The 72089-nt window shown below is 42.5% G+C and overlaps 1 protein-coding gene across 1 annotated transcript; it reads right to left on the bottom strand.

Annotated features, from left to right (window-relative positions):
• Positions 1-19995: 19995 nt before the first annotated feature.
• Positions 19996-40426, bottom strand: SSTR5 (somatostatin receptor 5). Its single transcript, XM_075285761.1, has 2 exons — positions 40137-40426; positions 19996-21153 (listed from the first exon to the last, which is right to left on the bottom strand). Exon 2 carries the CDS (start codon positions 21103-21105, stop codon positions 19996-19998), a length of 1110 nt encoding a protein of 369 aa, XP_075141862.1. The 5' UTR covers positions 21106-21153; positions 40137-40426.
• Positions 40427-72089: the final 31663 nt, after the last annotated feature.

Raw genomic sequence — 72089 nt, 5'->3', positions numbered from 1 at the left:
CCTTAAAGGGGTTTTCCGGGTAATTATTTTTTTTAAAAAAAGGTCTATTAGGGCTATTAATGGGTTAATAAGCACACCCATATACCTTTAGCAGTGTTTTGCGTGATCTCTGTGTTTCTCTGGGAGCTCCTGGTATCTCCTGCATTTGTTTACATGGCACAGCTTCCTGTGCTTCTAGCTTACAACTAGCATAATGCTTTGCTCCCTCCCCCTCCCTCTCTCACTCCCTTACCACCCCTCCCTGTCTCCCTAGCTAGTTGGCCCACTACTAGCCCTTCCCAACTAACTAACTCAGGGAGCATGGGGGACTTAGCCACGAATTGTCCATTTATTCTGGACAATCCCTTCAAGTCAAAAATGGAATGAAACTTTAAGGCATAGTCAGGTATATTAGTGGCAGATGACCTACTTGTTGATGGTTTCCAGGTAGCAGACAAATATTTCCTTTCTAACCATTTTCAGTTATTTCAGTCTCAAACTATAAACAAGTTGCTGTTGATGGATCTATTAGTCCTTAGTATACGGCTAATACTTACTCTAGGGTGTATTGTAGCAAATAGTAGGTGGTTGTTTGTTAAACACTATAATACTCCCCTCAGCCCTGTGATGACTTTGAAACCATCAACAAGCTGCTGTTGATGGATGTATGACTTTTATTATTTCTATCTTGTGCTTGGCGTTCTCTAGGGTGTATTATAGTAAATAGCAGATGGGTCTGGTTGTCTTATAAACTCAACAAAAACTCCCCAGAGTCCTGTTGTGACATTAAAACTGTCAACAAGCTGCTGTTGATGGATCTATCAGTCTTATTCTATGTAGCTAATACTTTAAATGATCCAGGATGTATTGTCGTAAACAGTATTTGGCTCTGATGTTGATGGATCTCCTACTCTTATAATGTGTCTTTATTACTTTGTGTGCTATAAGTGCTTTAATACCGTCACAGCCCATTTGGAGCCCATCAATAAGCTGGTGTTTATGGACCTATAATTCTTGTCATGTCATTTTAGTACTTTGAATTCTTTAACGTGTACTATGGTAAACAGCCAGTGGGTCAGATTGATTTATAAATACCGTAATACCCCCGCAACCCCATTTGTAACCCATTAGTAAGCTGATGTTGATGGATCTATTATTCTTGTCATGTATTTTTAGTACTTTGAGTGCCCTAACACTTACTATAGAAAACAGTAGTCGTGTCATTAAGGTATTTTAAGTCAATTTGGCCCACAGGTTGTTTATTACAGTACACATGATTGGAGTCCATCAATAAGCAGTTGATGGATCTATTATTTTTGTCATTTATTTTTAGTACTTTGAGTGCTCTAAGGTGCGCTATAGCAATAAGACACTGGGTGAGATTTACTTAGAAATACCTTAGTACCTGCACAGCTCATTTGAAAGCCATCAATAAGCTGATGTTGATGGATCTTGTACTCTTGTCATGTATTTTAGTACTTTGAGTGCTCTAAGGTGTACTGTAGTAAATAGTTGGTGAGTTAATGTATAAGGGCCCTCATACCCCTACAGCGCATTTGGAGCCTATATATAACCTATTGTTGATGGATCTGTTACTCTTATCAAGTGTTCTTAGTACTTTGGGTGCTCTAAGGTGTACTATAGTAAACAGCTTCTGGGACAAATTGACTTAAAATGCCTTAATACCCCTACAGCCCTTTTAGAGACCATCAGTAAGCTGAGGTTGATGGATCTATTATTCTTATCATGTGTTCTTAGTACTTTGAGTGGTCTAAGGTGTACTGTAATAAACAAACTGTGGGCCAAATTGACTTAAAATGCCTTAATACCTCCACAACCTATTTAGAAACCATCAGTAAGCTGACGTTGATGGATCTATTTTTCTTATCATGTGTTCTTAGTACTCTGAGTGCTGTAAGGTGTACTGTAATAACCTGTGGGCCAAATAGACTTAAAATGCCTTAATACCTCCACAACCCAACTAGAAACCATCAGTGAGCTGACGTTGATGGATCTATTATTCTTATCATGTGTTCTTAGTACTCTGAGTGGTCTAAGGTGTTCTGTAATAAACAACCTGTGGGTCAAATAGACTTAAAATATCTTAATACCTCCACAACCCAATTAGAAACCATCAGTAAGCTGACGTTGATGGATCTATTATTCTTATCATGTATTTTTAGTACTCTGAGTGGTGTAAGGTGTAATGTAATAAACAACCTGTGGGCAAAATTGACTTAAAATGCCTTAATACCTCCACAACCTAACTAGAAACCATCAGTAAGCTGACATTGATGGATCTATTATTCTTATCATGTGTTCTTAGTACTTTGGGTGCTCTAAGGTGTACTGTAATAAACAACCTGTGTGCCAAATAGACTTAAAATGTCTTAATACCTCCACAACCCATTTAGAAACCATCAGTAAGCTGACGTTGAAGGATCTATTACTCTTATTATGCGTCTCTAGTACAGAAGTGACTAGCGAGTGCATCTAGTATCTGATAAATGGTGTGCCACGGGCGACATATTCGTTCAGAGCAATCTGTCTAATATTAGGATATTCTCTATTGTTAAAGGGATTGGTTGGAGTGACAGTTTCCCTTTAAGATATTAGTCGCTAAGTTAACCCTTTACGCCACCGTAAGGCAGAAATGAGATTACCGCCATCCCCAGAAACAAGCACATTAAATATACAGATCCGGCTTCCTCTAATGGGGATTGTGCAGAATCCTTCACTTTATAATTTATCTCCTGCGGTGAAATCTATTTAGAGAGACAACAGTCTGCGGGAGGTTTGTCACGGAGAAGAAAGCTCGCAGAAAGACTTCTGCCTAATTATAATCAGGCCTCATTGTAGAGCCCACATATGTGACAAAACATGGAAGGAAGCGCCCGTTCTTCAAAGTGAAGCCTTGATGAGTTTAAGAAGAAGAAGCCCCCGTGGCTGCTATGGAGACCAAGGAGAGGGTGGGCGGCTCGAGGTTGGACGTGTTCCTCATCCGCATGAGCAGTGTCAGCCTAAGTAGATCTTCTGCCGTCCATCACATCGGCAGGGCAAGTAGGAGGTCCCAATTCTGTTTACGACCCATGGTCCTCAATATCTGCCATGGACGAGATAACAATGTTCAAATGAAAATCTTGTCATTATTGGAAAGGATTCTTTACGGTAAGAGCCGTTCTATAAGGTGAACTATGAAGGTAGTAATGGCAACAGCGAGAGATATTAAAGCTGTTCACATGTGAAATCCTGTAGTACAAAAGGCAGTAACAGATACATCAAGATGCTAGTAAAGATCTAGATAAGTACATGAAGGAGAGACAATCTTGCCATCAATAGTGGAAAGGATTCTTTACGGTAAGAGGCGTTGTATAAAGTGTACTATGAATGGCTGTAATGGCAATAGCGAGAGATATTAAAGAATAGGATACGGAGATAAAGGAGAGGCAATCTTATCATCAATACTGGAAAGGATTCTTTATGGTAAGAGCCGTTGTATAAGCTACACTATAAATGGTAGTAATGGTAACAACAAGAGATATTAAACAATAGGATACGTAGATAAACAAGAAGGCAATCTTACCATCAACACTGGAAAGGATTCTTTACAGTAAGACCTGTTCACATGTGAAATCCTGTAGTACAAAAGGCAGTAACAGATACATCAAGATGCTAGTAAAGATCTAGATAAGTACATGAAGGAGAGACAATCTTGCCATCAATAGTGGAAAGGATTCTTTACGGTAAGAGCCGTTCTATAAGGTGTAAGATGAATGGCTGTAATGGCAACAGCGAGAGATAGTAAAGAATAGGATACGGAGATAAAGGAGAGGCAATCTTATCATCAATACTGGAAAGGATTCCTTACGGTGAGAGCTGTTCTATAATCTGTACTACAAAAGGAAGTGATGGAAACAGCAAAAGATATTAAAGAATAGGATACATAGATAAATGAGAGGCAATCTTATCATCAATACTGGAAAGGATTCTTTATGGTAAGAGCCGTTGTATAAGCTATACTATAATGGTAACAACAAGAAATATTAAACAATATGATCCATAGATAAAGAAGAAGGCAATCTTACCATCAACACTGGAAAGGATTCTTTACAGTAAGAGCTGTTCACATGTGAAATCCTGTAGTACAAAAGGCAGTAACAGATACATCAAGACGCTAGTAAAGATCTAGATAAGTACATGAAGGAGAGACAATCTTGCCATCAATAGTGGAAAGGATTCTTTATGGTAAGAGCTGTTCTACAAGCTGTACTATAAATGGTAGTAATGGAAATAGCGAGAGACATTAAAGAATAGGATACGGAGATAAAGGAGAGGAAATCTTCAATACTGGGAAGGATTCTTTACAGTAAGAGCTGTTCACATGTGAAATCCTGCAGTACAAAAAGCAGTAACATATATATCAATAAGATATCAAAGAACTAGATAAGTATATTAAGGAAAGGCAATCTTACCATGAATATTGGAAAGGATTCTTTACAGTAAGAGCTGTTCACATGTGAAATCCTCTATCACATGAGGCAGTGATGGCAATATGAATAACTTGTTAAAGAACCAGATACATGCCTTATAACTAATAGTGTTGAGTATGGAAATATTTTTATGTGCAAGATTTTGTAAAGATTATTCTTAAAGGGCGATCCCACCTTAAACATTAGCCATATGTCATAAACTTATGATAAATGTGGGCCCAGTTTCACCCAAACTTTGAAGCCCTTGCCCATTCTTCCACAGTCTAATACTAGCTATAGGTTCTGCCTGATCTCCTATATCAGACAGTGCAGGGGGAGGGGGGAGCTGCTGGTGCAACGTGTTGCCTTACAGAAAAAGCAGATTCAATAACGGAAAATGTCACAGAACATAGATTGACTTTTTTATCCTTATTTTATATAGACATTTTGCAAACCTCATGATATCGTCTCCTCTTCCTCCTATTCCACAGGATGGGGCTTTTAGACCATTGCATTTGGTACCAATTATGGTGCCACCACTGATAAGATGAGCGTGTTACGATGGTCACCTGTCCTTTTCCACCCAAGGTGATTCTCTAACAACAGTTTTCCTTCCACGTCAAATCAATGGTATAACAAGCAGGAGGTGACGGCGGAGTCAGGTCTCCTGTGCTATCAGATGAGCCTTGTGTTCACAACATTCTGTAACCCAGTTTCCACCGATGTGTTAAGGCTTTACCTGAACCTATAATTTAATGATATCGTGCCATTGTCTATCTAATACGTTAATGCAATTTGTTGCAATTGGCGACCCATTGTTCCGTGAAGGAGGGGAAACCTACTTAAGAGTTAACTACAGGTCATGGGCTAGAACTGCTACGGAAATGCTCTGAAATTATCTAGAAGCTATCTATAACGCTACGGCTCCGTTGCTGCCAAAATGAGTTAATTAAAGGTTGTCGGTGTCAGCACTAGAGGACCAATGGCTTGTCAGAGACGTGTGATTTTTCTAATTAGACCGTAATTAACCAATTAACTATGCCTCATTTCTCAATATACATCTGGAGGTTGTGCTTTACTATAATATCTGAGATGTAGGATGCTTGGATCGGTAAATTTGGTGCCCCAACCTCCCACCTAAAAGCCATGTCGCTTTGGAAACATACATTACTGTCATGGAACGTAGTTATTAGGGTATATACACTAGGCATGCAAGTCACCTAGGTATAAATAGTCTTCCATTACAACAATGTCCAGAACATGGTCCTTGGTGGTAACGGGCCAGAGAAAACCTCAAGATTCATAGACTTGACCATTGGCCTGGTCCTTCATACGTCTGATCTGTACATTGGGAGCCTCCGTTGCAAGTTGCATCCCATTTGCCATAGTAAAGTTCTCCTAGTTGACCCAATGGACCCTAATAAAGGTCAATGGGGAATGTCAGGTGGCATTGACATCTGTAACGTGAAGGATCTTCATGAACATCTCCAACACTTTAGGATGTTTGGGGTTACCTGAAGACCCTTATTATCTTCACCCTATTAATCACCCCAAGCCCAACTTGGAGTCTTAACCTGCAGCCTTAAAACAGTCCCATAGCCCCATACCATCACCCTAGTCCACCATATTTTACAGTACAGTAGATACTAAGCTGTCCAGTAAACAAGATTCTCTGGGCTTTTGCCAAATCCAGATTCACCTATCATTAGACTACCAGATCGATAACTTGGATCCATCACTCCAGAGATCCCGTCTTCATTCCTCCAGAGTCCAGTGATGACGTGCTTTACTCCATTTCAGCCTCCACTTGACATTGTGCATGCTAATATTTAGACTTGTGAGCAACTGTTTGTCCAACAACCCCCAGTTCACGGAGGTCTATGTGACTACTTGGCTGTGTGCTTGATTTCCTGTTGGGGTGGTTTCACACCTGCGCCATTTTGGTACGTTCTTATGTTCCATTGTAGGGACACGCTAACAATTACAGTGGATCTAAGGACAGCCAATAGTCAACAGTGAATCCCAAGGGACCCCATTGACTATGTTTGGTTCATCAGGTGTCCGTTGTCTTCTCTTTCTCCTGGTGCTTGCTGGGATTTTTGATGGACTTTGGGCTGAACTCTCGGGATGGCGCTCCGTACGTGGATGAGAACATAGTCTTAGCAATAGAAACTCAACAATTAGAAGGGTTGCCCATGTACTCTTGGCCCTAAAATGTATGAGGTCAACATTTTCCAACCTCGTTCAATGGATTGGTGGAAGATCCAATGGACAGAACGTCCTCCCAATGACACCTATATGAGACATAACAGCACGGAACAGTCCAATAGGTTTTGGCTTCAGTAGATTCTACTATCGATGATCTATAGGGGAGCTACATGATAAGCTGATGTGGATTAGATCAACGAACTTCAATATTACCTCCCAACTCTGCCGCTTAGAGATTAGAACCAACTTCATGTCCGAGTTTGGGCCACGCCATTTAAGAAAAGACGTTTAAGAACAGAATTCATGAAGCGGGTAAGGAAATAAATTTCTTCATCCTCTTCTGTGAAATGTAATTAAAGAAAACTGGTGTCAGGATAACAAATTATAGCGGACGCCATCACCTGCCGTCCTCGCAGCGGAGCAGACGGAGCTACAAGAGGAAGATCAAAGACAACTTCTACTGATCACAGAGACTCGTCTTACCCATGGACTGAGCGTTTACTTCTCTAATACATTATCATGATGAATTATTTCCCCCCCGGGATGCCAGCTGCTTATCCACACAGCAATATCGCAGACATCCTGAGCCCAGATGGTGCCTAATGGAGATATTATGGGGTTATGCAGCAGGTAGAGTCACCTCCAGAGCTCGGGTCACTGCGCACTGGTTATTACATGACTCACACGCTCAATTGTACGCCTACACTCTCGTCTGGTTAGTATAATGTATGCAACATGCAAAAAAGTAATGCACTGATACAACCTGGGGCTCATCTAAATATAATTCTATATGTACAGCTGGTATACGCTATATATCTCCTGTATATGGTGATATGGACCATGTCGGTATAATCTGGGTATATACTGTATATAATTCTATATGTACAGCTGGTATACGCTATATATCTCCTCTATATGGTGATATGGACCATGCCGGTATAACCCGAGTATTTGGTAAGTGATGGCTACATGAAGCCGTATCCACAGATCTCTATGCAGAATAGCAGCACATAATATTATATGGTAACCTATACAGCGATTATTGGGGTTAATAATAAGAATGTCGACATCTGACACTAATCGTAATGTTAAATCCAGCTCTGATATAAATTTGATGAAGTCTCTTCAATCCCAATGTACATCTCACATCCGGTCAGGGGGTCACATGGAGGGCTATTACTCTCCTCAGAAGGTGAAAAAACTAAATTGATTTCTTTCTTCTGTAATCAGCGAATTGTAAGCGGTGAAGGAGAATATTATATTATATATATGAAACTATATATATCCAATGAACCCTAAGACAAGTGGCTACATCCATGGGGAGGAGATGGCATCACAATGCGCTATGTGAAGAAGACAAGCTGGCAGATGCATTGTATTCCTGTACATAGTAGTATTATAGTAGTTATATTCTTGTACATAGGAGGTAGTATTATACATTATTATTATACATTATTCTTGTACATAGGGAGCAGTATTATAGGAGTTATATTCTTGTACATAGGGAGCAGTATTATAGTAGTTATATTGTTGTACATAGGGGGCAGTATTATAGTAATTATATTCTTGTACATAGGAGTAGTATTATTGTAGTTATATTCTTGTACATAGAAGGTAGTATTATAGTAGTTATATTCTTGTACATAGGGGGCAGTATTATAGTAGTTATATTCTTGTACATAGGAGTAGTATTATAGTAGTTATATTCTTGTACATAGGTGTAGTATTATAGTAGTTATATTCTTGTACATAGGGGGCAGTATTATAGTAGTTATATTCTTGTACATAGGAGTAGTATTATAGTAGTTATATTCTTGTACATAGAAGGTAGTATTATAGTAGTTATAGTCTTGTACATAGGGAGCAGTATTATAGTAGTTATATTCTTGTACATAGGGGGCAGTATTATAGTAATTATATTCTTGTACATAGGAGTAGTATTATTGTAGTTATATTCTTGTACATAGAAGGTAGTATTATAGTAGTTATATTCTTGTACATAGGGGGCAGTATTATAGTAGTTATATTCTTGTACATAGGGGGCAGTATTATAGTAGTTATATTCTTGTACATAGGAGCAGTAGTATAGTAGTTATATTCTTGTACATAGGGAGCAGTATTATAGTAGTTATATTCTTGTACATAGGGAGCAGTATTATAGTAGTTATATTCTTGTACATAGGGGCAGTATTATAGTAGTTATATTCTTGTACATAGGAGGCAGTATTATAGTAGTTATATTCTTGTACATAGGGGGCAGTATTATAGTAGTTATATTCTTGTACATAGGAGCAGTAGTATAGTAGTTATATTCTTGTACATAGGGAGCAGTATTATAGTAGTTATATTCTTGTACATAGGGAGCAGTATTATAGTAGTTATATTCTTGTACATAGGGAGCAGTATTATAGTAGTTATATTCTTGTACATAGGGGGCAGTATTATAGTAGTTATATTCTTGTACATAGGGGGCAGTATTATAGTAGATATATTCTTGTACATAGGAGCAGTAGTATAGTAGTTATATTCTTGTACATAGGGAGCAGTATTATAGTAGTTATATTCTTGTACATAGGGAGCAGTATTATAGTAGTTATATTCTTGTACATAGGGGCAGTATTATAGTACTTATATTCTTGTACATAGGGAGCAGTATTATAGTAGTTATATTCTTGTACATAGGAGCAGTATTATAGTAGTTATATTCTTGTACATAGGAGGCAGTATTATAGTAGTTATATTCTTGTACATAGGAGGCAGTATTATAGTAGTTATATTCTTGTACATAGGAGCAGTATTATAGTAGTTATATTCTTGTACATAAGGGGCAGTATTATAGTAGATATTTTATTGTACATGAAGGGAGTATAGTTCTAGAAATCAAATGGAAACACTATTAAAGCAGGAGAAAAGAAATCTGTTCCACAATAATCTTTATGGCTAATGTTCTTGGGCTCAGAAGATATGTTCAGTAACCTCACATGGTTGTGATGTTTGGGGTGCACATATTTTTGGTCATGTAATATATGTAGTATTCTTTGTACATTTGCCAGTGACTGCTGAGGAATTTTCCGCTTAGTATAATGATGTCTTATAACTGTGTTACTGGGACTTGAGTTCATTTTTAGAGGAAATCCCATAGGAAGGTTCAGCGTGTGAACAGAAAAGGACATCATTATCCAGGTTACTACAATGCTATAGAAATTCGGCACGTCCCTCTGTCAGGTTTTATTACATCCCTGTTCCATCAGTGATTAGTCCTATAGAGTCCATGATGGGAATGGTCACAAATACTGTAACAGGAACCCTTTGATAGCAGCCATACACTGTTCTCGGTACACGGGTTCACTTACATGGATGGGAAAATGAATGACCATGCTGATGTGTTCCTGTTACAATGAACAGCACAACAAACCAATCCCATCTGAAATGTATGGGAAAATGACCTAGTGCTACATGGCATCATTCCCACCCTCATAATGGGATTTTCCATCCTACAATTCCATAACGTTTAGGGCTTAAATTTCTAAATATTACGTTTTCACTAAACTGGAAAATCTTTTTTTTTTTTAAATAGGTGTCGAAGTCAAGACCATTAGTTGGGATCATCCTTCTGATCCCTGCTCACAACCCAAGAGTCAACCATCTCAGCCAGGAGATGAGTGCCAGGCAATGCCAACATGGATACCTTTAATGGGGTGGAGGACACTGAAGAATAAAGAAAGTATTAAAGTGAGTGGGTGGAGCTAAGAAGAGGTCACTCTAAGCAGGGGACGTCTTAAGCCATGACCTTTTCTCCGAGCAACACCAAGATTGATGAAGGTATCTGGGCAAATATAGTTGGTTGATGCCACATATCTCCCAACTACTCCTTTATCAGAGTTGGGCCGTAAGACAGTCAAAGCCTAGTGTCACTCTGGTGTTGGTTTCAAGCCCCTGAGTATAATAAAAGCAGTTCTTGTTCAGACCAATTTCTGGATGTTCATGTATAGTCCGAGATGAATCTCATCTTTAGTGGACACCCCTTAACTCCTGTTGTGCCCCTTGAGCTCTCCGTTTAATCTGGCCCTGTTCTTCACAATGTGACTCGCAGTAACCTTCTAGATCAGTCTTTCTCAAAGTGGGCGATAACGCCCCCTTGTGGGCGCTGGAGGCCTATAGGGGGGCAGTAAAGGGCACAGAGAAGATTGGGGGGCGTTGAAGCGGTTTAGGGGGCGATGGCTAATTTAAAGGGGTTGTCCCATCACAAGGATCCTATCTATATTAATGTGGATTTAAGACTTTTCCTAAATACATTGCTTCAGCAAAACTGCTTTGTTTGTCCACTATCTTACTTTATTCACTTCATTATGGACACTAGCACCTGGCCCCCTGCTCATTGCTGAGGGAGCCACATGATGTAGCTCCCTGCTGTGTGGGGCTGAGTGTACGGAGCCAGCCTGTGTCTGCACCACACATACACATCACATACACATCACTTAGCTCCCTGCTGTGAGATAGAGGGGGGTATGTGGAATAAGTGCTGCTTTCTTATATAAAGCAGTCTAAATCCTACTGGGCTAAAGGACCTGGTCTCTCTGTTCACTAGGATAAAGCTTTATTATATAGAGCAGGCTGCTAGTGGGCAGAGGAGCCAGGTCCTTTAGGAAACTCCGTACAAGGTAAATCCAAGTCTACAGGACCTTTTGATGACATCACAGGCCTTTCAGTCATCCCATAGGATCACGCTATGTGGTGGGCGGAGCTATACGTTAATTTGGGGGCGGGGGTTATTGACGCGAGCAAACAGGAAGAAGGAAGATTTTTAGGCAGCTTAGAAGGCAGATCAAGCTTCATGAGGCTACCCCTTTAAAATTGTTTTTTTGCTTTTAACACAAACTTTGCAGATTTGCAAATCGGTTGCAGATTACCGAACGCGGTGACTTACGGCTGTTTTTGAGTAAATTCGAGCCTGATATTAACAAACTTGTTAAAAATCATCAAATTCATCCTTCACATTAGATTAGTTTTAAAATTAAAATTGAAATGTTTGTTTTAATAACATGAATAAAAGTTTCCTAATATTACAAAATGGTGTTTTACATTACCCTCATCAGAAAGTCTTATTTTCACATGACACACATAATTTAATTATTAACATAATGACTGCGATTGTGATTCTTAAGATGTAGTAAAGTAAAAAAAATTGGGGGGGGGGGGGCGCTAGAAAATAATTAATTCTCGAAGTGGGCGGTAGACAAAATAAGTTTGAGAACCTCTGTTCTAGATCAAGGGTGGGCAATTAATTTACCCATGGGGCCACATGAGAAATTGTAATGGTACTAGAGGGCCATGCGCGTCGTGGCAAAGTTAGCTCCACCCACTTCTCGGCTGACTCCGCCCATTCTCCATCATTTTTCCATGTGCCCCCACAAAGTACAATCCTCCTACAGTCACCCTAACATTATATGTCCCCACATTATAACCTTTCCCTCCAAATGTCCCACAGTATTAAGTCCCTCTCCAGTGCACCAGTATAAACCAGCAGAAACTAGAGGGGACATTAAACTGGGGCAGCTGGAGGGGGACATTAAACTGGGGACAACTAGAGGCAGACATATCCCTATCTAGCTACCCCCCATGGTTTAATATCCTCCTCCAGCTGCCCGTTTAATGCCACCCTCCATCTGCCCCCTAGTTTAATGTCCCCCCTCCATGTGCATTAAATTTAACTGCCCCCTACATCTGCCCCTAGTTCCCCCCTCTTGCTCACACATGCTGTCTCTTCTCTCTTTATCATCCACCAGCCTCCATTGCCGGCAGCTTGCATCAAGCACAATCCCGTGCGGCTCCGCCCACTAAAGAGTCATAGCCTATCCTGGTGATAGGCTGTGATGATATCATCACAGGTCCTTGAAAAACCTTCCACTAGCTATGCGGGCCGGACAGAAGCAGTCAGAGGGCCGGATGTGGCCTGCGGGCCGGACATTGCCCAGGTCTGTTCTAGATGTAGCTGGAGGTACAGACTAAGAAGTAGATTCTGGTCCCACCTTCTCCAATGACCATGAGATGGCTCTGCTCATCCTGTCCCAGTCTGTGCTGCAAAGCCAACAAGTAAGCTTCAGAAAAACAGGAAGTATGAACCTAGTTTGCTCTAGTGGTCAGTATGAGAACTGCAATATTTGGTTATGTTATGTGTATAGTCACGTAAACTAGACCCTGGCCTTCCATTGATCTCTTGTGATAAATGAGCCATAGCGCACACAATACATTCACCGCCGTGGACGCAGACACGTAATAACCACCATGACAAGAGCCATAAAATAGAAATAATCTGTGTTTATTTGAAGGCTCGAAAATCTCCTCCGCTCAGATTTACCTTCCGCAACAATAAATAATATATACATTCACGCCTCATTTCACAAGTCAAATTCTTCTCGTGGTGGCCGTAATTGTACACGCGGTGATCAATAACTTCCTGTTAACTCCGTATTAAACAATAAAAGTTCCCCGGAGACACGACAAACTTTAACCTTTCCATTGTATTGGTTACTTAGATACGGAGCGTTGGAATTAACCACTTTATTGCCAGAAGGGCAGCAATTCACATATAGCACATGCTACTTTTTGCAAGAGACAGGGGCAACTTTAGGAACCAACCACTGTAGGGTATAAAGTTAAAATGGCTGTTTAGGGGGCAGAAAACGTGAAGATAAGTTTCCTTTCGTGATCAAAATATATTATATTCTGTGACCATTGGGGACTTTGCAAAACATATGCTGGGAGCAATAAAACAGCGCCACCTAGTGGTCAAAATATTTTGTAAAATTTTTAGTAATAGCTTTTCAGAGAAGGATGTTTCGCTAGATAGAAATAACATGCCGTCACCTAGTGGTCATAGTGTGCTGATACATAGGAAACTTCTAACAAATATTTTCTAGAGATCACAACAATGGTCAAAATGTTCTGGATTGGAAAACAATCTGTTGGGTCTTTTTGGGTAGGGGTTCGCTTTTTGGGAGGAACCTCTCAAACACTTTGGGACAGTTGACATATATGTTCAAAGTGCATGTCAATATGTTGGGGATACCTTGTCAATCTTTTGGGATAGGATGTTCTATGGTATTTGTTCTTACCGATAATCTACTCAATTTCATGATAACCAACCGGAGGGAATACTCCTGTCTCCATGAAGATATCTAGGGTTGAGCGATCAGGATCGAGAAAGATCGGATCCCGATCGGCGATCGAGCAAATTTCACGATCGCGATCAGCTGGAAAATGATCAAAAATCGGATTTTGAAATCTCAAGATCGGCTCAACCCTACTGTATATATAATATACAATTGGGGTTGAGTCATCGGGATCGGGAAAGATCGGATCCCGATCGGCGATCGATTAAATTTCAGGATCGTGATCAGTTGGAAAATGATCGGAAATCCGATTTTAAAATCAATCCTGAAATCTCACAATCGGCTCAACCATAGAGTTATCATAATGACTAAGGACTGATATAAATTTGGAGATCCCTGTAGATTTCTTTCTCATGACCAGATCATAGACTTCAATGACCATCAAAGGAATTTCCACTTAGGTCTGATGTTACTTATCTGCAGCACCCCCAGAGGAAAACCTGAGAATTACACAATTGCTTTACTAATCAATGGGCTGTCCATAAGATGTATGGATGAGTTGGGTCCTCCAGAGAGATATATGCTCTTTGTAGCCTTCCACTGCCCTGGCTATTGAACGGAGGTCCTGAAAGTTAGACCCCCTTCCCAATGAACCAAAAACACTCTAATACGGTATGTGAAAATTGAGTAAAGGTAGATCTTCGTATGAACATTCAGTTTTCTATTTTTCAACTCACTCAACACATGTAAAATATTCAACACCCCGAGGACCCTTGAAAATGGATTTATATTCAGATACGCCAAGGTCAAGTGAAGGTCGTCTCCGGGTCTTCACATTCAGAACATTCAATTGTAAACCGTATTTACCTCTGGGCAAAACCTAATGAAAAATACATAAACGCCTGTCGCATAAGATTGTTGTCTGAAGGTCTTCACAGAGCGTATGCAAAAATAACCCAGGGTTGATGGACACAAAGTTATTGAGGGTGGCTTGTGGCGGGCAACGCCGGTGGACCCCGAGGACCCGCTACTGTGAAAAGCCCTGAACATATATTTTTTCTTATGTTTTACCAACTTTCAACTGCGCTTTAATCCCACTTTAGGAAATAAGCGTGCGTCAGTTTGCCCTTTCGTGGTGAAGGCTTAAATTGGTTGCTTTCTTCAAAAACAATGCCCCACCTGTCCACAGGTTGCATGTGGTACTGCAACTCAGTATTCAGTCCGATAGAGATGACCTGCAATACCACACGTGACCTGAAGACAGATGTAGCTGTGAAAGAAACGGTCCAGTGTTAGACTGGCCCGTCAAGGTACTAGAAGATCCTACGGTGGGCCCCAGCTCTAACACAATGATGGTCTAACAGAAAGCACCCAAATGTAAATGGAATCGAGGCTCTTTGGGGGCCCAGCACTGTCACCATGGTCCTTAGGATCAATTTTAGCCATGGTCCTTAATATAGGCACCTAACCGAGACATGCAATAGGCTAAGTCATCAATATCAGTTCGGTGGGGGTCTGACTTCCAGCATCCCACATATCTGTTGTTTGAAGCGCCCTGACTACAAAGTGGCCATGCTTGGTATTGCAGCCCAGCCCTATTCCTATGAATGGAGCCATATGGCTGATGAATGTCACAAACAGTTGGTTAACAGGGGTTTCTGGGGCCCATGTTTTCCAGTGCCCCTCGATGGGTCACCACTGCAGCCATTTCCTGGTATTTCTTGTGTATTGGGACAGATCTAGGAAGTAGAGACCATCGGCGATGGGGACTGACGGAGGATCGACAAGGTGCGAATGAACCACTTTGCTTATTTTTTTTTTTTAGATTTTATCCCAAGCTGAATATGTTTACCCCATTTTTTTTTTACTAAAGAGTATTTTTGTCAGTGACTGAAGCTCTTTGTGTCCATCTACAGTAGGGTGCAGGCCGCGACATCCCTTTGCTGTAAGTCTTTGACTTGGCTGCTTTGTGTCATCTCAAGGAGGTCATGACAGGACTCCAGATTATTATAGACTTCGGCTGGGACTCAATATACCTCCATTATGGGAGTTGTCACGCTCTTAATTCGGCGGTGTAACCAGCTGAGAAGCCGGTCGAAGGTCACAAAATGTCTTTGTAGCTGAGGACGCTTCATCACTACAACATAAAGTCCGCTCAGTTCTCTATCCCAGACACGGACTAAATCATACACTGTAATCCCAAAGTAACGACTAGAAGGACATCAGGAACTAGAGTGCAACGCAGAAACTTCGGGCTGTGCGGTATAGCCTGCTCCGCAACTACCAAGGACAACAACTCTCAGCAGGCCTCATGATTTAGGTTGAAGAGGCCCTGGGTTAGTACGGGGACTAATTATAGTCGCGGCTAAGGTCCCAAGTAGCAGGTCGCAACGGAAAAGCGCTGCAGGAAAAACCGTGGTGGAAACACATCGCGTTTTTTCCCACAGCACTTTACAATCTGTAGAGTTTTCCTCTGCGGACTTTCTGCTTCAATTATACCTATAGACAGTGGTTACATTGGGCCGGAACGCACTGGAACTCAGTTCCCGGAGTGTTACTTACCACTCCTGGATCTGGAAGGCTTCGGGGCTACTTGGTGATGTCCCAGATGTCACATGGGCGGGAGCTTGCATCCTTAGATGTAGCGACGCAAGTCCCTGCTCACGTGAGGTCCAGCGTCCAGTACATCATTGAAAATGAAAATGGCCGGCGCCAGGGAGAGGTAAGTAACGGTGTTTTTCGTATCCTCTCTAGGCACTGGGTCTCCGATTATTATATTCTGGGGTCCGTAAATTATACCCCATAGTGGTCCATGCACAATGTATTATGCCCCAATAGTGTGTGCAGGAATGCGGGGGGAAGGGGGTCGTCGATCTGTCGGTCAGGGTCTTTGGCTGGTGAGGGGGGATGGGAGCATTCCCCCTGAAAAATTTCCCAATTTAAGCACTGCCTATAGGGAAACAGCCAGTGTTTCCGAAGGTATAATTGACTCGGTGTTTATGCCACATGGAGCCCTGGCCTGAAGAAGTATTCTGGGCTCTGATATTGATGACCTATCCTTAAAGGAAGGGTGTCACCAGACCCCAGGCCTGCAGATAGAGAGGTCAGGGTCACCTGAATCAAATGGTGTTTTCCCCTTGTGAATACTAAGATGTTGCCGTTTTTGTCAATATGGGCTCTACAGGGCAACAAGGGCATTGCCATTGCTCCGTTCTGTGCTGACCTCTGGTCCTCCATATAACTCAGATTATAACCCAATAATGGTCCATTAGATGGCATCTAAATTTGAAGGGTACTTGGTGATTTTCCTAGGGGTTGTTGGTGGGTGGGCTCCAGAACGATTTTATCGGTGGGCCCAAGGAACCTTAGTCCGACACTGACTGTAGGATTGTGTTGAGTCCACCAAACCTATCGACATATGGGAAAGGTTTAAGAACTTGCGCATATGGCAAGGATCAGCCAAGTGATCATTTGTTAGAGTGATCGCTTCCAATCCTTGCCAAGTGTAGACATACCCAGGGATTAGACACAATGGGCACCTCTGTCCAGGTAAAAGGACTCTTATCAAGATAGGTGCCAATGATAGAATGTCTACTCTATAGCCTATATGGCCACCTTTTAGACTGTCAATCACGTTGGACGAGTCTTTGAGGCAGGAGATTGCCCTTCTCTTGTCTTCCTAATTGTTCAAGAGGGCTCAGTGACATATAATGTGCATATGAGGGCTACCACCTTCATCTCATGGGCTGTAGATGGACAGCTTGATCTGCTCTATAGCGCTAAGACCCCACCCAAGACCTCCATAAGCCTCAGCTCTCTGAAGCAGATGGAAGGATGGGGTCGGTGTTACAACTAGTTACCAACTGGGGCTAGAGAGCTTATGATCTCCCATTATCCACTGTAATACTACAGGACGCCCTCACCAGCCTCAGTACTCAGTCCTGGCCATGTCCTGACAGCTGCAGACTCTCAAGGCATGATGAAAGTTGGTTGGAAGTTAGTTGTCACCGGTTGGAGACAATTGCCTTAGGTTAGATCTTGCTATAACTTGGGTGCGTCATATTTCGACATATCCTTTTCTTTTAGGTGCTTTAATAAATATTTGGACAACCATTTATTAGTTTAGAAATTATGACTTAATAGATGGTGGTCAGAAAGCTACAAAGAGCATCTCTCCTTCTGGAGGACCCAACACGTCCAGGCATTATCTGTGATTTCAATAAGAACTGTGTAATCCCTTAACTCACCTGTGGTGGCACTGTAGGAAACGTTCAAGGTTCTCTGCAGTTTACAGATGATCACTGAGGATCTAACCTGCAAGACACTTTGGGATCAGCATATTGCTAGGGACTGTTCTAAAGACGGGCATCTGATATAATCTGTATATATGGATGTAAATGTACTTGGGAGGTCTCCACAATGGAGATTTGAGTAGTGGTCCTTGGGGTCAGGTGGTCTCCACATTTTGGGTATATCACTGCATTAACAGTCAGCATTGCCCATGGAACAGGGAAAAATAAATATATTTCGTTACGGAGCCCTTTAACATAAGAAGTCATTTTAAGGCCTTCTACCATTTATTTCAGGTCAGAGGTCCACAAGGACACATGGACGAATTCGAGTGCATAGGCCAGATTTCCTTTCCCCAACTCAGTCGGAAACCTGGACTCTCCACCTCATTGGGATCCATGGTGCTTGGAGTCCCTGCGTTCCCGCAACTCCACCGTTCCATACTGTATATAGCTAGACAGAGAACAGCACCGAGCTGCACATAGTGAAGTACCGTACAATAAGGAGGTCAATATGACAAGAAAGCTTCTCACCTTAGAAGGTTGTGATCACAACCGTTTTGTCAGTTTATGGACCACTTATGGAGGGGAGGTCTTATACCCCTGGAGGAGAGCCAGCAGAATCCACGTCACCCTAGGTGTAGGCAATGGCGAAAATGGACCGGACAAATGGAGGAACCCCGCGCTCAATCCGTCGTCTTTTAAAATCTCACTTTATTTAGGAAAAGTACACACAACGCGTTTCGAGCTAACTGCCCTTTTTCAAGTGTATAAACTTATAACTAACGTCGTGCTGGATCAAGCATCCAGCACGACGTTAGTTATAAGTTTATACACTTGAAAAAGGGCAGTTAGCCCGAAACGCGTTGTGTGTACTTTTCCTAAATAAAGTGAGATTTTAAAAGACGACGGATTGAGCACGGGGTTCCTCCATTTGTCCGGTCCATTTTCGCCATACTGTATATAGCGCCAGTTTTGGGAGCTGAGGCAAGGACTCCCAGCATCAGAGGTCACTATGATGTGGGGAGTCCAGATCTCTGCATTAAGATCGGGCCAGGAAATCCAGCCAATATACAGCCAAAATTTTCCCATCCAAATTCGGCCATGAGCACAGGACCTTAGGGGTCAAATCGGCAAAAATTCCAGACAAAAACAGACATGCAGCCCAATAACAGTCATAGGGGGTCATAAAACTGGATTATCAGGCGGGTAACGTGAGATTAAAGGAGGTCAACCTTACAAAAAAACCAGCAGGCGGAGGACTGAACAAAAACATTCATAGACGTCAACCATGTTATAAAACACAATAAATCCCAATGTTCTTAAAGGAGCAAAGTGATTGTGAAAAGCCGAGGGGAGCCTGACGTGAAATGAGAATAATGGTGGCTTTCAATATCGCATATCACATCCGTCACTGCGCATTACCTGTCCCTCCGGCATGAATAGTGATTAGGCCCCGGCAAGAATCAGCCATACATAGCACACATTAGTATGGAAATGAGACATGTGTTTACATTACAATGCTCCATCCACTTCACGGGTGTTTTAATCTGACCATGAACCAGATACGTCGCTTCACAGTTGTAATTGCAGACAGAAAATAGCTTCACGTGAATTGACTATCTAATGGGTTTCCATGGCCCTCTCTGTATATTGTTCTAAGGTGTGGGTGGGGAGAAGAAGGGAAAGATAATGCATAGGATGCGAGCGGGAGAAAAGTCATCATTGACTGGTGGAACCAAACATGACATGTATATAAATACTGCAGTCAACGTTCCTCGAAATGTTCCTCCAGATATGGGTAATCTTGAAATCGATTCCAAGAAGAATTCCCTCACGGCCAGGATTTTCATCTCTAATCCATGAAAAACCCATAAATTTGCTGCAAGTGCTCTGTGCCTATTTACATTCCTCCCGATGGTTGAAGGGCTTGGTGTCTCAGACCTTGCTGGTTTGCATGTGGCCGTTGAATTCAGAGTTCCTCGACGTGAGCATGGTCTCCTGGATCCGGCTGCTCTTTTCTTGCCGATTTTCGGTCAGGTCGGCATCCTTGATGCCATTGCTTTTGCGAAGGCACAGAACCTTCTGAAAGCTCTGCTTGAAATTGTCCGAGAGGAAGCCATAAAGGATTGGGTTGGCGCAACTGTTGGCATAGGACAGGACGACCACAAAGAAATACACACCAACGTAGGCCGGTTCCTCTGGGACAATGAATGTTAAATTGACTATGTTCAATATGTAGAAGGGAAGCCAACAAAATACAAAAACAGCCACTATGATGACCACCATTCTTGTGACTTTGCGTTCAGATCTTCTCCGTCTGGTGGATCCCACCCGAAGACCAGAAGATTTCACTTTTATGACAATTAAAAGGTAGCAGAGGCATATCACCAGTAGAGGTCCAAAGAAGCCCAATACTGAGGTGTAGATAATGAATGCAGTAGACCAAATATTCACCGGCTCGGGCCAGTTGATGTTGCACGTGTGGAAGTCCGGTTGGACATCTGAAAAGATGACAACTGGGAGAACGACCAGAAAAGATAAAGTCCATACAGTGGCGCTGATGAGTTTGGCCACTCGGGGTCTCCTCCACTTGGTTGACTTGATTGGATGAACCACTGCCAAATAGCGGTCAATACTCATTACCGTAAGGCAGAAGATACTGGTGAACTGGTTTATACCATCCACTGTCAATACCAGCCGACAAAGAAAAGTTCCAAACGGCCAGTAAGAGATGGCATTTTGGGTGGCGAGGAAGGGCAGCCCTAACATAAAAAGAACGTCTGCCACTGCGAGATTCAGAATGTAGATGTTTGTTACTGTCTTCATCTTGGCATAACGGAGGACAACATAGATGACGAGAGTATTCCCACTCAGTCCAATGGCACAAACTAGCAAATAAATAAAAGGGATGAGGACAGAGCTCATTGTTGACATTGTAGGTTCCACCAGTGTTTCATTACAAGTCACATTTTTGCACATTGTTAGGTTGATGTCCCTCACCCCTGTCTCTAAGACAGAAGCCATTGGGAGAGATACGGGTTCCATGGTTAATAGATTATGATCTTCCTTAAGATATTGAGATCAGCAACATCACTGCAAAACAAAGAGGAGAGATGTGTGAATGGCAGAACACGAGAATGTCAAAATCAGAAAATAGAAATAGCTAGAAAACTGACAAGTAACTAAAATAATACTGCCCTCCATGTACAAGAATATAACTACTATAATACTACCCCTTTGTACAAGAATATAACTACTATAATACTGCCCCCTATGTACAAGAATATAACTACTATAATACTACTCCTATGTACAAGAATATAACTACTATAATACTACTCCTATGTACAAGAATATAACTACTATAATACTGCTCCTATGTACAAGAATATAACTACTATAATACTACCCCTTTGTACAAGAATATAACTACTATAATACTGCCCCCTATGTACAAGAATATAACTACTATAATATTGCTCCTATGTACAAGAATATAACTACTATAATACTACCTCCTATGTACAAGAATATAACTACTATAATACTACTCCTATGTACAAGAATATAACTACTATAATACTACCCCTTTGTACAAGAATATAACTACTATAATACTGCCCCCTATGTACAAGAATATAACTACTATAATACTGCTCTTATATACAAGAATATAACTACTATAATACTACTCCTATGTACAAGAATATAACTACTATAATACTACCCCTTTGTACAAGAATATAACTACTATAATACTGCCCCCTATGTACAAGAATATAACTACTATAATACTACTCCTATGTACAAGAATATAACTACTATAATATTACCCCTTTGTACAAGAATATAACTACTATAATACTACCCCTATGTACAAGAATATAACTACTATAATACTGCTCCTATGTACAAGAATATAACTACTATAATACTACCCCTTTGTACAAGAATATAACTACTATAATACTGCCCCCTATGTTCAAGAATATAACTACTATAATACTGCCCCTATGTACAAGAATATAACTACTATAATACTGCCCCCTATGTACAAGAATATAACTACTATAATATTGCTCCTATGTACAAGAATATAACTACTATAATACTGCTCCTATGTACAAGAATATAACTACTATAATACTACTCCTATGTACAAGAATATAACTACTATAATACTACCTCCTATGTACAAGAATATCCTACTAATATTATAAATGTGAAAGTTTGTGTGTTTGGATGTTTGTGAGTTTGGATGTTTGTTCCTCAATCACGCTAAAACGCCTGGACGGATTTGCGTGCAATTTTCCACAAACATAGTTTTCCCTCAGGATTGAGTCACAGGCTACGTTTGGTGCCACTAAACAACATGGCTTCCTAGCAGGAGACTCACAAAAGCAGGACTCCTAGCCCCAGCTATAGACTCACACACACTGCCTGGCATTTCCTGCCTCAACCTGCCTGCACACTCCTTACTGTCACCTCAGGAGTAGCCCTCACTCTACTCACTCACATTTACATATAGCTTTCCACTATACATACACAATACAACACATCACATTGTAATTACATGTATCTCCTATCACTGCTATATACAGTGCCTGATACATATATACTCCTGTACACAGGCTGTATATACTATATAATTACATGTATTACCTATCACTGCTATATACAGTACCTGATACATATATACTCCTGTACACAGGCTGTATATACTATATAATTACATGTATCTCCTATCACTGCTATATACAGTGCCTGATACATATATACTCCTGTACACAGGCTGTATATACTATATATTACATGTATTACCTATCACTGCTATATACAGTGCCTGATACATATATACTCCTGTACACAGGCTGTATATACTATATAATTACATGTATCTCCTATCACTGCTATATACAGTGCCTGATACATATATACTCCTGTACACAGGCTGTATATACTATGTAATTACATGTATCTCCTATCACTGCTATATACAGTACCTGATACATATATACTCCTGTACACAGGCTGTATATACTATATATTACATGTATTACCTATCACTGCTATATACAGTGCCTGATACATATATACTCCTGTACACAGGCTGTATATACTATATAATTACATGTATCTCCTATCACTGCTATATACAGTACCTGATACATATATACTCCTGTACACAGGCTGTATATACTATATATTACATGTATCTCCTATCACTGCTATATACAGTACCTGATACATATATACTCCTGTACACAGGCTGTATATACTATATAATTACATGTATCTCCTATCACTGCTATATACAGTACCTGATACATATATACTCCTGTACACAGGCTGTATATACTATATATTACATGCATTACCTATCACTGCTATATACAGTGCCTGATACATACTGTATATACTCCTGTACACAGGCTGTATATACTATATAATTACATGTATCTCCTATCACTGCTATATACAGTACCTGATACATATATACCCCTGTACACAGGTTGTATATACTATATAATTACATGTATCTCCTATCACTGCTATATACAGTACCTGATACATATATACTCCTGTACACAGGCTGTATATACTATATAATTACATGTATTACCTATCACTGCTATATACAGTGCCTGATACATATATACTCCTGTACACAGGCTGTATATACTATATATTACATGTATTACCTATCACTGCTATATACAGTACCTGATACATATATACTCCTGTACACAGGCTGTATATACTATATATTACATATATTACCTATCACTGCTATATACAGTGCCTGATACATACTGTATATACTCCTGTACACAGGCTGTATATACTATATAATTACATGTATCTCCTATCACTGCTATATACAGTACCTGATACATATATACTCCTGTACACAGGCTGTATATACGATATATTACATGTATCTCCTATCACTGCTATATACAGTACCTGATACATATATACTCCTGTACACAGGCTGTATAACACATCACATTGTCTGTATCACAACATACACAATATAACACATCAAACCACATTTGCTAGCCCACCAAACTTTTTAAAGCACTTTTACAGTTTCACACGTCTGTGTCCGCCCAATACTCAACTCACCGCAGACGAAGTCGCGGGTAAAAGCTAGTAACTACTATAATACTGCTCCTATGTACAAGAATATAACTACTATAATACTGCCCCCTATGTACAAAAATATAACTACTATAATACTGCTCCTATGTACAAGAATATAACTACTATAATACTACTCCTATGTACAAGAATATAACTACTATAATACTACTCCTATGTACAAGAATATAACTACTATAATACTGCTCCTATGTACAAGAATATAACTACTATAATACTGCTCCTATGTACAAGAATATAACTACTATAATACTGCTCCTATGTACAAGAATATAACTACTATAATACTGCCCCCTATGTACAAGAATATAACTACTATAATACTGCCCCCTATGTACAAGAATATAACTACTATAATACTACTCCTATGTACAAGAATATAACTACTATAATACTACTCCTATGTACAAGAATATGACTACTATAATACTGCTCCTATGTACAAGAATATAGCTACTATAATACTGCTCCTATGTACAAGAATATAACTACTATAATACTACTCCTATGTACAAGAATATAACTACTATAATACTGCCCCCTATGTACAAGAATATAACTACAATAATACTACTCCTATGTACAAGAATATAACTACTATAATACTACTCCTATGTACAAGAATATAACTACTATAATACTGCTCCTATGTACAAGAATATAACTACTATAATACTGCTCCTATGTACAAGAATATAACTACTATAATACTGCTCCTATGTACAAGAATATAACTACTATAATACTGCCCCCTATGTACAAGAATATAACTACTATAATACTGCCCCCTATGTACAAGAATATAACTACTATAATACTACTCCTATGTACAAGAATATAACTACTATAATACTACTCCTATGTACAAGAATATAACTACTATAATACTGCTCCTATGTACAAGAATATAACTACTATAATACTGCCCCCTATGTACAAGAATATAACTACTATAATACTGCCCCCTATGTACAAGAATATAACTACTATAATACTACTCCTATGTACAAGAATATAACTACTATAATACTACTCCTATGTACAAGAATATGACTACTATAATACTGCTCCTATGTACAAGAATATAGCTACTATAATACTGCTCCTATGTACAAGAATATAACTACTATAATACTACTCCTATGTACAAGAATATAACTACTATAATACTGCCCCCTATGTACAAGAATATAACTACAATAATACTACTCCTATGTACAAGAATATAACTACTATAATACTACTCCTATGTACAAGAATATAACTACTATAATACTGCTCCTATGTACAAGAATATAACTACTATAATACTGCTCCTATGTACAAGAATATAACTACTATAATACTGCTCCTATGTACAAGAATATAACTACTATAATACTGCCCCCTATGTACAAGAATATAACTACTATAATACTGCCCCCTATGTACAAGAATATAACTACTATAATACTACTCCTATGTACAAGAATATAACTACTATAATACTACTCCTATGTACAAGAATATAGCTACTATAATACTGCTCCTATGTACAAGAATATAACTACTATAATACTACTCCTATGTACAAGAATATAACTACTATAATACTGCCCCCTATGTACAAGAATATAACTACAATAATACTACTCCTATGTACAAGAATATAACTACTATAATACTACTCCTATGTACAAGAATATAACTACTATAATACTGCTCCTATGTACAAGAATATAACTACTATAATACTGCCCCCTATGTACAAGAATATAACTACTATAATACTACTCCTATGTACAAGAATATAACTACTATAATACTGCTCCTATGTACAAGAATATAACTACTATAATACTACTCCTATGTACAAGAATATAACTGCTATAATACTGCCCATTTCTATACAGTTCCTGATTATTACTAGCAGTAGAATGTGTATATAACAGGCCTTTCTTGTATTATTATAGATCACGTTGTGTATATATATATATATATATATATATATATATATATACACACTGCAGCTTCACAGGCAGGATGTTGAAAGCTGCAGAAGAGAATGTGAACATAACACAATTCCACCATTATGATGTGGTATTAGAGAGCACCCTGGTCGCCTCTTCTATTCCTCTTATAGGCAGCAGATTCCTAAATCTGTATTCATGCTGTAAAACTGAACATCTGCTCAGTGAAGCCTCCATCCTCGTAGCAATAGCAGATATCTGCTTATGTGTTGTCTCACAAAGGGGAATCAGTGTCATTAACTATAAAAATTCACTGCGGGAGACTGATGTAAAAGAAGAGATGAAAGTGCCTGAGCAGTCCATAGAGTGCGAGTTATGTGCAGGCGCCACAATGATTAGCAATGCTTCACCTCTGCCTTTTTACCATATTGACTCTGTTCTACCTCAATTTATTATCTCTGTAATCTCTGTACTGTGACATCACTGTGTGTATTATCCCTGGACTGTGACATCACTGTGTGTATTATCCTGTACTGTGACATCACTGTGTGTATTATCCTGTACTGTGACATCACTGTGTGTATTATCTCTGTACTGTGACATCACTGTGTGTATTATCCCTGGACTGTGACATCACTGTGTGTATTATCCCTGTACTGTGACATCACTGTGTGTATTATCCCTGTACTGTGACATCACTGTGTATTATCTCTGTACTGTGACATCGCTGTGTGTATTATCCCTGTACTGTGACATCGCTGTGTGTATTATCTCTGTACTGTGACATCGCTGTGTGTATTATCCCTGTACTGTGACATCACTGTGTGTATTATCCTGTACTGTGACATCACTGTGTGTATTATCCTGTACTGTGACATCACTGTGTGTATTATCTCTGTACTGTGACATCACTGTGTGTATTATCCCTGTACTGTGACATCACTGTGTGTATTATCCCTGTACTGTGACATCACTGTGTGTATTATCCCTGTACTGTGACATCACTGTGTGTATTATCCCTGTACTGTGACATCACTGTGTGTATTATCTCTGTACTGTGACATCACTGTGTGTATTATCCTGTACTGTGACATCACTGTGTGTGTATTATCCTGTACTGTGACATCACTGTGTGTATTATCTCTGTACTGTGACAACACTGTGTGTATTATCCCTGTACTGTGACATCACTGTGTGTATTATCCCGGTACTGTGACATCACTGTGTGTATTATCCTGTACTGTGACATCACTGTGTGTATTATCCCGGTACTGTGACATCACTGTGTGTATTATCTCTGTACTGTGACATCACTGTGTGTATTATCTCTGTACTGTGACATCACTGTGTGTATTATCCCTGTACTGTGACATCACTGTGTGTATTATCCCTGTACTGTGACATCACCGTGTGTATTATCTCTGTACTGTGACATCACCGTGTGTATTATCCTGGACTGTGACATCACTGTGTGTATTATCTCTGTACTGTGACATCACTGTGTGTATTATCCTGTACTGTGACATCACTGTGTGTATTATCCCTGTACTGTGACATCACTGTATTATCTCTGTACTGTGACATCACTGTGTGTATTATCCCTGTACTGTGACATCACTGTGTGTATTATCCTGTACTGTGACATCACTGTGTTTATTACCCCTGTACTGTGACATCACTGTGTGTATTATCCCTGTACTGTGACATCACTGTGTGTATTATCTCTGTACTGTGACATCACTGTGTGTATTATCCCTATACTGTGACTATTACCTGTTATGTATCTGTAGGGCCCGTCTCTTCTCTCTATATACTGTATGATATATATAGTAGGTATACACTGCCATCCTATGAGTATTCTCTCCAGTTCCCCAGTGTGTTACTATAGTGTGCGCCCGCTCGCCGTCCCCTCTTCCCAGCCATGTACGTATCAGACAAATAATGGCGTTTTCCGCTGGAGACCATGTAACAATAAGACGCATTCATCCCAAATGTTAATCAGCTCAAAATTGCTGACTTGGCAGCGTTTCATGGCGGAGAATCGGGCACATGTGAGGGTTTCTCGTCTGCGCTGGCAACATAAGAACATGAAAGGACGGTTATGTATCAGAGCCCATTGCCACTCAGTGTGAGCCCGTTCCACTTTCCCTAATTGCTTCTCCCAAGCTCGCCCGCCTGACGCTCCTCTTACCGCGTGCTCAGCCCACTCACTCCCGGCGTTTCATCGCTATCCCCAATCACTTTCCTATCTGCTGGGGTCACTAAGTTTTTAGATAAATCTTCTTTTTTTCGTATCATATAAAAGATAATTTTTTTCATGCTCAATTCTACATGCAAGGACAGTAAAGTGGGTGGAACGCGCCGCGACGGAGCAGACGTTAGACGGCGATTCATGTTATTTTTTTGTAAGAAGCCGACTGAGAAAATTGCTACTTTGATAGCGGTGAAAATTTCAATAGACAATTTTGGAAATTGCCGGACTACGGTATAGTCAGCTCATAGATGGGGACAAAAATTAACCATTTTGGGACCGCTGAACGTTTTGGTCAAGTATTGGGCAGATCTTACCACCCAGTCTAGAAGATATAAGGCTGGTCAGACTATGGGGTAAAGACGCGCCCAACCCTCAGGCCACTATAGGATGCATTATGGGGGAGTCCGGATTTGTTACCCCGAACACCCGACCTCCAGTTCTTTCACCTTTGTCACTTTTTGGATGTTCTATAAAATCTCATCTTGTAGGACTGACGGTCCAGAGAGTCCGGACATGGCAGAGGGCCTCCATCTCTCAGGGTTTGATGACAGAGATGTCATTTCCAGCTACTTTGCTCCCTTCGATCGATGGTTCTCTGTCACGTTCCTTTAGGCTTATGTCAGCAAATTACTTACCTCTATAAACAGACTGAGATCAATAAGAAGATGAGAGATGGAGAAACATCAGGTTTTATCTCCACAGAACTGATTATGGGAAAGCGCAATATACCTGAGGGAGCGAATCCAATATAACAAGTCCATGAGGAAGCCGAGGAGCAAAGAGAGAAGAAGACCCCGCAACATAAAGGTCCTATACTATCCCTGTACTGTGACATCACTGTGTGTATTATCTCTGTACTGTGACATCACTGTGTGTATTATCCCTGTACTGTGACATCACTGTGTGTATTATACCTGTACTGTGACATCACTGTGTGTATTATCCCTGTACTGTGACATCACCGTGTGTATTATCCTGTACTGTGACATCACCGTGTGTATTATCTCTGTACTGTGACATCACCGTGTGTATTATCCCTGTACTGTGACATCACCGTGTGTATTATCCTGTACTGTGACATCACCGTGTGTATTATCTCTGTACTGTGACATCACCGTGTGTATTATCTCTGTACTGTGACATCACTGTGTGTATTATCCTGTACTGTGACATCACTGTGTGTATTATCCTGTACTGTGACATCACTGTGTGTATTATCTCTGTACTGTGACATCACTGTGTGTATTATCCCTGTACTGTGACATCACTGTGTGTATTATCCTGTACTGTGACATCACTGTGTGTATTATCCTGTACTGTGACATCACTGTGTGTATTATCCCTGTACTGTGACATCACTGTGTGTATTATCTCTGTACTGTGACATCACTGTGTGTATTATCCTGTACTGTGACATCACTGTGTGTATTATCCTGTACTGTGACATCACTGTGTGTATTATCCTGTACTGTGACATCATTGTGTGTATTATCCTGTACTGTGACATCACTGTGTGTATTATCCCTGTACTGTGACATCGCTGTGTGTATTATCCTGTACTGTGACATCACTGTGTGTATTATCCCTGTACTGTGACATCACTGAGTGTATTATCCTGTACTGTGACATCACTGTGTGTATTATCTCTGTACTGTGACATCACTGTGTGTATTATCTCTGTACTGTGACATCACTGTGTGTATTATCTCTGTACTGTGACATCACTGTGTGTATTATCCTGTACTGTGACATCGCTGTGTGTATTATCCCTGTACTGTGACATCACTGTGTGTATTATCTCTGTACTGTGACATCACTGTGTGTATTATCTCTGTACTGTGACATCACTGTGTGTATTATCTCTGTACTGTGACATCACTGTGTGTATTATCTCTGTACTGTGACATCACTGTGTGTATTATCTCTGTACTGTGACATCTCTGTGTGTATTATCCTGTACTGTGACATCACTGTGTGTATTATCCCTGTACTGTGACATCACTGTGTGTATTATCCCTGTACTGTGACATCACTGTGTGTATTATCTCTGTACTGTGACATCACTGTGTGTATTATCCTGTACTGTGACATCACTGTGTGTATTATCCTGTACTGTGACATCACTGTGTGTATTATCCCTGTACTGTGACATCACTGTGTGTATTATCCCTGTACTGTGACATCACTGTGTGTATTATCCCTGTACTGTGACATCACTGTGTGTATTATCTCTGTACTGTGACATCACTGTGTGTATTATCTCTGTACTGTGACATCACTGTGTGTATTATCCCTGTACTGTGACATCACTGTGTGTATTATCCTGTACTGTGACATCACTGTGTGTATTATCTCTGTACTGTGACATCACTGTGTGTATTATCTCTGTACTGTGACATCACTATACACTTTACCAGTGAGTGACATGAGCCTCACATTATTAGCAGACCAGTATTGGGGAGACCTTCCATGTACTAGGACACCTCTGTATTGTATATTGGACAGGGATAAGTCTTGTGTTGTGACAAGGCCTGGTGTTGTGCTTCGGTACATTATACAGTTTCTATCTGTGCTATGGCGCCTCCTCCCTTTATTATAGGGTACAGCAGTGTTAGTCCTCTGTGATCCTATGGGGAACCTCTGGAACTGTTTGGGTCATGGACCTCCATTCTGCCCAACCCCATGGACCTCACATCTCTTGGGCCCTCATAGTATAGAGAATATTTCTTAGGTCACCATGGACCCTCCTGAGCCCGGCGTACCCTGAATTCCTTGTCACCGTCCCTGACTACAGGCCCCGGCCTTCCTCGCTCTCATCCCTGTCATGTACATTTCCTTTATGGACATCCAGGCCTTATCTTCTACGTTATTTATTATGGGACCGGTCAGTAGGGATGTAATAAAAGCTTTGGAAGAGAGAGCAAGGGAAAATGACGTCTAAAATTAGATTTGCAGCAGTAATTCGGGGAAGCGAGCGCACTTTTCAAGGAATTGTCCATTTGTCCATGAAGTGTAATGATAGAATGTAAGAGAACCTATAAATATTACTGGGCAGAGCTTTCAGATGGAATAATTGCGAAGTAGTAATATTCTGTAATGTAACCGCACGCCTCAGCGCACCGCCAGCAAGGGTCCAAAGAGCGAGAGTCAGCGGCCACCGGGCCGAGCCAAGAACACAAGACTTCATTAGTCACCGTAGGACTATTGTTTGCACAAGTACACACACACAGTGCTGCGCTTAACAGGGTAGTCACTGACACAAAATGAAAACTTAAAAGGCAACTCCACCCACTCCTAATGCGGTATTAATATAGCTGTGGTTTACCTAAACAGCTACGGTAACCATTTCTTCACTCATGAAGAAAATCCATTATATACATACACACAGTGATGTCACAGTACAGGATAATACACAAAGTGATGTCACAGTACAGAGATAATACACACAGTGATGTCACAGTACAGGATAATACACACAGTGATGTCACAGTACAGAGATAATACACACAGTGATGTCACAGTACAGGGATAATACACACAGTGATGTCACAGTACAGGATAATACACATAGTGATGTCACAGTACAGAGATAATACACATAGTGATGTCACAGTACAGGGATAATACACACAGTGATGTCACAGTACAGAGATAATACACACACAGTGATGTCACAGTACAGGATAATACACACAGTGATGTCACAGTACAGGGATAATACACACAGTGATGTCACAGTACAGGGATAATACACACAGTGATGTCACAGTACAGAGATAATACACACAGTGATGTCACAGTACAGGGATAATACACACAGTGATGTCACAGTACAGGGATAATACACACAGTGATGTCACAGTACAGAGATAATACACACAGTGATGTCACAGTACAGGGATAATACACAGTGATGTCACAGTACAGAGATAATACACACAGTGATGTCACAGTACAGGGATAATACACACAGTGATGTCACAGTACAGGGATAATACACACAGTGATGTCACAGTACAGGGATAATACACACAGTGATGTCACAGTACAGGGATAATACACACAGTGATGTCACAGTACAGGGATAATACACACAGTGATGTCACAGTACAGGGATAATACACACAGTGATGTCACAGTACAGAGATAATACACACAGTGATGTCACAGTACAGGATAATACACACAGTGATGTCACAGTACAGGATAATACACACAGTGATGTCACAGTACAGAGACAATACACACAGTGATGTCACAGTACAGGGATAATACACACAGTGATGTCACAGTACAGAGATAATACACAGTGATGTCACAGTACAGGATAACACACACAGTGATGTCACAGTACAGGATAATACACACAGTGATGTCACAGTACAGGATAATACACACAGTGATGTCACAGTACAGGGATAATACACACAGTGATGTCACAGTACAGAGATAATACACACAGTGACAGGGATAATACACACAGTGATGTCACAGTACAGGGATAATACACAGTGATGTCACAGTACAGAGATAATACACACAGTGATGTCACAGTACAGAGATAATACACACAGTGATGTCACAGTACAGGGATAATACACACAGTGATGTCACAGTACAGAGATAATACACACAGTGATGTCACAGTACAGGGATAATACACACAGTGATGTCACAGTACAGGGATAATACACACAGTGATGTCACAGTACAGGGATAATACACAGTGATGTCACAGTACAGAGATAATACACACAGTGATGTCACAGTACAGGATAATACACAAAGTGATGTCACAGTACAGGATAATACACACAGTGATGTCACAGTACAGGATAATACACACAGTGATGTCACAGTACAGGGATAATACACAGTGATGTCACAGTACAGAGATAATACACACAGTGATGTCACAGTACAGGATAATACACACAGTGATGTCACAGTGCAGAGATAATACACACAGTGATGTCACAGTACAGAGATAATACACATAGTGATGTCACAGTACAGTATAATACACACAGTGATGTCACAGTACAGAGATAATACACACAGTGATGTCACAGTGCAGAGATAATACACACAGTGATGTCACAGTACAGGGATAATACACACAGTGATGTCACAGTACAGAGATAATACACACAGTGATGTCACAGTACAGGGATAATACACACAGTGATGTCACAGTACAGAGATAATACACACAGTGATGTCACAGTACAGAGATAATACACACAGTGATGTCACAGTACAGAGATAATACACACAGTGATGTCACAGTACAGGGATAATACACACAGTGATGTCACAGTACAGAGATAATACACACAGTGATGTCACAGTACAGAGATAATACACACAGTGATGTCACAGTACAGAGATAATAGTATACGTGTCTCCTAGAATAGATATTGCACACAGTAGTATAAGGGCTCCATAGTAACACAATGACTTTTACATGCTGAGTCTATTGTCATCAGTAACTGTGTCTTATATACAAGTGCAGTCGGGCTCTCTTACTTGTTGGGCCCCATATACATTTCTATACTTGCTGCGTTGATAAATTGCTGATACACCCACTACTAAACCAGACAACTCTTTTAAAAGGCGTTGTCCAATTTTTACAACCCCTGGATGCAAGTGTTCATCTTTCCTGCAGCACCCCCACAGGGCAAGTGAAGCATTACACCATTAAACTCAATTCATGTAAGGCCTAGACTTTCAGTTATTCATTCAACTGAGAGAGTCACACTTGGATGTGTGAACAGGAATCCTTCTCCATTAAGTAGAACCTAATAATGTATTTTGTAATCCCGACAACCCCCTGTAAGTGAGCAGCTTTGATTCTGGTAATTCCACCTTCAAATACAATACAGCACCCCCTCAACAGCCTTAAATCCTCCGTAAACCTCTTCATCCTCCACTAAAGGTGGGATCAACATTAATATTACATGGCAAGTAATTGAAGAATGAACACAAAGCTTCAGCCGCTTCGGCTCCACGGCCCATCCCGGGGCCAGAACCACAAGCGTGCGCAGCCATTGTTTCCAGGGCTCGGATTAGAGGTAAAGGTTTTATACTAATCTTGTCCTGGAGCGTAATGTGCGTTGTGTTGTGTGCCAAGCTCCATAGAGACTTCGCTTATCTGCTCCACGATAATTAGATTACTTCCCTATGATCGGGCGCACGTCGTAAGGTAACCGATAGCTAACTTTTTGTATTAGTTAAAACTTTTTGTCATTGAACTTTTTTGGCAAAGAAATCCAAGAAATTCGAAAACAAATGTGTTTCTAGGGCATTGCCTGGTCATAGAGAGAACTCGGCAGCCTTAGAGCTGCACAGTTCTCTCTAGTGCCCCCTTGCTCTCGTTTCTATAACAGGCGTAGTGAGGAAACCAAAAGCAGGACCATCTATGTTTATGCTCATACTGAAGCCTAAAGAGGTTTCTAACCCCTAGACCGCATGTATGTAGCATTAACGCTTCCACCGCCCCCACTGGGAATCTTACAATGAAGCCTTTGACTGCCATAGACCACCTATTCAATGCCCTTGACTATTAATCCTTCCTCGCCTAAGGCTAACATGACGGCTGAGACCAATCGCTGGCCTCAGAGGTCGTTGGCCAAAAATTGGTGATGTCACTCAAATACATAACTGGAACCCCATACTAATACAGGAAAGAACACCTTGCAGAATTCTCACGGTCTACAACGTATCGCAGTCGGAATCAGTCGGCTCGGTCTGCTGCGAAAGGTGAGCAATTTATTACCTGTTAACCCAAATGTTACATAAATGATATTTTAGCAATCACACTATTTTTTATGGCATTTAAAGGGCAGTAAGGCCGCTGCTTCTTTTATGTCTCATCCTTCAGTTCCTCCCTCTCTTATATCAGGGCTATAACTATCACCTGTGATTTACGGAAGCGTTTCGAGACATCAGCCTGTGGATCTGCGAATATGATGAGGACATCAACTTCATGTCATGTTATGGTTTACGACTCTCTGCCCTCTAGTGGCCACTGCCTGCATGTGCTACAAGCGCAATCGTGAAGCCTGTGGATGTGGGCACAGAGGAAAGTTACAGATTCTGGAAAAAGTTTTCCCCTGGTATCGGATGCGTCTCAAACAGTAAGAGGCAAAATATCGAAATACTGAAAATTTTTGGTCCAAATTGACATGTCCCAAAAATTGCCTAAAGAAAATCTCCTGACAGAGGAGGTGAAATGTCACGACTCACGCACGTGAAATAAATCCACATTGATATTGTCACTGTGTTGTGGGAAGGGTGTTCTTTATTCCTTTATTTATTTCCATAGAAGATTTTCTTTGGCTTCCATCTGTCTAAGGCCCAGTTCACATTTGTGTTCGGGTTGCAAAGAGAAAAGTGTTGATTTTTCATGCGGAGACGGGAACGGAATGGACTGAATGCAGATGCGAACCGGGGCTAAGCAGTGCTGCAGGAGATAGATAGATAGATAGATAGATAGATGATAGATAGATAGATATGAGATAGATAGATAGATAGATAGATAGATAGGAGATAGATAGATAGATAGATAGATAGATAGATAGATAGGAGATAGATAGATAGATAGATAGATAGATAGATGATAGATAGATAGATAGATAGATAGATAATAGATAGATAGATAGATAGATAGATAGATAGATAGATAGATAGATAGATAGGAGATAGATAGATAGATAGATAGATAGATAGATAGATAGGAGATAGATAGATAGATAGATAGATAGATAGGAGATAGATAGATAGATAGATAGATAGATAGATAGATAATAGATAGATAGATAGATAGATAGATAGATAGATAGGAGATCTATCCTGTATATCTAACATCTGCCTCTCTCTCCATATGCATTAATATCTATCCATCTATCAATCTACTCATCTATCCAGCAATCCATCCAATATCTATCTATCTATATATCATATATCCATCCATCTCTCCATCCATCTCTCTATCTATCTCCTATCTATCATCTATCTATCTATCTATCTATCTATCTATCTATCTCCTATCTATCTATCTATCTATCTATCTATCTATCTATCTATCTCCTATCTATCTATCATCTATCTATCTATCTATCTATCTATCTATCTATCTATCCATCTCCTATCTATCTATCTATCTATCTATCTATCTATCTATCTCCTATCTATCTATCTATCTATCTATCTATCTATCTATCCATCTCCTATCTATCTATCTATCTATCTATCTATCTATCTCCTATCTATCTATCTATCTATCTATCTTTCCATCCATCTCTCCATCCATCTATCCATCCTTCCATCCATCCATCCAATATCTATCTATCTATATATCATATATCCATCCATCTCTCCATCCATCTCTCCATCCATCTATCTATCTATCTATCTATCTATCTATCTATCTATCCTTCCATCTCCTATTTATCCATCCACCCATTGCCTCCCTCTTTGTCAGACTAGTGGGGCTCATGTCCGCCGCTTGTCTGCCTTCTATGGGATTAATGGATTCCAGCGGTCGGATAATGAATGGCCTTTTGTGTCCTGTGCGCTGACACTGCCCCCTCTCCTCGGCTGGCGGTGATAGGTGGAGTAGTCATGGCCGCCCGGTTGCTGGAGAGACTCTACACCCCGCAGCTTCCCATTGACTGAGATTCCATGTTACTAGGCTACTGTCCAAATGCTGAATTTCCAGAAGACAAGCGGCGTCTCCTGCGGCAGCTGCTGCTCTCCGCCGTCAGTCTGAGCTATGCCCAATATTTATTCTGCTCTCAGCCTGAGGCTTCACCCTCTGGACTATCCAGGGGCCGTCAATTATTAACCGGGCAGATCTGGGCACCAGCGGGACAGCCATGGAAATGCTGATTGTCTCCTGGTTAACCCCCTACTGCCCACACTGCTGCATTCCAGGACAGCGACTATAGGGGGCACTACAAATCACAGCAATGGCCGGGTACCAGAGGAATGATACCAGGATCACCTTCCTGCACTGTAGTACTAAGCAAATGTACACACCATTCAGGAGTCTAGGAAAGCTGAGTGATCGTCTTTACAGCTACTAGAGGGGTTCACCACCCAAATCTGCCTGGATGTTCAGACCCAGTTGTCAGTCCTGAGTCCTAATCCTTAGCTATTCACCCAGCTTTCCCAGAGTCTGTCTAGGTATACAGCGCAGGATATATTACTGTGCAACGAGGCTGAGAGAGCATGCAGGACTCGGGAAAAGCTGGGTGGTCACTCTTATTGTTGACATCTGCTAGGGGAGATGTAGACGTCAACAATAAGATAAGATAAGAAACAACTGAATATGGAATCACAGTTATAGAGAGAGGGGATGTGCAGTCTGGTGAACTACAACTCCCAGCAGGCACTGGCCGCAGAGAGCGCAATGGCAGATAATAAGTCACTGCAAGTAGGGACGGAAAATAAAGCAATAACTAGAGAAATATCCCCTCGTATAAGGCAGAAAGTAGGGGGGCCGTCTCTGCTAGTCACCCCTGGAATATAAAGTGTATAGGAAGAGAGGCTGGGGCTGGTGCCAGGAGTAACAACAGGGGGACAGGCAGGAGGGGAGTAATGTACGGCCGGGGGACAGGGGATACAGCAACAAGTGGAACTGGGAAAACTGACAGTCAGGTCTGGGGGTGCATACAGGTAAGATTAGGGGGTACAGCCAGGATTAGGAGAACAGGTAAAGCCAGGATTAGGGGTGCAGGTACAGCCAGGATTAGGGGCACAGGTAAAGCCAGGATTAGGGGTGCAGCTACAGCCAGGATTAGGGGTGCAGGTACAATCAGGATTAGGGGTGCAGGTACAGCCAGGATTAGGGGTACAGGTACAGCCAGGATTAGTGGCACAGGTACAGCCAGGATTAGTGGCACAGGTACAGCCAGGATTAGGGGTGCAGGTACAGCCAGGATTAGTGGCACAGGTACAGCCAGGATTAGGGGCGCAGGTACAGCCAGGATTAGGGGCACAGGTACAGCCAGGATTAGAGGTGCAGGTACAGCCAGGATTAGGGGCACAGGTACAGCCAGGATTAGAGGTGCAGGTACAGCCAGGATTAGGGGTACAGGTAAAGCCAAGATTAGGGGTGCAGGTACAGCCAGGATTAGGGGTGCAGGTACAGCCAGGATTAGGGGTACAGGTAAAGCCAAGATTAGGGGTGCAGGTACAGCCAGGATTAGGGGTGCAGGTACAGCCAGGATTAGGGGTGCAGGTACAGCCAGGATTAGGGGCACAGGTACAGCCAGGATTAGGGGTGCAGGTACAGCCAGGATTAGGGGCGCAGGTACAGCCAGGATTAGGGGTGCAGGTACAGCCAGGATTAGGGGTGCAGGTACAGCCAGGATTAGGGGTGCAGGTACAGCCAGGATTAGGGGTGCAGGTACAGCCAAGATTAGAGGAACAGGTACAGCCAGGATTAGGGGCACAGGTACAGCCAGGATTAGGGGCACAGGTACAGCCAGGATTAGGGGTGCAGGTACAGCCAGGATTAGGGGTGCAGGTACAGCCAGGATTAGGGGCGCAGGTATAGCCAGGATTAGGGGTGCAGGTACAGCCAGGATTAGGGGTGCAGGTACAGCCAGGATTAGGGGTGCAGGTACAGCCAGGATTAGGGGCGCAGGTACAGCCAGGATTAGGGGTGCAGGTACAGCCAGGATTAGGGGCGCAGGTACAGCCAGGATTAGGGGTACAGGTACAGCCAGGATTAGGGGATACAGGTACAGCCAGGATTAGGGGCGCAGGTACAGCCAGGATTAGGGGTGCAGGTGCAGCCAGGATTAGGGGTGCAGGTATAGCCAGGATTAGGGGCGCAGGTATAGCCAGGATTAGGGGATACAGGTACAGCCAGGATTAGGGGTACAGGTACAGCCAGGATTAGGGGATTGGGGGGTACAGAATTATCTAAGATTTAGGGGACAGGTACAGACAGATTTTGGGGTACAGAGACAACTCAGATTTAGGATATAGGCAAAGCTAGCATTTGGGTTATAGGTACAGTCAGGATTTGAGGTTTGGACACTGCCAGGAGTATAGGTGTAGGCACATTTAGGGTTGAGATGCAACCCCAGCTCAGGGCACACACACAGGGACAGTCACGGCTAGGATTTGGGGTACAGGCACAGACAGGATTAGGGGTATGGGCAGATTTACGGCGAGCCTTCCCCTCTCTCAGGTCTCTGACTGACAGTTTTTGACTGTTTCTGACTACTCCCTCATAGCTATACCAAAGTCACAATTTGGGGTACAGACCCACACCTTATATAAACTCCAGGGGTAGACAGATTACACACCTCAGGGCACACCGCAGCCACAAACAGCTCCAGCTCTGCTACATCTGCCAGGACTACAATTCGATGTAAAGCTTGTGTCTCCCAGCTGACTGCCAGGGTCTCCCCCTCCCCATTGTAAATTTTACACGCATGAGAAGAATCGTCTATAAGACCCCTTGACCATCCTGAGGATCGGAGCCCGTCATAAAGCAGATGCCTCCAGTACGGAACCAGTGGATGTCCTGGACAGTGAAGATGTAGCAGAGTTGTAATGGTCACTATCTCCATGAGTCTGCTACGTGCACAGTGACAACATAAGCTACAAGGTTTACCAGCTCTGCTACGCAAGACCACAGACACATTACGCAAAACGACAAACTCAGCTCTGCTACATCACTGACTTACCTGGATACTTTCTTGCCTTCTCTGTTGATCTTCGTGGGTTTTCCATATTTCCATATAGACTGGTCCCAGTACAGGTAGAGACCTCTTCAGCTTCCCCTCTCACCTGTACTCAGTAGTGCAGGCTGCTTGTATAACAATGTCCCAAGTAGTGCAGCCTCGCTGGTCCTGAATAGAAGAGCAGATTGTTCTTATTCACCTCAACAGTCCTCAGTAGTGCAGGTTGTACCTGTTCACCTGTCCAGTCTGGTCCCCTTAGTCCTTAACAGCCCAGGTTCATTCGGTTCACCCTCCTTCAGTAGTGCAGTCTGCTTATATCGAACTGTCCTCAGTAGTGCAGTCTGCTTGTATTGAACTGTCCTCAGTAGTGCAGGCTACTTATTTTGAAAAGTGGAGCAGGTTAGATCATTACCTGTTTCCAGCAGTGCAGACTGATTTTACTTGTCATTAGTAGTGCAGCCTGATTCTGTACACTTGTCCTCACTAGTGCAGCCTGCTACTGAGCACTTTTCCTCAGTGGTGCAGCCTGCTTCTGCGCACCTGTCCTCTGTAGTGTAGCCTGCTTATGTGCACCTGTCTCTCACAGTCCAGGCTGCTTCTGTACAGTTGTCCTCAGTAGTGCAGTCTGCTTCTGTGCACCTGAGCTCAGTAGTGTAGCCTGCTTCTGTGCACCTATCCCCCTCAGTAGTGCAGCCGGCTTCTGTGCACCTGTCCCCCTCAGTCTAGGCTGCTTCTGTGCACCTGTCCTCAGTAGTGTAGCCTGCTTCAGTGCACTTGTCCTCAGTAGTGCAGTCTGCTTCTGTGCACCTGTCCCCCTCAGTAGTGCAGCCTGCTTCTGTGCACCTGTCCTCAGTAGTGCAGCCTGCTTCTGTGCACCTGTCCCCCTCAGTCCAGGCTGCTTCTATGCTTCTGACTCTAGGATGACTTTCAAGTCATTGTACTTGGTGTCTCCTCCTCATTGCTCCCAGATTCCTTGGCAGGGTGAGCAGTCATTCAGCCTCCACATTGTGTGTAAGCAACAGGCTGAGGATGGAGCAGTGAGCTGTGCTGCAGGACAGACTAGAAGTGAGGGGCTGAGCCCTCCAGCAGCTCCTATATGGATCAGCCCCTGCCTGTGGATGCCATCCCTCCAGTCCTCACACACACAGCTCTGCACCATAGGTTCATGCACAGCTCTGCTCGGAGTGATCCAGCCCCTGTGCTCAGGAAGGTGTGCTCTGGATAGCCACTGCCACTCAGAGGTGTCTGTCCTGGGAGAGGAGGGGGAGGGGCAGGGGCAGTGGGACTGCTAAAATGCCATCAGCCCACAGGTAGGTGCTGGTGCCAGGGACTATAGGAGACTATATGGAGAGAATTCACTACAACTCTCAGCATGCCCTGACAGCTTCTCAACTGGATGGAGAGCCACAAAGTTCACCTCTAGTTAAAGATCCTTATATCTGATGATGTCATAAGTCATAATTGTGAAAGGTGATATCCAAGTGACAATTATGTTATACTGTACACCTGAGCAGAGGTGATGTCATTCCTTATACTAGAGAGCAGTGATGTCATAACCTATATCTAAGCTATATTCATGTCATCCCTTATATCTGAACAACAGTGATGTCATCCCTTATACCTGAGCAGCAGTGATGTCATCCCTTATACCTGTGCAGCAGTGATGTCATCTCTTATACCTGAGCAGCAGTGATGTCATCTCTTATACCTGAGCTGCAGTGATGTCATCCCTTATACCTGAGAAGCAGTGATGTCATCCCTTATACCTGAACACAGTCATGTCATCCCTTATACCCGAGCAGCAGTGATGTCATCCTTTATACCTGAGCAGCAGTGATGTCATCCCTTATACCTGAGCAGAGGTGATGTCATCTCTTATACCTGAGCAGCAGTGATGTCATCCCTTATACCTGAGAAGCAGTGATGTCATCCCTTATACCTGAACACAGTCATGTCATCCCTTATACCTGAACACAGTCATGTCATCCCTTATACCCGAGCAGCAGTGATGTCATCCCTTATACCCGAGCAGCAGTGATGTCATCCTTTATACCTGAGCAGCAGTGATGTCATCCCTTATACCTGAGCAGAGGTGATGTCATCTCTTATACCTGAGCAGCAGTGATGTCATCCCTTATACCTGAGCAGCAGTGATGTCATCTCTTATACCTGAGCAGCAGTGATGTCATCCCTTATACCTGAGAAGCAGTGATGTCATCCCTTATACCTGAACACAGTCATGTCATCCCTTATACCTGAACACAGTCATGTCATCCCTTATACCCGAGCAGCAGTGATGTCATCCCTTATACCCGAGCAGCAGTGATGTAATCCTTTATACCTGAGCAGAGGTGATGTCATCTCTTATACCTGAGCAGCAGTGATGTCATCCCTCATACCTCTGCAGCAGTGATGTCATCCCTTATACCTGAGCAGCAGTGATGTCATCTCTTATACCTGAGCAGCAGTGATGTCATCCCTCATACCTCTGCAGCAGTGATGTCATCTCTTATACCTGAGCAGCAGTGATGTCATCTCTTATACCTGAGCAGCAGTGATGTCATCACTCATACCTCTGCAGCAGTGATGTCATCTCTTATACCTGAGCAGCAGTGATGTCATCTCTTATACCTGAGCAGCAGTGATGTCATCCCTCATACCTCTGCAGCAGTGATGTCATCTCTTATACCTGAGCAGCAGTGATGTCATCTCTTATACCTGAGCAGCAGTGATGTCATCCCTTATACCTGAGCAGCAGTGATGTCATCCCTTATACCTGAGCAGCAGTGATGTCATCCCTTATACCTGAGCAGCAGTGATGTCATCCCTTGTACCTGGTGCTGCAGCACCTCTAGAGGGCAGTAGTGCAGGGCTGGTGAAGGGGTAGGAGTGCAGGTATTGTAGCACCACTTGTACTCACCAGGGGTAATAGGAGACTTCAATGTAAGGAGGACTTTTCTCTCTGCAGGTTTTAGTATGGACCACATTATACTCTATGGGGTCTGCGAGTGTCTAGGGGTAACCACTTTTTAAGCAAACAGGCTCTCCAATTGTTGGGTCGCCATGTGGACCTGAACGCTAGTGTGAACCTTGCGTAAGGTAAAACCTCTTTGCATCTAGATGCTTCCGCCATGATTCCTAATGTTCTATTATTAAAGGTAAATGAGAAACGCGGCCGAGATTTCAGCAGAATGGAAGGGACCTGCTTATCTCCAGCCTCGGGGTCTCCATCTATACAGATGAGGTCAGGATTATGCGCTGGGCTCATCTGCGTAGACTTGAATTATTCGCCATCACAATGCTCCATCCGCCCAGACAGTCGCATCTTGGTCTAATTTCATGGTTGCAAACATTTGAATACAATTTGCAGAGCTGCATTGCTGCGAGGCGCTGGAATCTATTAAGATGGTATGTGACTGCGAGCTGACACAACGCGACACGACCACTGGGAGCCGCACAATCCGGCTCCAGCGAGCTTCGTATCATCAACCTAATGACATATCGCGCTTTCTTCTACATAGACTCTAGGTTACGAGCGGAGACGTGATCAGGTGCAAGATTTGAGCATTTGTAGATTGGGGAAGGCACTTATGGCTCGTACCCTGGGGCCTTGTGTAGCCATGTGAGATTCTGCCCCACTATAACTGGGGATATACATTTACTAGCCATCATTTTGGAAGCTTTGGTCACAGGGTCACTGAGCAGATATACATTAATATTAAATCTCTCTTATTTCCTCAGTCTTGCCTATATTACGGATGTTATTATCAGCATGGTTACAACATATTACGGACTGATACCTTGTATTGTACAGATTGTCATCCACTCAGAAGTGACATTGACTGAAGGGCTAGAGTTGGGCCTTGTCATATGTTAGTGGCCATGCTGTAGCCATCCTGAGATTTTCAAGACTGGTGAGAAGTCAAGTCTAACTGGATTATACGTTTGTGAATGGTAAATGTCAAGACTTGTGCCTCTGTAAGGACTGAGACTGCCAAGAACTGTGCCTAGGTAAGGAGTGGTAACGCCAAAAACTGCTCTATAAGGAGCAAGACTGGCACAAACTGTGCCAATGTAAGGAGCAAGACTGCCAAGACCTGTGCCTCTGTAGGAAGTGTAACTACCAAGAACTGGGTCTCTGTAGAGAACAAGACTCACAAGAACTGTGCCTCTGTAAGGAGTGTGACTGCCAAAAGCTGTGCACCTTTAAGGAGCGAGACTGCCTAGAACTGTGCCTCTTTAAAGACATGTAACTGCTAAGAAGTGTGCCTCTGTAAGAACTGAAACGGGTAGTTGTAAGGTCTGTAAGAAATAATATTACCAGGAACTGTATATCTGTAAGGAGTGAGAGTGCCAAGATTTGTGCCTCTGTAGGAAGTGAAACAACCAAGAACTGCGCCTCTGTAATGAACAAGACTGTCAAGAACTGTACCTCTGTAAGGAGTGAGACTGTCAAGAACTGTGCCTCTGTAAGGAGTGAGACTGTCAAGATTTGTGTCTTTGTAAGGAGTGAGACTGCCAAGATTTGTGCCTCTGTAAGGAGTGAGATTGGCGAGAACGGTGCCTTTGTTAGGAGTGAGACTGCCAAGAACTGTGCGTCTGTAAGGAGTGATACTGCCAAGATTTGTGCCTCTCTAAGGAGTGAAACTGCCAAGAACTAAGTCTTTGTAAGGAGTTAGACTGCCAAGATTTCTGTCTCTGTAAGGAGTGAGACTGCCAAGAATCTTGCCTATGTAAAGATGTGTAACTCCCAAGAAGCCTGGAAGGTGAAGGTAGTCGCAGGAGTCTAAGGGCTAGTTCACACGGGGGGCGTAAGGGCGGATTTTGGCACCGAGAGTGACGCGGGGAGCCGCGCCACTCTCGGGCCAAAACCTGCCTGCCACAACTGTCGCGGCTCCTGACAGTCGCAGCTTCCCCCTCCGGAATAGGTGCAAATGAATGTGCCTACTCCGGAGGGAGCTGCCACGAGGAGTAGAGCCGCGGAATCCGCCTGAAGAAGGGGCAGCCCGCTCATGGAAAAAAGTAGCCTGGCGGCCTCCATACACCATTGTGAGGGGGCGGATTATGACGTGGATTACGCACCATAATCTGCCCCCTCTGTGCCCGTGTGAATGAGCCCTAACAGAAACTTTTTACCTACTTGAATTGTTGATAGTCAAGGTGACAAGTGACAACTTTCAATCTTGTAAGTTTTACAAACAATGGTGGGGAACGGTTTCTGCTTTTCCAGTTCTGTAATTCCTCTTCTCCCAGTATGGCCGACTCATCCAAGTGTGAACTAAATCTATCTGATGTTTACCAAAGATGTCAGCCATTACCTTGTATCCAAAGAGACTGTCACACCAGCAGGACAAATGATGTGTGCCCAAAAAAAGTCTATTCTTTGGCAGCACCAAAGGTTGACCTCTAGGCTGAGTAAACTTGGCCTCGGCCATGCTGCGTTGATAATGAAGCCCCTTATCTGGCCGCCATATTTATCTTGCAATTGCATCAAGAAGTTACCAGGGATCTCGAAACAGAGAGAATCCAATGGTGGAAGCGAATCTGATGTTACGTAGTCTGTCAATGTACAAACAGCGTGTTGTGCCCAGTCCTGCGGGTGACGTCAGTGAGCACACATACAGGTCACAGCGGGTAGATCATTACCTGTCACACAAGCCATTGTCACACAAGTCACCCCTGGTGTTGCCTCAGTACAGGCAGGATTACATGGTATAACCTGGGTATATACTGTATATGATTCTATATGTACACGAGTTATCGCTGGAGAATGTTCCCACATTTCTGGGATCCTTTATTGACGTCTTTCTTTGTAAAGAACATTAGACATTTTCTTCCTACACTTCTTGCTGTCAGTTTATCAAGATCTTCCACTTAAAGGAGTTGGGAGAAGTAAATAACATGGACAAGATAATGAGAGAAAGGAGAATAAAGTGTACCATCTCCCATCTTATGAGACACGCGATGTTGACCTTGGCGACTATTGACCTTCATCATCCGGTGTAACCTTAAGTGAAGAATCCGTCATTTGTTGTGTCTGAATAGAACGTTTGCATGTAAAGGAATCTGAATGACACGTGTGACATGGATGGAGACAACTATAAGGACACATGGAGGAGGAAATTGAGGAATTGTGTTGTGTAAGATTTGTTCCTATCTACCACATGCTCCTGAGGACATGCCAATAAGGAATGCTCTCTTTCCCTTACTTCCAAAAACTACTAGCTAGAGATAAGCAAACCCGTTTGTAACAAGCTGGATTCTTGCAAATTTTCAAAAAATTTTGGTCAGACGTAAACTTTTTGGGTATTCGCCACCCGAGAATCATTACTGTCCCCAGGGGAAGAAATATAATAGTCAGACATTTACCTCTCCTGGGCTCTGTCTCTGCCGCTCCTTCCCAGGCATCTTTCGTTCTCTTCTTGGATGAAGTGAGAAGCTATGAGGGACCGGTGAGACCTGTGACTGGACCTCAGTGATCACATGGGCAGCTGACATCACATAGGAGACTGGAAGAGGGCCACAAGAGGAAGGGAGAAATCCTGAAAGTAGTGCCGGACGCCTTGACGGAGCCCAGAAATGCTGAGTGAAGGCGATTCTTAGTGTTCCACAACTCCCATGGGCCACAAATTATTGCAGAGAGTGACAATAGGACCTCCGGTTTGGGGAACTAAACTGGTGGATGACCTTCATGAATATTTTTGAATTTCAGGGTATTTGACCATCTCTACTCTTGGCTTTCTGCAATGTTATAGATTTCACACTGTTTGGATTCCTCACCAGTCCATCACTGGGCTCTCTGTATCTGCTGTCCCTTCCTACCAGTTGCCAACGTATACCTTCTTCCCATCCGCTACCACATAGCTCACTTTCCCTTTACCCTCCTTCCACCAGGTGCTGAGCCTTCCATGTTGAATGGAACGAAGTATGGAAGACAGATAGGAAACATAATGTCTAAGTAAAGTCATCATAGTGGTCAATGCTATATGGATATGAAAACAGAAAGAGCGGGTCCCATCTCATACCTCCAGACATCTCATACCTCCACACATCTCATACCTCCAGACATCTAATACCTCCAGAAGTCATCATAGTCATCTGGGCTGGATGGATAAGAAAGGAGAAAAACTGCAGTCAGAGACCACACCATGAAAGATGTAGCTGTACAGTACTGATCTGATTTGCAAATATGACCTTTGTAGATCAGGTAGGCGGTATAGTGGGGAGAAGTCTTGGCTTGCATAATGTAGTACTTTCAGTGGTCACCAAAGATAGAAGAGAAGACCATGTTAACCATAACCTATTTCCAAAACTCACTGATCATAGTCATGGTGAATTGGAACCTATATTTGGCTCTTGAGGTGTGTCCATTTGTTGGCAGATAGATGGTCTACTTTGATCTACTAAGGTCTACTTTGGTATGTACAACTACTTAGGTCATTAGTACATCAACCCATACGAAATAGATCCTAGTGATCAACTCTAATTGGGGTTGTCTTTACTACATCTTTGGGGCCCATTTTTGTCTCAGAGCCTTGGTCTATTGGAGGACCCTCTAGTGTGCCAGTTTGAGCCTAGTCTATGGAACATAAGGATCCAGTTGACCATACTGTCTTCTGTAGGACACCTGGTAATGTTCTGGAGGATCCATAATGGGTCTGGTGGGCCAGTCTGACTCTCCCATGCAAAACTTTACCCCGTTTCTTTGAAGTCTTTCAAAGTAACCCGGAAGATTTTAATTTCTAGCATTTTCTTCTCCCTGTAGATCAAGAAACACAAACTTCTTTGTTTCAAAAAGAGCACGACAGAGAAGAACACATCCAAAGACAATCACGTTGAAGCTGTCTGGAGAGCGTCTTTGTGTTCAATGGGTTCAGGGCTCTTGTAAATAAGGATGCTGTTGTAGTGAGATGACTCCCGAAATAGAGTCTGCGCTCAATGGATCCATAATTATATGAAGTTAATTGCCTTTAATGTGGAAACACACAAGAGACTTTGATGAACAAGAGAAGAGACACCGAAGAAAAGATCCAGAAATCCAATCCTTCCATGGAAAAGATTTGGATCCAAAAAGTTACCTGCCGGGCTTAAAGGAAGAAAAAAAACTCAAAAAGAAAATCGAACTCCATGTCGCTTATCTTTAATCGCACACCTGCTCGCTGAATGTGCGGGATGGCGGTAATTATCGGCATCGAAACTCATCAGAAGCGGAAAAGGTTCCCACCTACAGACTTCAAGGGCCCCCGAAGGATTCTGGTTACATTTAACGACTCCTTGTTCAGAATAATGAAAGTGAAATGATGGAGGAATCGTCTTGTAATCAGGCACAAGAGCCGATAAAGAGTCTGGAGTGAGACACCTTGAGGGCTCGTTCAGTCAAGGATTTCCTTCGAAATTTCTCTCGAAGTAAATGCAAACGAATTGGATCCTTGTGACCCTCGATGTCTTCTGTCTCAATGGTCAGTCTAATAGGAAGAAGGAGGGAAAGATCATCAAAATCCAGTGCTCTAGGATGATGGTAGTCAGAGATGGACTCAGGGCGCGGCCAACTGGAGAAACATGAAGGGCGAGACATGGCCTAGAACAGTGATGGTGAATCTTGTAGAGACCGAGTGCCCAAACTGCAACCCAAAGCCCCCTAAATTATCACTAAGTGCCAGCACGGAAATATATTATTATAGACCCGCAAAATACGGCCTTGTGAATGGGGCTTTACAGAGGTTTGAATGATACAAACAAGTGTGCACTGCATTTGGTATAATTTGAACAATTAGTCTTCACTTTTTACATGGCACAGATCTTTTTTCTAGTGACCGTGCAATATTATTATGACCTGTAATAATATCACATGTCTGCTATAAAACAGATACTTTGTGATATAAATAGTGAAAGGGCCCCCACACAGTACAATCTGCTCCACAACTGACCCAACACAGTACAAAATGCTCCACAGTGGCCCCCACACCGTATTCCTGTTCCACAGATGGGTGCCCACAGAGAGGGCTCTGAGTGCAACCTCCGGCACCCGTACCATAGGTTCGCCATCATGGCCCTAGACTAGTGTCCTGTACCCCAGGTGTCCTTACCCTGTACCCCAAGTGTCAATGTATCCTTACCTTGTACTCCAAGTGTCATTGTCCTGTACCCCAAGTGTCAGTATGTCATTGTCCTGTACCCCAAGTATCAGCATCTCATTATCCTGTGCCCCAAGCGTCAGCATGTCATTATCCTGTACCCCAAGTGTCAGCATCTCATTATCTTGTACCTCAAGTGTCAATGTATCCTTACTCTGTACCCCCAAGTGTCATTGTCCTGGACCTCAAGTGTCAGTGTCTAATTGTCCTATACCCCGAGAATCAGTGTCTCATTATCCCGTACCCCATGTGCCAGCAGGTTATTATCATGTAACCCACATGTCAGTTTATCATTGTCCTGTACCCCAAGTGTCAGTGTGTCACTATTCCCTCCATTTAGCCTTGTCTTCTATACCTATTAACCCCTGACTTGATCTTTCCACTTCTGTCTCTTCTGTTTTAGCCTTGACCATGTTTGCATTGATATTCAGGGTCACACATAGTCGGAGTCAGTTACCCGGCTCCACGTGCAGGTTCAGTGTTTACAAGCCTTCGCCATTGTCGGTGGATCTTCTCCACGTAGAACCTTTGGAGACATTGGACTATGAGGTTTGGCCATGTCACCGTGTCCTAGGATAAGGATCTTCTAGTATATAAGAGCTCTATCATTAGTCAGCCTGGATACAGCAGAGCCTTATGTGTTATCACAGAGCACAGCCGGTCATAATTGAACTCCGACCATGATCCTCCGCTGCCACAGCTGAACCTTTGGACGCCCAAGTCCGAATCCAACCAGAATTCTATTGTAAAAGATAATGAGAACTCGTCTTAGCTGATAACAGATAACAGTAGCTTACTCTGAACTGTAAAATACATCAAACACCGCCATACTGAGCACAGGTTATATATATCCAATATAGTGATCTGGCTTTTGCAGCCCCCTACATATATATAGAATATCATCTATTGTCAGTAGTGATTTAATGATGGCTCCCAGGTGTTATTTATAAAGGTGTTATCATCTATTGTAGCCCAGCCTGTGATGTAGATGAGGTGACTGCTACAAAAGTAATCCCTACAAAATTGGCAAGTCTCAGTCTATTATAATGCTTAGTGGTCAGAGTGAAAATTGCAGCATATAAGGTTTTAACACCGGACACCGCACTAGATCAGCGCTCTCCAATCCGACAGCTTGTAGAACTACAAGTAACAGCCAATCCTGGCCGTTTGTACTGGGAGTTTCGGTTTTGCAACAGGTTTGATATCGATGTACTAAGCCGAGTCACGTTTCCGATTTAGTCGTCCCTGTCGAATTCAGAATATTATGGAACGAAACTACTTGTAGTGTCGCCGGGAGTTGAAATGAGTCGGAAAAGAAGAAGATGAAGATATTTCATCTCATAAATACGGCAACAATCCCAAACATGAGAAAACATCACACCTGGAGCTCCCCCTAGTGGAGGCCTCAGAAACTGCAACTCACAATGGAGCTCAGTAATGACACGTTGCGTTTCAGGTTTCTACTAAACAAATATTGATTTTGGTTTCAGAAACTAAGTAAAAATGAAAAGATCAAAATGTATTTCAATTTTTTTTTACCGTCGATTTACTGTAATGTCCACAGAGGGGCGAGACGTCGCCTGCGCCCCGCCACTCACCCGTGCTCCATTGATCTCAAAGCAAACGAAAACCGTCATTGAAGTCATTGTCAATTTTCCTGCAAATGAGAAAAAATCCTTCCATAATCCAAAGTGGCTATCAGTGCCCTCCGCAGATCAATAGTGTACACCACGCCGAAATTACCTGCTGAGATCCCCGTTACTATTCACAACCTGCTCAGCCAAATGTGGAGGACGGTATTGAACCTATTCTACGGATAAACGCTCTGTCTTCGCCATTATTACCGCACTTAGACAGACATTCAAGAAAAGACCATTTGGGAAATACCTATTTTGCCCTTTGTTTGAAAGCATTTACCCATTGGCCCATTGATGTAATTCCTTAATTCACCTGCGGGGGCAGTGCAGGGAAATCCAACACCTTGCATGTTTTGCATGCATTTTTTGGCACGGTTTTTGCAAAAAAGCGGATCTTTCAGGTCCATACAGAAAAAAAAAACACAGAAAAAACTGCTTAGAAAATGGCATTGTGCACAAATAATGCATCAAAAATACTTCTGAATTCCTGAAGTAGATTTTTTCAGCCTGAAAAATACTCTGTGTTAACGTACCCATAAGCTAGGTTTCACATGAAGAGTCCATTGGGTTAAGTAAGCTCTGCTACTGCAAGAAACCATCCACAATGGAGAGATGTTGGTGCAGAATTTAATGGATAGTTGATACATTGAGATTCTACAGCATAAATTGACAAGCTTCAGTTGATCTTCCTCTGTCTTTGTCCAGCATTTGGATCTCTCCTCTAAGCAGGGGTGTATCCCTCAATGTCTCTTCTAAGCAGGGGTGTATCCCTTGATGTCTCTTCTAAACAAAGATGAATCCACCAACATCTCTTCTAAGCAGTGGTGTATCCATCAATGTATCTTCTAAGCGGAAGTGAATCCCTCAATCTCTCTTCTAAGTTGGAGTGTATTCCTTGATGTCTCTTCAAAGTAAAGGTGGATCACACAACATCTCTTCTAAGCTGGGGTGTATCCTTGATGTCTCTTCCAAGCAAAGTTGGATCCCCAGCATCTCTTCTAAGCAGGGGTATATCCAACGATGTATCTTCTAAGCAGAAATCTCTCTTCTAAGCAGAGGAGTATCCCTTGAAATTTCTTCTAAACAGAAGTGGGTCTCTAAATCTATCTTGTATGCAGGGGTGGATCCCTCAAATCTCTCTTCCAAGCAGGGGTGGATTCCTCGGTGTCTCTTTACAGCAGAGGTAGATTCTTTGATCTCTCTTCTAAGCAGGGGTGTATCCATCAATGTATGTTCTAAGCAGAGTGAATCCCTCAATCTCTCTTCTAAGTAGGGCTGTATCTCTTGAAAATTCTTCTAAGCAGAGGTGTGTCACTCTATATCTCTTGTATGCAGAGGTGGATCCCCAAGTTTCTCTTCTAAGCAGGGGAGTGTCCCTTGAAATTTCTTCTAAACAGAGTTGGGTCTCTAAATATATCTTGTATGCAGTGGTGGATCTCTCAAATCTCTCTTCTAAGCAGGGGAGTGTCCCTTGAAATTTCTTCTAAACAGAGGTGGGTCTCTAAATATATCTTGTATGCAGGGGTGGATCCCTCAAATCTCTCTTCCAAGCAGGGGTGGATTCCTCGGTGTCTCTTTACAACAGAGGTAGATTCTTTGATCTCTCTTCTAAGCAGGGGTGTATTCATCAATGTATGTTCTAAGCAGAGTGAATCCCTCAATCTCTCTTCTAAGTAGGGCTGTATCCCTTGAAATTTCTTCTAAGCAGAGGTGGGTCACTCTATATCTCTTGTATGCAGAGGTGGATCCCCCAAATCTCTCTTCCAAGCAAGGGTGAATCCCTCGGTGACTCTTTACAGCAAAGGTAGATCCCTCAATCTCTCTTCTAATCAGGGGTGGATCCCTTGAATCTCTCTTCTAAGCATGGGAGGATTCCTCAAACTGTCTTCTAAGCAGGGGTGGAACCATAGGCTACTGATCCCCAAAGTAAATGCCAGTAGTCACACCCATGGCTATGGCAATACGTTGACTGTATTCCAAGGCTATCCTGTTACAATAGTGTAGACACATACACACCCATAATTTCCTAACCTTTGCTCCAAACCCATCAACAAAGATCATGGATGGAAGTTACATTAGATGTCGACCTTCTGACATATTTGGAGTTTTCTTTTTGAGAATTCCAGTCTGAAGAGGAAGACGGATCTGTTTGCAATAGCCGAATCTTCATTGCTATGGTAATAATATTCTCTGCCACTCTTCTGTCAGAGACATCAATAGCGGCTTCACATCTTCACAAGGAACAGGGTAATTTAGAGTAGTATCCCGGAGCCCCCCTCCCCCCACATGATGATCTATGGAGATGGTTGGAGAGAAGATTTGGGTGCACTTATCCCAGACATCTCCATTCTGCATTACATGAGCTGCGCCCTCGCTTACTGGTTACACTTACAAGTCATGTTTCCAGATATGCAGCGTCGGTCTGAATATACATCAGAGAAGTGTCTAGATAATATGACACTCCATACACGAGAGAAGTGACGGATCAGAAGGAGCAAATCGAGTCTTAGAAGTGAGAATGGGATGTAACATATCATCATTATATGTATGTATATATGTATATAGCAGTGCAACAAGGCCCTACCTCTGATAGAAAGAAAGAAAGAAAGAAAGAAAGAAAGAAAGAAAGAAAGAAAGAAAGAAAGAAAGAAAGAAAGAAAGAAAGATAGATAGATAGATAGATAGATAGATAGGAGATAGATAGATAGATAGATAGATAGATAGATAGGAGATAGATAGATAGATAGATAGATAGATAGGAGATAGATAGATAGATAGATAGATAGATAGATAGATGAATAGATAGATAGATAGATAGATAGATAGATAGATAGATCTCATATACTGTATATATAAGAATGAGTTTCTGTCTGTCTGCCCTCTATCCACGACCAACCGACTAGACCGCTATTCACCAATTTTGGCAAACAGATACATCAGGTGTCCAGGAAGCTTTTAGACGAGGCCTCAACTCTTTCGGACGTACCATTCCAGATATACAGTTTTCCCAAAACAATGACCTGCATTAGCCGATACAAACCTGCAAGTCTTTCACTCATATTCCTTCTGCCATACACATAGTCACATGTCCCTTATCAGCCAATAGAAGCTCTCAGGCGCTTAGTCTCCACATACACACAGCTTTACTCCAGGTTTCCGGTGCATGATGTGTGTATATGTAAAGATGTAGCAGAGCTGTGTATGTAACGATGCAGCAGGGCGGTGTGTGTATGTACAGATGTAACAGAGCTGTGTGTGCTGTGAATGTAGAGATGTAGCAGAGCTGGGTATGTAGAGATGTAGCAGAGCTGGGTATGTCTTGTAAATAATCTTGTCATTATTCATATTTTTGTAGATTTTTCTTTCTTCACAGTCCATTTAGACTGAACAAAAATGTACAAAACCCAACACCATTTGTTCTATCTGCGCATCGGTGACGACGCAGATCTATTAGACTTTAGCCACACTTCAAAACCACTTCTTTGATACATTTTTTGGTGGAAAAACACACAGAACCCATTAAATTGCATCCTGTCTGCCACCAGTCACTTTGATCCTAAGTGGGGCAAGTCTCCGAGGAGATCAAGGATTCACAAACAGCACAATATTTTCTTGCCTTGCCATAAAGGTCCCTTTGAAGGCGCGAAAGGAATTAAAAAAAATAGAAGACCCGCTGATCGTGAATATACAGCCAGAATTTGCATTGTTAACTAAACAAGCTCCAGCTACGCGTGTCATTTATTCACTCCTGACCTAATACAGATACGGGCCTGTGTGTGCGCCCATTGTACGGGATCAGTCATCCGGCCAACCATCCACCCATCGTAAATTCCCATTGTCAGGCCCAGTGCTGGGTGATGTGAGATAACCGCAGTGCTTTCCCATAGACATGACATCGGGCCGGGGACGCCATTCGGATTAGAATTTATTAATTTGCTCGACAATTAGAGGTAGAAAAAAAATAATAAACAATTAAAAAGAATTATCTCCGGGGATCCTTGGAGAACATCTTCCATATGGAAGACAATGGAGAATCTGTAAGCGGGTCCTCCTACCCTGTGCCCTGTATAATACTGGTGTCTGTATGTGGCAGAGGGGCTTTGGGTTGGATGTGACAACTGCCTCTGCACCCTTATAGCTACAAACCTGCAATTTTCTTGGTTTTGCAAAAGATCAGATCAATCCCCTCTGTATACAGACCCCAGATCAGACCCCCTCTGTATACAGACCCCAGATCACACCCCTCTGTATACAGACCCCAGATCAGACCCCTCTGTATACAGACCCCAGATCAGACCCCCTCTGTATACAGACCTTAGGCCAGACTATTTGTACTGTATAGAAAGCCCAGACCAGACTCCCTGTATACAGATCCTACACTAGACTCCCTGTACACAGATCCTAGACCAGACCCTCCATACATAGACCATAGGCTAGACCAGACCCTCTGTGTGTAGGGAGTCTAGTCTAGGGTCTGTGTACAGTGGCTATGGTATAAGGACTGTGTACAGACCTTAGACTAGACTCTCTGTACACAGACCCTAGACCAGACCCTGTGTACACAGACCTTATACCAGACCCTCTGTATAAACCTTGGACTAGACCGCCTGTACACTGACCTTAGACCAGCCCCTCTGTACACAGACCTTAGACTAGACCACCTGTAAACAGACATAGCTGTGATAGGTTTGCAGCGTCTGGGAACTATGATACCATACTTCAGGAAAACCCAGGAATCATGTCTACCAGTCTGCATTCTCAGTTTTTCCTTTGTTAGAGCAGCAGTTTGTGCTTCAGAGCGTCTCTTCCTAAGCTGCAATCATAGCCAGACTGACAAGTAGCTAAGTGTTATCTCCACCATCTTCCTATTTGCATGTCTATATACTCATTGGAAGAATATGCAAATCTGTCTTCCATGATGTAATTAGGAAGTCAGCTGCTGCCTCATTGTTGCAAACTAATAGAGGGCGCTCACTGGAATGTGCAAGTCTGTCTTCCCTGATGTAGTTAGGAAGACAGAACTCCAGTGAAATAACCCAATAAAGGCTGCTCCCTTTCGCATCATGCTCGACCTTCCAAGAGGCCTTTGTTTTGCAATGACGCTGGGATTATTACCAGGTATAGTCTCTCAATCGAGGACGGCCGTTTCGATGTACTTGCATCTCATCAGCTCGATGTAGAGAGGACTATAACCTGGTAGAGGTGAGAGGCTTAGACAGGGTTAAGGGGATATTGTCACTCCTAAAGGGAGCAGCCTTTATTGGGTTATTTCACTGGAGTTCTGTCTTCCTAACTACATCAGGGAAGACAGGCTTGCACATTCCAGTGAGCGCCCTCTATTGGTTTGCAACAATGAGGCAGCAGCTGACTTCCTAATTACATCATGGAAGACAGATTTGCATATTCTTCCCATGGTCCTTTGCGAAGTGGAGTGCTAAAGGCTTAATAAGTCTCCACACACCTATATGATGGTCTCTCCCTAAGGAGTGACAATATCCCCTTAACCCTGTATACTCATTGACAAGCTCCTCTCCCTTATCGCAGAATACTTGGGCCAGAATGTCCACATGACGGCCCACATGTCCCTGGAGGAATGCTAGCAATGGCTGGAAGGAAGTAGAAAGGGAATACGGTTAGAGATTGGGTAACAATGTCCACGTGACGGCCCACATAAACTTCTGGAAATAGGAATTCAAGTCCTTCAGGGCCAGGGATATGGATATACAATATCATAGAGAATATCGGTACTTGGATTTGGACGGACATGTTAGCTGTAGTAGTTCTGCCAGTAAAAAGTCAAATATTTTTGTTTTTGTGCAAAAAGTACCAAGGGACCCCGGGGACACTGAAAGCAATGTAGAAAGATAAATGTCACCAGACATCAGATATGACAGCAAAACCCACCTGGGGGCCTCAGAGCCTGACAGAAGACTGATCCTGGGTCCCAAGAGGATAAACACAACGCAATAAGTAAAGAAAGAAAGAAATCAGGAGGCAAAAAGTAAATGTCCTGTTTATATCATCAAGTTTACATAAAGAACAGGGGCAAATGTCCCCTAGGCCTCCAGCATGTATGGGCCTCCAAAATGGACAGACTGCACAAAATGATTCATCTGTGGTTTGGATGCTTACGCAGTATTGTAAGCGGCCATTTTCATGTGGCCGGTGGGCATGCACAGTTGGCTTTGCCCTAGGCCCGAGGCCTAGAAGTTTGAAGCCACCACCGGAAGAAGACGCGGTGAAGACCCCGTTCCAGAAGAAGATGGAGGCGTCGCTGGAGAGTTCTCTGGCAGCATTGGGGATGTCCCTAGTGCTGTTTGAGCTCTGAGGCCCGCCCCCAGTGCTGCGAGAGAACTCATTTGCATACCGGCGGAAAACGGGATTTTAACCAAATGGCGGGGCAGAGAAGACATCTAAATGTAGGAGAAGAATAGCCTTTCTTAAGGCTATTCCATCGTGTTAGGGAGGAAAAAAAAAGTTTTAATGGGGACCTTTCACCACCTTCACCAACTCTAACTTTTTGCATCCTTTAATAGGTGCCGATTCACTGATTCTGGCACAACTGACATTTTTCCTCTATCCCCCACCATTCCTGAGCAATCGGTGGCAGTTGGCTCTCATTGTCAGATGGGCGGTCCCTGGAAATATGATATTTTTGAAGAAGTTTCTGTAGATGGTTCCCATGACCAGAAACCATTTTGCTCTCCCTGTATTACTTCATTACTCCTTTAAGAGAAACCAATTCTCTGAATTTCTTGCCGGCCAGGCCTCTGGAAGACATGACTAATACAAGACATCCATCAGTCCTGATATCTCGTACTGTCTCCTTTTTATCGATTGTTTTCTCAGCGTCTTGACAACTGAAATGCCATAATATAAGACACGGGCACAAAATTGCAATTATACACGACCCCACCTGTATCGCAGGAAAGTAGTTTTTGGTAAGGATTTAACCCTTTAAGGACACCACAACTTTTTATATTTGACCATATTTCTTGTTTTTTGCGGTAGGAATTGCACCATTTGGGGGTACAGAAAACACATTTTTTTGGGGGGTGCATATACATGGCTGACCTGAATACCTTTTTTAGGCCCCGTACCACAATGGCAACCCTCCATGAAGGCATCACAAAGTCATCAATGGGGTGACTAAGGCCCTATCCCTTCCTCCTAGCTAAAACAGTCACTATTAATTGGCTCAAAGGGATTAAAGGGCCAGGACGTGGGGTTGTCTACTCTCCTGGCCATTGGTGGTGGCTGTCAATTACAACCGCACAACCCAAACTTCCTTCCCATGGGTGCAGATTTGGCCATAATTACTATACCACGTGATCACAGAGCTGTAATTGGACAGCTAATGGTGCCCAGTGGGTCAATAGTAAGGACCTTTTGGGATCATGTTTTCCCTGCAGTGCCCCAACAGGACAAATAAAGTATTACAAGTTGTCCTTCAAAATCAGTGGACCTTTCATGTCATAAGCAAATATCCTGGGCCCTCCTGAGCAAGAGAAACTGGTTTGTGCCCCGACTGAATGATGAACGTGATGAAGAGACCCCCGCTCCCTCCAAACTGGCATCAGGATGTCTATTTGCAGGCTCCAGGTCTGCATGTTCCTCTATTGCTTTGAAGGCTGTCCTAAATGACAAGGCTCCTTCTGATCTGTTCTCATCCATCACTATTACAAATTCAGAATTTCAAATCTTCTCATCATCTTGACGGAGAGAATTGTGTTTAATTGAATCCAATGAACCCTTGCAGGTTAAAATGTCTTCCCAGAGAGGACAGAAGAGAAGATGACAATAAAATAACCAGTCTTAAATTATTCCGGCAAGTGTCTTGAGGAGATCAGCTCATTAAATTTGGAAATTATTCAAGAAAAATCTCTTCCTAGACCTTTATTAGAATGCAGATATTCTCCACCAGGGTGAGTGAGTGCGAAGCACATAGTAAAGACATTCGAAGGGTTAAGCATGGAATAGGATAATGGTAAGAAATTTTCTGTGGACCTTATGAAATCACTAAAAAATGTTCTGGCAAATGCTGAGGGTTGTCTATTTTTGACAGCAGGAGAAAGACATATTTTAGACTATTGATCTTGGACATATTGGAGACCATCAAAGACATGCTGGAGACCATTGATCTAGGACATGTTGGAGACCATCGATCTAGGACATGTTGGAAACCATTGATCTAAAAAATGTTGGAGACCATCCAGGATATGTTGGAGACCATTGATCAATGACGTTTTGGAGACCTTCCAAGAAATGTTGAAGATCATTGATCTTGGACATGTTGGAGGCCATGTAGGAGATCATCCAGAAGATGTTGGAGACCATTGATCTAGGACAAACGTTATAAGACTACAGATATTTGCTTATACCACACGTTTTTAATTAGATGAACAAGACAAAACACAGAGGTCATAGGGCCCCTGTACAAGAACACTATATGGGCCACATGCCCTTAAAAAGTTAGCAAAGGGCACCCACTATGTCCTCCAAACAATCCACCAATAATTGTGCGCTATAAAATTCATCAGATCAGTCCCAGGCCCCCATATTCAAATTTACAAGTTTTATATATGATATATCTTACAAGGCAGGTCTTATGACACTCATTTTATGTCACCTTTGGCCCCAATATTGGGCTACCCTACTTCTGATGACATGAATTCCATTACCAGTGGCACACATAAAAGAACAGATGACACATTATAGTGCCAGGTGTGCCACCAAAACAGCCTCCAGAACCCTTCTAAGACTTTTGGGCCAAATCCCCACCCATTTGACAACCAATAACAAAAGGGGAGGAGACTAACCCAATCAGCACTGGGTCCCCTGTCCAGGAACTTCATAACAGTCCTTGCTCATGGCTGTCCCTATCTCTCATTTGATGTAAATCAGCAGCAAAGAGGTCTGTTTTTGTTATGCCCCACCCCTTTTCCACTGTTAACACCCCCGAGGAACACCCTGTCTCCTTGTTTTTGTACCACTATAAATACCAATCGTGCATGTGTTCTCTGTAGGGACACAAGAGTCTCTTCTGATGTGTCTGATTCAGTAATTAACCTCAAATTAAATTCTACCACAAAGGATAGAACCCTGATTGTATTATTGACCCGGCGGCCATTATTCAGGACAGTAGTCCTCAGGATGAACTTGTCTTGTATATGGTCCTCATACACAGCCAGGCTTCTTCACTGAATTATTCAGGGGTGGACCGAGCCAGGCCACAATATGATGCCATAAAGTAAACTCATTATTGGTATTTTAGTAAGTTGTTGCATCTTGAGAAATATCAAGTTCCTTCTATTTTTGGGTGGTTTTTGTTTACCTACGCTTGGATTACAATGTTCTCTTTACAATGGTCAGGTACAGAATATACTGTATATAATATAATATTCTACAGGCGCTTACCATTGAATCGACCTCTTCTAACTATGCCATCTTGTTTTTACGATCCTGCTACTAGAACCCCTGGCAATCAACTGTAATCTGTGGGACAGGAAGTGTTTCATTTCCCTACACTGCCTCCGCAGGGGAAGTGAAGTAATGCACGGTGTTGATCAACAGGATGTCCATGTAATGCACAGACTTGGCGGGTCCTCCAGAGGGAGTAACGTTCTTTATAGCCACTCTCACTTTTCTAATGATGGTCTAATGACACATTTGTTAACTCTTAATTGCCTAGTCCCAAACAAGCCCCTGAATGAGATCTCTACAATCAATACAAGTTCTTAGGTCACCTTACTGGGACATCCCTGATGACCGTTGTCATATGTTTCAACACATCCTACTCCAACTGCACTTTATACGGCTCAGCTACGTTGGATAATTGATCTGATATGCATGCGGTACCTTTACTTCAGCAAGATAGGCAGAGGAGTTTGAGAAAATTTTCCAATTATTCGTCATTTAGACAGTTTAATTTCTCTGTTTCCTTCTTGGCAAACATTCCGACAGAACCGCGCAAACGTCTCAGATGTTATTCAACACTTGATAAGATAATGTCATCCCAATTTAAGAGAACAGATGTCATGTAGAAGTAGAGATTCTCAATTAACATCACCAGTCAATACCCTGACCTTATATCGCTACAGGCTGCCCTGGGCATTGCGGTACAGGCTTTCTAATCTACCAGGTTCAATTAACACTGGTAATATAGCTAGAAAAAATCTAATATGTATTTTCATTTTTTGTACAGTTTTTAATTTTCTAGGTGTTAAAGATTTGTATAAGAGTCTATGTTTGTAATAGAATCAGAATATAATAGGAGTAGGAGAAGTAGAACAAAGTTTAGTCAGATTTAATTAATTACAGGCAGATATTGATAGAAATAATAGATAGAATGGGCTAATTGTTCTACAAAACCATTGCGTTGTGCAATATAACTGCCATGTATATCTGAAAAAGCCACAGGAAAGCGCCTGTTCCCCCCCCCCCCTCCCAAAAGGGGTAATCTTTGCAGTGTTTTAAATGTTAATTGCGTAAAATCGAGTATCTGCGCAGTGTATGGTTAAACTAAGAGTTTATATCCTATGCTTACCATCAGTTTTCTCATAGTCATACATGTTACTGTCACTCGGACATAATTTCAGCTGTATTTGCCTTTCTTAGAGATCTAGAAATTGGATAGATAAGATCCAAGGAGCCCAAAGAGTATTCTACACTATGTTTTATAGATATATAGTCCTAGGAGTCCTGACAGTGTTCTACACTATGTTTTATAGATATATATATTTAGTGCTAGGAATCTTAAGAGTGTTATACACTGTTTATTATAAATAGGTTCTTAGGAACTCTAAGAGTATTCTACACTATGGTTTATACATAATACACTATGTTTTATAGATCTTCAGTCCTAGAAGCCCTGACAGTGTTCTACACTATGTTTTTATCCAACTTAAGGTCTGGTTCATATATACTGCTCCTATGTAAAAGAATATAACTACTATAAGGGTCCATTCACACGGAGTAACGTGCCGCGTGACCTGGCACGTATACGGCGTGTGAGATTTTGAGCGCCATAAAAGCTCCCATTGATTTCAATGGGAGCCTGGATTGTATACGCCGCGTTATTTTGCTTTTACGGCGCTCAAAATCTCACACGCCGTATACGTGCCAGGTCACGCGGCATGTTACTCCGTGTGAATGGACCCTATACTGCTCCTATGTACAAGAATATAACTACTACAAAGATACATAAAAGCAGTAACCTGTTGACAAGTTCCTGGATGCAGTTGTAGATTTTTGCATGTATGATGTATGTGCTTTGTATGTGCATGGTATGTGCATGGTATTGCTCTGCTTATAGGATGGCCTGGAGTACATGCTTTGCAGTAGGTCATTCCAAATGATGACTGATCACTTCTTTGTTGCAAGGTAATAATACTATAGTTATATAACACTCAAAAACAAAAGGGAACCCATTCTCCCAGCGGTGAAGAAACTATTACACCTGAAGAAGGGCGTGGTTATACGCCCGAAACGCGTTGTGTGTGAGTTTGATGCCAATAAATCTGTATTTGCCAATAAGAAGAGCGCAGTTCCTTGTTTGCCGGATTTGTCCGGATTGGTCCTTTGTGTGTAGTTATATAACACACATACATAACACATAACAGACGAGCGCAAATCAAAAAGCGAGACTCTCTGGTCTGTGGGGAGCCGATAAAGACCTGCTGGTTCTGAAGATAAGCCTTGAATTCTTCCTTAAATCCTCAGATAAGCTGCACATATTATTTAGTTCAGTTTTGAAGTTGGGATTTCAGGTCAGATCTGAAAAGTTAAATAAGAGATAGAAGGAAAAGCACTAAAACTTCTGAGCAGCGGAGACGGCTGCTTATGTTTTTATGCCAGTTGGCGGATTTGGTTACAGTACTGTGCAAAAGTTTTAGGCCAGCGTGGAAAATATGCTGCCAAGTAAGAATGCTTTCAGACATAGAAGGGTTAATAGTTTATTTTTGTCAATGATCAAAATGAAGCAAAAGAAGAAAAGAGAAATGTAAATCCCATCAATATTTGGTGTGACCTTTGCCCTTTGCCTTTCATCAGTTCTTTTTGGTATTTGCAGACAGTTTTTTGGAAGAACTGGGCAGGGAGGTTGTTCCTGCCGCCATCTTGGAGAACTAAGCCCAGATCTTTGGTGGATGTAGGCTTGCTCCAATCCATCTGTCTCTTCTTGTCATCCCAGACAGACTGGATGATGATGAGAGCAGGGCTATATCTGGTGGGGGGCAAAGGTCACACCAAATTCTGATGGGGTTTACGATTTTCTTTTTTTCATTTAGTTTCGGGTTCATCGGCCAGGAATCAATATTATTTCTTCAGACACCAGAGTATAATAAGCGTAATAAGCGAGGGCGAAGAACGATGTAACAAAGAATAAAGACTCAAACTGACCTTCCTTCACCTATCCTATTTGCCTTCAAGGAGTCTAGTGTTCGTTCCCTGACGTCATCCATCTTCAGGCCTCTTCCTACCTCCTGGATGATGTCAGCAGCTGGAACAGGAACCCTTAAGGGACCTTAGGAGTCAAGACCGTTCATAATACGACTATGGCTGGGAGATCCTTGATTCAGCTATAGACAAGCCTGTTTGACTCTTCTTGACCTCATCAGCTAAGATTATTGTTCTACCTCTGAAGTCCTGCCCAATACCCTAAACGTAGGTTCTCTTCAGAGTACGGTCTTCGGAAATCCCTAGTGAATTCAGAGTCCACATTCCCATGGCTCCATACAGATGTCATCACGGTTATCTAGTCTCCCGTCCTGATCTGATGAGGTCCAGAAGACCAAAACAGACCTGTTCATAGTCTGTTGTTCCTGGTTGTTCCTGATTTTCGACTTATTATACCTGTGGTCTACAACGCATGGCTTTCTAAATTTTGTAAAACTACGACCCCCAATATTCTATGAGTTGTGGTTTCCCGACACCCCGAGAGCCATATGCTTTCTGAAGCCATGTTGAACATTTTTCTTCCTTCAATAAACTTTCGCCTCTAATTTACTCAACGGCACCAAACTTAAAAGGAAAGTTTGTCTCACTTCCCTCTCATCTATAACACAGGAGGTCGTCTTATTTCTTCTCTTGGAGAAGACCCCGATCCATGGCCAAACATGATCAAAGCAGAGCCCACATGGGTGAAAAACAAGTTCGATGAAACCCATCGGGGTGCAACGATGATCGAAATATGCATATTAATGCTCATAAGAGAAGTGAAGACTTTACATGGTTTCTATAGCAGAAGAAGGAGGAAGGAGTTGGTGTACCTGGCATCTCTACAGGAGATCTCCTGGTCATGGTGTGGGATCTGCATGGACAAAAGGACAGAAGTTCAGCCAGTTATTGATCGGAGAAGTTGTGTTTAGGTTTAGCGCAGGTTACATTACACTATATGATGGGTTTATAGTGCACTGGACCCCCTTGGGCTGGACCAATAATGAAGTCAATGTCCCTTAAAGGATTTTTTTTTAAAGAGTAATCCAACTTCAATTTGTCATAAATCCGTAGTACAAGTGACGTTCAGAAACTTTGCAATATACTTTGTTCCTGTTTCTTCACTTATTTGCCTCTTTCTGCCCCAGATTAGATCTGTACTATAGAAGTCTATGGAGAGGGGAAGGGAGAGTAGGAGGAGCCTCAAAGCAGATAGACATCTTTACTATAGAGAGACAGTTCTCTTTAACAACACAGCTAGACTGGAATGGGAGTCCCAGATCCACTTGTTTGTAGGCAGCATCCATTCATCACTATGGAACGACTAGTACTATAGGGATGGATTGCGTGCCAGGACATACGCGTGGCTGTATAATAGAAGTCAATGGAATTTCTAATAAACTGCAATGCATTCGTTTTTCCGTATATGTGATCAGACCTCCAAGGTCAAATTGTCCTGCAAAAAATAAGCCCCTACAACACTCAATGAACAAAAAAATAAAAAGTTATGGATTCTGGAAAGCGGAACGCAAAAATGAAAATGAAAAATGACTGGTGGGAAAGAGTTGAAGGCGTTCTTCCAAAAACAGCGCCACCTCTGTCCATCTGCCATGCCTGGTATTGCACCTCGGCTCCAGTAAAATGAATTATTGTCAGCTGCAATACCAGACTCAGCCTGCGGACAGGAGTGGCACTGTTTCTGATAGGAAGCAGCCACGTTTTTCACATGGTGTACTACCCCTTTATATATCCAGCTCCACCATGGCACGTTTTTCATGTCTCCTTCCTCAGAACATCTGAATCTTTGATCAGGTAGCTTGTTAGGAGACAAGATGGTATAACTATACGGGAAAGTTCTTCTGTTTGATCCTGACGTTGCGTTGAAGCCGCTCTCCTACTTTCTGTACTGACTGACAGACCTGTGAACATGCGCTTCTTATGGACTGCCAAATCCCAGTGTGCTTCATGTTTCATATCTGCAAATCCTTCGTCACCTAAGGGGAACGTGAAAAAATGAAAGGAGCCAAAAATAAAGGGGTAAAATGGCTCCAAAACCGTAAAACGGGAATATCGGGTAAATGTTACTCTTACAAAGTCGAATTTACATTGTTTAACCAGTTTTTGACCGTGCATTGACTATATACATTAATGTATATACCTGTACAAGATCCAAGATGTCTCCCTTAGATCCCTTTCAGACGACCATGGCAGGCTCACGACTCCTTTCAGACGACCATGGCAGGCCCACATCCCCTTTCAGACGACCATGGCAGGCTCACGACTCCTTTCAGACGACCATGGCAGGCCCACATCCCCTTTCAGATGACCATGGCAGGCTCACGACTCCTTTCAGACGAACATGGGCGGCACAGAAGATGACATTCATGTACACCAGTCATGCCGTTCAATCACGGATGGCGGGTAGCACACCGTCCTGTACAACCAGCTTTAGAGACGAAACCACCAAAAAAGAAAATGTAATGTTAAAATGCCCCCCCTCTCCACCAGACCAGGACCACCATGTCTTTCATCAAGAGTCTGCTGAATCAACCCCTTTAACAAGCAACTACCGCTAATCCTATTTCAGTAATCCATTTTCAGGGAGGCACTCCTAGACCTCACCAATCACCTGCAATCATTGATTGACCTCAGTTTCAAGTGTTCCGTTTCTCTACAGCTCCTCCGCAGGCGATATGAAGTATTACACAATTTTCCCAGAGAACATTCTGTGTATTATAGGGATCCTCCAGACATAGAAGCCCATTGTATCCGCTCTCCACTCTCGCTATTAGGTTGACTATACATTATAGGACAGAGCTCACTATATGGTCGGAGATCCTGTTCTTTCCCATCATGGTCAGGACTTGCCACAATGTCATTTCATTTCACTCGCCGGGTTCATTGCTTATAATTTCCGCACTTTTTCTATTTTTCGCTGCAAAGAGCTTGGCGTCCCATTGGGAACAGAGTGTTTTATACATAATTATTACTCTCCAAAACCTAAAGTGCAGTAACTGCGGAGAAGCGGCGCTGTCCGTCACAATGTGGGGTTAGTTACGATTCCATCTTCAAGATTGTTTTTCGCTCTCGGGCTGAGCGCGGCCACTTGTTGCTTTCCCATCAGTTTTTTCCTGCAGTATAAGATTCAGTTATAAGATAAGGTGTCACTGAGGACAAGGATGAATCGCTGCCTTCGTGGCCGAGATATGGCTGGTTTTGTATGATATGCAAATCAGCTTTTTGGAGCAATGAGGGCGTGGCCACTTACCTCTTTGGAGCAATGAATGGCGCTTCCCTAAAAAACATCAACGGAAGCAGCGATTTATCATTTCACGGGGGAAATCACCATTTGATTCAGGTGTAGGGTTGATCCGATCTTGAGATTTCAGGATCGATTTCAAAATCCGATTTACGATCATTTTCCAGCCGATCCCGATCGTGAAATTTGCTCGATTGCCGATCGGGATCTGATCTTTCCCGATCCCGATCACTCAACCCTATTCAGGTGAACCTATCTATGGGCTGGGGTGTTATGTTGGACCTGGTGACAGATTCCCCTTAAAGGGGCACTTTTTGGCAGTCCCATTGAAATGAATGAAGCAGGGCCAACAACAGTCTCCGATCAAATTGTCGTTAGGTTCACACTAGTGTTTGGGTTTTCATTCTTCGCGTCCAAAAAACCAAAACCTTATCCACTTATAAAGCGGTTATCCGTAGAAAACCGCGGAGGCCATAGACCATAATGGGGTTCACCAGGTTTCCAAGAGGTTTCTAAGGGAAATAGGGGAATATTAGTGTGACTGTCCCTGTTCTCGTAAAATGACCACCCAATGATCCTAATTTTGCTCCCTATAAGGAGAAGTTTGCTGTGACCAGGATATCCCTTTAAGCACCAATCCACAATGAAAGCATTCCTACTTAACAGCTTTTTATTTACGCCTAAAACTTCTGCACAGCTCTATAAGTATGCCTGCGGATCGGTAACTCCATTTCCGTACACAATGGATGTGATAGATTGAAGAAGCTCCGAGTCTCCTCTTTGATCAATACATCGGGATTCTTCTCGCACTTTTCCTCTACCTGTCAAACAGCTTCATTCAGCGGCCATCACTCTCTCCAGATAACGTAGAAGAATGAAGAAGGTTTTCGGTACGACGCCTAATTAAATCCGCCACAAAGGAATTGAGAGCTGGCGGCAGAGTTTGTAACCTATAACACATCTGATCAGGGACAAAGGGAGATTTCACTTAGAGAAGCGGCGTGTAGTAAAGAAATTATAATACGTGAGAAATAACCGCAAAGGGAATTGTATCTGTATGTGAGGAGTATCGATCTGCGGCCGCGTCCATGTGTAATGGTGCAGCACTGAGCGAGGGAAATTTACGAGGGACTGTGGTTGACAAACATCCTTGTGACATTGTAGGAGGGGTCCGTACAACATGTTTGTACAGTAGGGTGAACCCAAGAAAGAAGGGCTCAATGCAAAATGTATAACTGACCTCCGCTCCTCCATGTGCCAAGTGTCAAGCATAAAGAAGATGGAGACCCTTGTGACCACAATTGGTTCGACGTAGTCTAAACCAAGATGTGGAGTCTGAGGAATCTTCTTGTAGTCTACCCTTAAAGCTTCTCGTGGTCTATGAAAGTAATATCTGTAGATGGTGGTGGTCCTCAGAATAGTCACCACCTAACATCAGAGCTCGACCATGGAGTAATGTCCAGCTGGAAACTCTTGGATCCTGGAATTCTTGAACATGTGTGTTGCTTAAAGAAAGTGGAGACCCTTGTAGAAACCAAGACGTGGAATCTAAAAAATCTTCTTGTAGTCCACACATAAAGCTTCTCATAGAGTTATGGTCTATCAAAGTCATATCTGTAGGTGGTGGCCCTCAGAACAGTCACCACTTTTGGTTCAACGTAGGCTAAACCAAGATGTGGAGTCTTAGTAATCTTCTTGTAGTCTACCCTTAAAGCTTCTCGTGGTGTATGAAAGTAATATCTGTAGGTGGTGGTGGTCCTCAGAATAGTCACCACCTAACATCAGAGCTGGACCATGGAGTAATGTCCAGCTGGAAACTCTTGGATCCTGGAATTCTTGAACATGTGTGTTGCTTAAAGAAAGTGGAGACCCTTGTACAAACCAAGACGTGGAATCTAAAAGATCTTCTTGTAGTCCACACATAAAGCTTCTCATAGAGTTACGGTCTATCAAAGTCATGTCTGTAGGTGGTGGCCCTCAGAATAGTCACCACTTAACATCAGAGCTGGACCATGGAACGAAGTTCAGCTGGGAACCTTTGGGTGCTGGAATTCCTGAATATATGTGTTGCTTAAAAAAGTGGAGACCCTTGCACAAACCAAGATATGGAGTCAGAGAAATCTTCTTGTAGTCCACACTTAAAGCTTCTCACGGAGGTATGATCCATCGAAGTCATATCTGTAGGTGGTGGTGGTCCTCAGAATAGTTACGGCTTAACATTAGAGATGGAACGTGGAGCAATGTCCTGGGTCCTGGAATTCTTGAACATATGTGTTGCCTAAAAAAGGAGACCCTTGGAGAAACCAAGAAATGGAGATCTCCTTGTTGTCCACATGTTGTCATGATGTTGGTGCACCCCACATGAACCAAAATATTCAAATTAACATGACTGGCTCCCAAAAAAATAGACAAGTACGGTTCCGTTTTTGTTACGCCGATACTCCAGCGTTCGGATCACAACCATTCTTCATTTCTCACCTGCACTTTCACTTTAAAAAGCAAATCTCAATTTTTTTCTTTTTTTATACAGAGTTGGTATCAGTCGCTGATGGTAATTCAGTTGTCATGTCACGTGATTAGATGGCGCTGGCGAGTACTTTACATAACAATGGTCCTGAATTTCAGTCACGAATTGTCGTGGTCTTTAAAGCTTGGAAAGAAATAAGCAATTACCAGTTTAATAACTAGAGCAAAAGACGGGAAAGATTTGTTATTTCCAGAAACATTTTGTAGAAATTCTAATTAAAAGATGTCCTTTGTCCTTTATGGTAAAGGACAGCTTGTTATTGCGCTTGACCCCACCGCGGTCATTTGTTAGCGGACATGGCCTCACTTATTAAAGCTGTCTAATAGTAAGACTGTCCTTGTGGTCCACAACAACCAATCAGAGCTCAGCTTTCATTTGTTAAACTGCTCTGGAAAAATAAGGGCTGTGATCTGATTGGTTGCGTTGGACAAAGACAACTCTATTTTTGGGCTAGTCAAGGAACCACATTCCATCTATACCAACTTCTACATGCATCATCCTATGACAACAAGTGATCTGCTTCAAGACCCTCTAGGAATGGGGTTGTCTTCTGCTGCCTCTTTGGTGCCCATGACTAGGTCAGAGTCTGGGCGCATCTCTGGTACTTTGGTGGGCCATTCTGACCCTGATCCATGGTTATATTACCTTTTGTGAGACCTTTAAGACCGTTAATGTGTCAGAGATTGGGCCTTCCTTGAGGATCCTTTGGTAGTCTGACCCTAGTTCATGTGCCTTGTCCATGATGTGCTACTAAGTGGGTATCTCTAATCAAATGGCCATTTAATGTATGTTATATACTAGAGAACACCCACATTCTTGGGTACCCCGTGTTTAGACCATCGATCAGACTTGTACGCCATATCTAGAGAAAAACCCTTAAAGGTTGGGTTCACATGTTCATTGTTTAGTCCATTCTTCTGTTCTATCGTAGACGAAACAGTGTAGATGGATCCGACTAATGACGGCCAACAACACACCCCGAGGGACACCATTGACTATAAAGGTTTATGTCAGGGATCCTTTAATTTGTAGAACTTTTTCTTCCATAGTTTTAGAAGGATTCACCAACGGACACTCTGAATGGAGTCTTTGATGCAGATGTGAACGTGGTCCAACATATAGTCGGTCCTTTCCAACATTCACTCTACAAGGAGGCTCTCTAGTAGACTTTGACAGAGATCTAGTAGACCTTGAGTGTGGACGGGCCCTAATGTTGGGGCTTCACTTCCCATTCTGGCCAGACAAGTTTGGATTGGATTTGGATTTTTGGATTGACCCCATTTTTGGAGCATCTCTTCTGGTCTTGGGATACAGCTCAGATCCAGACAACCAAAATTCAGGTTAAATGCTCACATGCATAAGAGATAAAACACCATCGAGTATTTTGTACGCTGAAGCTCAAAGCCATGTTTTGTGATACAATTTTTTGTCATTTTCATATTTTACAATATTTAGTCCTATATCCCTCATCCATATATATTTTACTACTTTCATTCGCTTTTCTAGTGAAATCAGGCTTCAGAAATACAAAAAAGATTGGATATATTACCGTAATCACTGGTAATGTGGCACTCCGCAGAAGTGGGTATTCACAAAGCTCACAAAAAGACCGGCATGCCATACATAAGAACTACTGGGAATGTATTCTATTTAAAGAGGACCATTCACGTTCTCATCGATGTGCGGTATTATTCTATATACCGCTAGAAGTCTAATAGTGCACTGAATTGAATGTTGCTTTTTTGGTATGTGCCCCGATGCTGGAGATATTGGTGCCGTTATTTTCGGCACTGATTTCTCCCCACTGTCAGAAGGGTGGGCCTTACAGCTCAGCGTAATCGCCTATGACTGTACTCTTCCATAGACTATCAGAGGGGGTGCTCCTTACCATCCAGTGATGATGCTCATTTATGAGGCCCACTCTTCTGACAGTAGGGAGATATTGGTGCCAAAACTAATGGCACTGATCTCTCCAGCATCGGGGCACATACTAGGAAAGCCGACAGTGCGCTGAATTCAATTGGTTGAAGAAAATGGTGTATGGCCTTAATAATATTCTGCGATGCCTTAAAGGGAGTGTCACCAGAGCCCATCATCTCAACCCGGTCTGTAGATAGAGCGAAGCAGTGTTGTCCCCTTGTGTTGTCTCCCTCCATTGCTGAGATATCGCCATTTGGTCTGCAGTTTAGAGCACTAACGATACTGCCATTGCTCCAAAGTGGTAAGTGGCAACACCCTCATTGCTCCCAATAACAAAAACGGTAATAACTCAACAAACAAAGGGCCCCAATTCTCCTGTTTGATTCAGGAGACCCTAACCTACTTATCTACGGGGCTGCCAGAGGGGTATAAACCCGAAACCATAGACGTAACTTGAAGCTCCTGGATCCCAATGCTAAATATTTGACAGGACCCCCATTTATAGATAATATTGACATGTCATTATCCTGTTGAGGTCGTTGGGCCCCCTGAGGCTTCTGGGCCCGGTAACAATTCCTACCTTTGCACCTTCTATAGCCACAACACAACCTGAAACAAGTCTGTGTAACATGGAGAGACAGTCTCCAATACAGCAGGCCATAATCCCAGCGATCACATGAGCACAAGTAGCCACCAGTGGTCACCCAGACAGGAAGACAAATGGTTGCTAAGCAACTGGAGCTGATGCCTTTAATACAATCTACTTTACCCTTTCTGAGGGCCTAAATGACTTTAAGGAAGCAAACAGACCTAAGATAGGCCGGGCCTATCCCTTTAATCTGGTTATTTTTCTGTATCCTATTTATCTCATATCTTCTATTTAGTCGTCAGGCCGGGCAGATATCGGGTGGTCTTACTAGGCGTAGATTTCGTAAACGCACCTGTGTATTTTTCATCTGCTTTCCAATCATTTTTGGATGCGGGAAACCTAATGAGAAATGTCTCTTAAAGTAAGCAAGACGATTTCCTCAGAATTATTGACAT

This window comes from Leptodactylus fuscus, chromosome 8 (assembly GCF_031893055.1).
Source record: "Leptodactylus fuscus isolate aLepFus1 chromosome 8, aLepFus1.hap2, whole genome shotgun sequence".
Lineage (NCBI taxonomy): Eukaryota > Metazoa > Chordata > Amphibia > Anura > Leptodactylidae > Leptodactylus > Leptodactylus fuscus.
This window is presented reverse-complemented; position numbering and strand designations above follow the sequence as displayed.

Bases quoted from the DNA above. Each gene is read 5' to 3' on its own strand.
- SSTR5 (XM_075285761.1), bottom strand. From the start codon at position 21,105: ATGGAACCCGTATCTCTCCCAATGGCTTCTGTCTTAGAGACAGGGGTG.